General features: G+C 38.3%; 2 protein-coding genes across 5 annotated transcripts; one reads left to right on the top strand and one right to left on the bottom strand.

The window, feature by feature from the left end:
- The first annotated feature begins 11864 nt into the window (after positions 1-11864).
- On the top strand, positions 11865-30574 carry LBR (lamin B receptor). Its single transcript, XM_066993714.1, has 14 exons — positions 11865-12025; positions 16161-16341; positions 17441-17629; positions 18692-18775; positions 19138-19315; positions 19924-20120; positions 20921-20975; positions 22827-23021; positions 24754-24857; positions 25275-25400; positions 25504-25672; positions 26636-26716; positions 26817-26939; positions 28067-30574. Exons 2-14 carry the CDS (start codon positions 16177-16179, stop codon positions 28225-28227), a joined length of 1827 nt encoding a protein of 608 aa, XP_066849815.1. The 5' UTR covers positions 11865-12025; positions 16161-16176; the 3' UTR covers positions 28228-30574.
- Positions 30575-38352: 7778 nt separating this feature from the next.
- On the bottom strand, positions 38353-65184 carry DNAH14 (dynein axonemal heavy chain 14). Of its 4 annotated transcripts, none has more exons than XM_013173941.3 (10): positions 62153-62433; positions 59711-59878; positions 58319-58431; positions 54931-55142; positions 53370-53504; positions 52101-52231; positions 50865-51029; positions 48785-48897; positions 47493-47567; positions 38353-38490 (listed from the first exon to the last, which is right to left on the bottom strand). In XM_013173941.3, exons 1-9 carry the CDS (start codon positions 62201-62203, stop codon positions 47495-47497), a joined length of 1161 nt encoding a protein of 386 aa, XP_013029395.2. In that variant the 5' UTR covers positions 62204-62433; the 3' UTR covers positions 38353-38490; positions 47493-47494. The 4 variants fall into 4 exon arrangements, with proteins under 4 accessions (XP_013029395.2, XP_047913660.1, XP_047913659.1 ...); XM_048057703.2 differs by lacking the exons at positions 38353-38490; positions 62153-62433 and adding exons at positions 63905-64199; positions 64761-65184 and having other exon boundaries at positions 46654-47567; XM_048057702.2 differs by lacking the exons at positions 38353-38490; positions 62153-62433 and adding an exon at positions 63905-65184 and having other exon boundaries at positions 46654-47567.
- Positions 65185-66069: the final 885 nt, after the last annotated feature.

The following is a 66069-nucleotide window of genomic DNA, read 5'->3' as shown; positions in this document are numbered from 1 at the left end:
ATAATTTGCCTTGAACTCCCACACTACTCTGTGGCGGTCCATCAGAGAGGGCTGCTATTGGAGTGAAAACATTCTCACAGCCCTGACACATGTGAAATGCTGTTTTAGCTGTGCTTGTGGTTTTGTTTTTTTGAGGGAAGTGAGCCCAAGAATGAAGGGAGCTAACTTGCATGCCCCTCTGTCAAGTTGTTTTGTGTGACCTGAAGGTTATTATTTATTTTGAAGCATTTGGATTAAATAGCACAACCCTCGGAGCACGTGCCTCTAATTGCCCTCAGATACGCATTTTATAGAAGCAAACTGTGTGGCTGCTTTGACATGGAGAAATACCCTTTAGGGTATAATATAATAGTAACAGTGGCACAGGGCAGCCCTTTTAACTCAAGCCAGTGCTGTAGGCATCATCTCGGATGTGTGTGACAAATCCTACTTTCCACGTAGAACATGGAAGAATCAGTTTACCAAATATCATCCCCTGTTTGTCTGTCCCTATGTGAAAAGTAAGTTCTGCCTGAGGTCACTTTTGAACAGCTTCCTCAAAGATCAGAAAAAAAAAGAAATATATGTATTTGAGAGGGTGGTGGATGCGGGGTTCAAGAAGCAATTGTATCATGCAGTCATCTAATTCTTGTTCAGCTAACAGGTAAATTCTGCAGCCACTGAGCTGTTTATTTTTAACCAGTCCTAGATGCTTCCCTGGAACACTAGTAACGAAAACTCTTCAGACAGGGAGGCCACAGGAGCTGTAACAGACTGAATTTGTTGCAAAAACTTCAATAGACAATGAAAATTTAAATGAAACTTTGTGTAAGCACTGGACAAAAATAACTTACCAAGCTAGTGATTCAAAGCCTTTTTTTTTTTTTTTTTTTGCTAGTCAAGACAATTGCTGATGCCATCAAAGCACTGGGACAAGCAAACTGTCATGTAAGAACTGTTATTTTCTGCCACCCTAGAAGGCTGCTAAGGGGCATCAGCAAACACACAGCAAGAGCTGACTGCAGCAGTGGGAACATGCCTACCCAGCTAGGTTCAGACAGCCTCAGTTCCCCATCAGTTCAGCCATCTGCTTGGGCTCGCGAACTGCTGTGCTTGGTCTGCCCTCTAATTACCTGGTTGTACAGACCAGAGTCCTTGAGTTTAGCTTTCTGCTCCGAGTATGTCCAGCTGAAAACCGTCAAGGTGATTGGGTGGTCATTGCTTGCTGCAGGTGGTGAGACGTGCTTGCACTGATGGCACAGCCAAGGGCCTAAGTGCTCTTTGTCACCTATCGCCTTCCAGAGGGCTTCGGTACGGAAGGATGTGAAGGGACAACTGAGAGGAGGGGCTTAGAACGAAGGAAAAGGAAGAAACAAGGATTTATATTTTTTTTTCTTGAACACTGTATTGACTGTTTATTCCTAAAATAAACATTCAGCCTGTAGTAGTTAATATCCGCAGGGAGCTAGCTGGTCAGCAAGGCAGGACTTAAACTTATGCACATAAAATAGACAGGCGAGGGGGCTATTGGTTCCTAGCTTGGTAATAATTGTGCATAAACTACATCAGTTGAAACATGTACTCTAAAGGAACATGAAATTATGGTAATACTTTCCAGTGAGTCATAGAGTAGTCCACAGCTTTGGTGTCCTATCAGATACAGCTAATATTGCTGTTGTTTTTATTTTGTCATAATAGACATGTCTCCAGCTTCCATCAGTTTAGGTGAATCTCTTGCTCTAGTCTCCACAAAAATATTCTTCCTTAACATACTGTGTATTTGTTAATTTTGCCCCTAATACTGTTATTAATTTGTTCTGTGTCATATATATCAGAGAGCAAAGGCATCCTAGATTAGGCTGTATGGAGTGGACTGTAAAGGTACTACATCTGTGACTAAACTAGCTGAATTTTATGAAAAAAATATATAATTCTCTGTAAGATTTCTCCCCTCTGCCATTTCCCATTTTTTTCCATGTTGTATATTTATTCAGCAAGCCAATACTTGAGATAACAAAGCAAAAAAAACAGAAGCAGCTCACCACAATATTGGCGTTAGCGGCAGCTTTGAGACCATCTCTGAAGATCGCATTTTTATTGCAAGGTAACAGATTGCGCTAAAAAATAAAATTTCTGCTTCTAACTTGTGTGTCTTCCAACCTTTCTTCCTTCTTGCTTTTCCAGGTATGACCCCATATACTTTGTAGCAGGACTCTGATTCGGGATTGTTCTCACAAAGTCACTTAATAATTTAGTGTAACTGGAAACACGTTTTGGTTTGTTAGTTTGTGGTGGTGCTGTTCTAACTGGCATAGCTACTGGCATGGCACAGTGCTGCTTTTTTCCCTCCTGGTTTCCCTTACTCCATGGTGCAGCCAATTACTTACACCCTGAGGATGAAATTCAGTTCTAGTTGCAGTAGCTTAAGAGAAATTGTTGTAACAAGCAGGATTCCTGAAGAAAGCGTGCCACTGGCTAGGGCAGCTGCTGAGGATGCAAACGTTACAACAGTTTTCCTGTTTGAGGAGCAAAACAATAAGGCACCGACATGCTGCTTGTTTGAATGCTTGTAGGCAAATTTTTTGTGTGTTGAATGTGCTGAAGCTTATAAACTAGGTTTTAATTGCACTGTGTAGATTTCAAGTGAAACCGACTTTGCAAAATTCCTGAGAAAGCTCAGCCAGTTCTACCAAGTAAAACTTTTCTATATAAAATTTCTGAAGTGTTTCTTTGCATTACATATCTAACAAATGTATTATGTATTGTAAATACAATAATTATAAATACAATAATTATAAATTAAATTTATAGTTGTAATTGTGCACAATTGTGTGCAATTATTAATTCTGCACAAACTATATATTCAAATTGTGTGATATGTAGCATATATAGCTATATAAACATATTTATAAATTTCTTATGTGTTTATATACACCATAGCCTCATGTTCATAAGCACAAGAATCTATGTTTATAAAAAAAAAAACACTTTAAAAAATCTCTAATTTGCTTAGCATCTTTTGCCAACTATTGAGTCAAATAAGACTGTTCTATAGTTTATGAGTCATTTCCTCTCTGGACCCTTGGGAGCTGTGGTATTTTGCCTATTTTCATGCACATGAAAAGCAGTATTGCACCTTGCTACTGTTTTTCGTTTTCAAATTTGCATGTGCTAGCTCTAATATGCTAATAACAAAAAACAGTTAAAAGAAATAGGATAAGCATGCATAGTCTAAAGACTAGGAGGGCTCTAATTTTGCAAAGGAAAGTCAGTGGATACCACTGGTGCTTATTGCTATTTCAGAACCGTGGCCTAATGAGGAAAGCAAACTAGAAGCAGGACTCCCCTTTATAGCTAAATGCTAGCAGAAGTCTAGGCTCTTTGTGTCTCCTCGATACAGAAAACCAAAATGGGGAAGGAAAGGAAGGTTTGGAAACTTAAGCTTAATGAACAGATCTCAACACATACGATGATGCCAAAAAATTTAGGGTTTTGCATTTATTTCTTTTAGTCTTATTTTGGGAAAGTTTGTGTAGAGAAACTGGGGGATAAGACTGGAGCACTGGGAGATTCTCAGTAGTTTGAAAAGAGGAAACTCTCGTCTTCCAGAGCAAAGGAAACTTGAGAAGGGTCAAGAAGCTGCTGGTAGCTGTAGGCAGGAAGAGAAAATCATCTCATCTTGAACTTGAAAGCAAAACTCGATTTCAAATAAGAACTGTGTCAGCAATGGGAGTGGCTAAGTTTGCAGTTTGGGCAACCGATGCAGTTTATTTAAATGTCAATACATAGGTAAGAAAGCATTTGGAGGAAGATCTTTCCCAGAGATTTTCTTTTGAAGTAATACAAGAAGCCTCCCCGCATTTTGCGTATTCATGAGGTAGATGTTTTTAGGATGAGGGCTGCAGCTGCCAGCCAACGTGCAGGACTGCAGAGGGAAGGTGGGACTGCAAGTGAGAGTGTTTCAAAAACTGCCCTTTGTGTCCTGAACATTGTAAGGTGTTTCCAGATACGTTGAACAGGAAAACTTCTGCAACCCCACTCTATCCCCCTACCCCAAGCCTTTGTGAAGCTCTCATGACTATACAAAGAAATTTTTTCATGTCAGGGTTCTGGGTGACGCTGCTTTATCCTCCTCCCTTTTTGTCTGCACAGAGAAAGTATGAGCGCTTCAAACTAGAAGATGCTTTAAAATCCCAGCTTTGAACCAAGGCTGGAGGGTGCCGTAATAATCTCTTCACTTCTATTTAGCTTTGCCTAAAAGCTATCTGCAGAAGCAGCCCTGACATTTTTTTGGCCATTGGCAGTTGTTTTGCTATTCTACCTGGGAACTTGGATAGTCCAAGAAATCATTTTGCAGCTGTCTGACGCAGGACACTACAGCTTCACCAAAAAGCTGGTGCAATGCTGGCAAAGGTCATAACTCAGGGAGATGCACTCCAGATAATATTTTTATATAAAGCTAATGAAAGAGGAACAGAAAAGAAAGCGAATTGGTTATTTTTTAGATTGCTGTGTGGTTTTCATACTTGGTTCCCCAACAGCCTTTGCATGGGGAGGGTTTCCTGCCTTTCTTTTCATCATCAAAAGTGTGCGTGTGGAAGATGAGTAACTCCAGATCTTTGTCGTAATAACCCCTGGGCCACACAACAGCAGCTTCACCTTAAAGAAATAGAGTGAGAAAAAGGGAAAAACCCAGTTTGATGCAATGCTAAGGTTTGCGGGTTCCCCAGCACACGGGCTTAGCGCTGCTGCAGCTCAGCGCAGCAAGGGTGTTGCAGTAGGAAGGATCTATCCGGGTTAAGTTAGCCAGAGTAATTTTGAAGGGAAAGCACACTTCAAAAATAAATAGAGTGAGCCGTATTGCCTGTTGGCACAAATGCAAAGCATGTATGGCCAGGAAACACCTTTGTGTTTGTGTATGGGAGGGTGCTTTCAGGTCAGGTTTTCACTGAGGTTCATTTGTAGCCAACAAAACGCTGGCTCCCTCCCACCTGTACTCAAATCATTGAGGTTATCCTTCCCAGCAGCCTGCTGGGAGAGGGCTGTAATTTCATGCAACTCGATGCCATGCACTTGCATCTTGTGTATTTTTATTTATTTTTTATTTGATATTGTATTTTAAAAATATGTATCTTAAAGCAGTGTCCTGTAACCCATGAGATTTCCAGATACACTGTATGCGCAGCAGTCTATTTCTGGCCCTTAAATACTTGTAAAGCTCTCTGGGACTGTGCAGCTCTGTGCAGAGCTGGGAAAAATGTTTGTTAGCTGGCTGAACCACCCTACCAGGACACCGAACCAATGCACTGATGTCTGCAGCAATGCTTTTTTTTTGAGAACAAATTGTAGTTTCCATTTGTGTGTATGTGGTTAAGTAGTGCAGAACAAATAAACACTGTGTGGGAAGTGGGAGTAACAGAATTTATTTATTTATTTAATATCTGAATCGCGTGTTTCAAGATGTTGACTGTTGGATGGCTTGGGAATGCCTGAGATTGCTACCGGAAACATGGAAATTACATTTACATCCATGGTGGGTACAGACGGCTGTTGCATTAACAGCCAGGGATAAAATGGTGGGGAGAAATTAAGAGAAAGAGGAGAAAAGAGAAGACTAAAGTCTGCAAGTGTCTTTGCCTTTTATCTGTTTCAAAGTATTGGCTCACTGAAACTTCTCATACTACTACTGTCTTTCATCACTCCTGTTCCGGGTGCTAGCTGCTCAGTGCTCAGCCGAAACTTGGAGATCAATTTGTTTGTGTGTTCTAAACGGTCCCCAAATAAAGTGTTGGTGGTAGGATAGATATATAGTCTTTACAGGTAGGGAAGGAAGGTAAGAAAGATTTATGAAAATGAGGGTGGTGTAAGGCAAGCCCTGAGGGGTTCTGATTCATTTACTGGAGTTGTTCCTAGTGAAGCTAACTTTCTGCGGATATTTTTATAATTTTAAAAGTTTATAACAATTTTAAAGTGCCAAACACTAAAAAGAAAAAAAGTGAACCAAGTCCAAATGTCAAGTGCAGGGTTTACAGTTTTGGCGGCCACATTTGAATGAATCTTCTTTTTGTTTCTTGCCAGTATTTCTGTTTAAACACTCCATCTTGAAAAAATAGAGTGGAAAACCTAAGTATGAAGATATATTTCAACATGCTAGTAGAAACTGCGGTTGAAGTTCAAAGTTTAAAAGATTTAAATTACTGTCTTTAAAAAATAATAATAAACAGGACCAGTTGAACAGGTTTTATGAAATAAGTTGATTTAATTGAGGGCAGATATGCAGCAATAGCAGCTCGTAAAGCCAAGGTATGTGAGTTCATCTTTTGTGAGGTGCATTGAGCTTACATCTCTGTTTACTGTCAAATTATTTTGCAGCAGCTGCTGGCTTGGCCCAGTCTGCAGCCCCACTGTCCATCCCTGTGCGGATCAACACGAGCAGCTCTTGCAGGCTGTAATGCCATTCGCGAACTTAGTACCAGCAGTGTGTTGAACTCTTCATCCTTTGTTACAAAGCCTGTTAAATATTACTTTCAGCTATTGAACGGAATTGTGCCTACTGTCAGCCACAGGCAGAAAAATCATGAAGTGGTTAAAAACTAAAGCTGGACAGCCAACATTTTTGTGGGGAGAGCCGTGTATGTATGTATATAAAGATTTTGAAGTGACAATTTTTGACTTTTTTTTTCCAGGCACCAGAGGACTGTAATGATTTAGGGATGTAATGTTGTTAATGTGCTATAACTGGGGGTTGAGGCCAAATTTTTCCCTACATCCAGGGCAGTTTGTCGTACAAGAACCAGGAGAAGGTATCTTCTGTCCCTCCTGTCCTGCAGAGATTCCAGATGGCTTGCAGCACATCAGCTGAGGTTGCTCTCTGCTCTGTAATGCCTTATTGAAGACTAAAGGTAATGGACTCAAGAACTAGAAGCCTACTGTGAGTCTGTTTGTGAGTTAAGAGATGCTTGGAACCCAGCAGTGCCTTTTCAAAATATTTTGAAGTAATTAAGTTTTCTTTGTTATTCTAGAATTAAAGCCACTTTCTGTTTAAACATTTACAATGCATATAGCTCTGACATGTCTTAAAAATACTAAGAAATACTGTAGAATGCATTTACTGTAATCTTTTGAAAATTGACTGTTTCAGGAGCTTACTGCTGGAGTAATTTAACAATCATGCTGCAAAAATAGGAAGGTAAGCAGCCCAGCAGAAGATACAGTAGCTTAAACTCTTATTTCAATACTCGTTGCTTAGAGAATCTAAGAATCAACTTCCCTTAGTCAATAATGAGCCTTATTTATAAATTCATATACAATACAAAAAGGAAGTTTGGACTACTGTGGAGATCAAAGTTTCAATGTTTTTTTTTCTACTCCTGTTTAGAGAACTGACGTTGGTTTGCATGTGTGTGTATCCCTCTCCTTATTGCTGAGCACAGCACTTGTTGATAGCCTTGGACATTTTTTTAAAAGCTGTTTCTGAAGATAAACGTTTTGCAAAAATCCCCAGAATGCAAGCGCTCATCTTAATTTACCTAGAGCCATGCTGTCTGTTAGCGTGCAGTTCCTTCATATGGTTTTAAGTTCAAATTTGCTGTAATATAAATTAATATATAATGGGAAGCTTCTTCCATGATTAAGGGTGAAACCCCAGCCTTACTGAGGCCTGTGCAAAAAAAGCCTCTATAGATTCTGTTCAACAAAATTCAGAGGTTAATCACAAAACTCCTGCTCCTTTTTAAAGAACCATTCTATCATTAAAAAGAAATAAATAAAATAAAATTACATGCACTTATCTAAACTATCCCTAAAGTGCCTGATCACATTCACATTCTTCAGTCTTCACAATAGTTTTTTTAAAAAATGGATTGTCCTTAGTTTTTCCCACAGCAGTTTCAGAAACAGAGATGATTATTTTTTGTCAATGAGCAAAATTGAGGCTGTCTTTTCTTTTACGTTATATTTTATGATCCAAAATGCACAGTGAACATGTTCATCACTGTATACTCATCAGCAGCAGCTGTGCGTGTTGGGAAGGCAGCTGCCACCTGGGAGATTTCTTCCTCTAATGCAAATAGTAGAGATCTTTTCACTAGACAGGCTAGGACAGTTTCATCATATATAATACTACAGAAGGAGAGAAAGCACGGTGTATATATATATATATACACACACACACATTCTATAGTCTATATAGAATAGGCACATATATATAGGACATATACATATATAAATGCTTGTGTTTATTGTAAGGTGGGGTTTTTAAGTCTGTGAGCCATATGGGTGTTTTCTTCCACAAAGGCAAAGAGCTAATCAAGAGAGGAAATAGAAGCTAATTACCCCACCCACCTCTGAAGCCTCCGTTAAAGCCATTTATCATCATGCTTCTCAACTTGCTTGGGTTGGCAACTTTATAGAAGGACTGTATTTTGAAACCTTTCTATACTACCTATAAAAATAGTGGTTAAAAACAAAACAAACAAACAAACAAAATACCCCATAAAGTATCAGCAATACTTGTCTTAAGCATAGAGATGACTAGGTATGGTTCGGATGCATGTTCACTGGGCAGCTAGGCTATTTAGATGTGTGACTGAAAAATATCAATTCAGGGGACTCAAACTGTCACCAATTCTGAGTTGTAAGTCTTGGAATATTAACGTCAGTTAAAATTCCCAAGCTTTTAGAAATATCTTTTGATAGATTAAATCATTAAATTAAAGATAATACAATAGCTTAAGACACTAAATTCAGTGCCTCTAGTCTTAGAGTGTGAAGTACCAAAATCTTAAGGGAACAAGGGTGTCTTGCTTTTTCAGGTAGGTGTGATATTGTAGTGCTTAATATTTATTGCTAAAATTAAAAGCTGAAGAATTCTTTTCTCAGTTTTATGTTGTGGGATCAAGATGCTTTGTGTGTTGATTGGCAAATTTCTCTGAGTTCTTTATAGAGACACAGACAACGTAACCGGCAGCAGTGCACGGGTAATATCTCGATGATGATGGTCTGACTGGTTTCACATTTGTCCCATTTAATAGCTGATCTGAGATGGTCCAATCAATATATCTAAAACAATCTTTCAAATGTATACCGTTACAATCCTGCCAGTAAACCTTTTGATAATAAACTGTTCTAAATGGCACCACAGCTCTCTAATCCACGTTCAATAAACAAATCCAAAAGAAAAACATTACTCTGAAAGTATGTTTATTCTCTATATGAGATTACAGCTGAAAACCTTCATATTTAAGTATATTAATTGTAGGCCTCTGTTGCCAACAGAATGAAGCAGACTCATTCCAAGCATTAGTTGCTGTAACTAGATGTCTACTGTAAACAGCTCTTAATGTTATAATTGTAAATTGTGCAGTAGTAAAAAAAGAAAACAAACAAAAAAAAACAACAACAAAAAAAAAACAGAAAGTTATCTGGAACTAAAACCATTTATTATTTGAAGCCAGAAATGAAGCTTTGGTTGCATTCTTTCACATAGTAAATTGTTAAATGTCTTTCAGATAAAAGCTGATTGCTTTCATACAGCTAAAGAACAAATTTATTCTGACAGCACTTATTTAAATCGATGCTTAAACATTGCTCTGTTTTTATCAAACCATTAATCTCACTTTGTCTTTTATTTCATTATATAATGAAAAATGACATGAATGCCTATGAAAATACAACCTTTGTTTGTTTGTTTTAAAAAAGGAGGGATACAAAATAAATATATAGTTCCTGGGAAAATAAGATCACAAATAGGGAGGTAGACAAAGCAGAGATGTTTAATGCCTTCTTCACCTCTGTCTTCAACATTGATGATGGACTCTGGGACCCCTGGAGCCCTGAGCTGCAGGACTGTGACTGTGGTAATGAGAAGTTCCCTACCAACCCTGGACTTGTGTGGGATTGGCTGTTCCAGCTGGATGCATGAGTTGATGGGACCTGGTGGGCTTCATCCCAGGGTACACAGAGAGCTGGCTGATGTCATCGTGAGACCTCTCTCAATTATTTTTCAGTGGTCTTGGAAATCTAGAGAGGTGCCAGTTGACTGGAAGCTGGCAAACGTTCCAATTTCCATGAAGAGCAAGACAGAAGACCCTGGTAATTACAGGCCTGACAGTCTCACTTCAGTGCCTGGTAAAATTATGGAGAAGATTATTCTGGAAGCTACTGAAAAACACCTGAAAGTCAATGGGGTCATCGGTCACAGCCAGCATGGGGTCACTAAGGGGAAGTCCTATTTCATGAACTTAATCTCCTTTTATGACAAGGTCACCCACCTGGTTGACTAAGGGAAGCCAGTTGTGATCTTTTTGGATTTCAGTAAAGCTTTTGATACTGTTTCTTCACAGTAGCCTTCTGGACAAAATGTCCACCATACAGCTAGATAAACACATAATACAATGGGTGAACAACTAGCTGATGGTTTTGGCTCGATAGGTTACATCAGGCTGGTGACCAGTCACTACTGGAGTACTGCAGGGTTCCATTTTAGGGCCAGTTCCCTTTCATGTTTTCACAAATGACTTGGATGTAGGGCTTGAAGTAAGCAAGTTGACTTACTTGAACTTGAACTTGAACTAAACTTACTTGAACTAAGTAAGTTTGTGGACAACACTAAATTGGGAGAAGCTGTTGACACCCTTGAGGGTAGAGAAGCCTTGCAGAGAGATCTTGACAAATTAGAGAGCTAGGCAATCACCAACAATATGAAGTTTAACAAGGGCACATGCTAGATTCTGCACCTGGGACTAGACAACCCTGGCTGTACATACAGACTGGAGGACAGGAGGCTGGGGAGCAGCTCTGTGGAAAGGGATCTGGGGTTCTGGTTGACAGCAAGTTGACTGAGTCAGCAGTGTGCCCTGGCAGCTAAAAGGGCCAACCGTATCCTGGGATGCATCAATCATGGCATGATTTAAAAAAAAAAAAAAAAAAAGTGGACCTTTTTTAAAAAAAGTGCAATTAACTCACAAATAAAAGCGAGCAAATAAGAAATCTCAGTTTAAAACTAGTTTATGGTTACTAAAGGTCCTATTTATGGTTATGGGTGTGTGGCTTTTTAGGTTTTGGTTTGGTTGTTGTTGTTTAATCTGAGAATTTTGTTGTTTTTGTGTAGCGTTGCCAGTCTCCTATATTGCAAAGCAGTGGTCTTGTCCTTTCGGGATCTGCCTGTACCTGGGATTTTTCAGGCTATACTATGGCTTGTCAATCTGCACTAGAATTTAAACAACTTAGAAGATCCATAAACTTGGTACAAACGTGTCTGTATTGTGTTATTAAAGGACTTGATGTTTTCCCGTGAACCAAACACTTCAGAGCAATCATTTTAAAACTCATTGCATGTGACAACTCGTTAACTTTTTCACAGCCTATTTGTGCCCAAAAACACCGCTTTAAATTTCCTGATTTCAAAACACGCCAGCGACTTAAAGTGACCTTTCTAGAAAGACTGCGTCAAAAGGACGGTGTAATCGCACGCTGCTTTTTTGTCGCCGTCCCCTCCCCCCTCCGCACTTTTTTTTTTTTTTTCCTTTTTTATTTTTAAATTTTCTCTCTTCGTTTAAAGGGCGACCCTGCGTTTCACTGCGGCTCGGCCCCGGGCACGCCGGATAGCGAGGGCTCCCGCTCTGGCCGCCTTCTCCCCTTTGTGTTTACGGGGAGGCGGCGGAGCCGCGCGGCGCAGGCGGCCTGAGGCGGGCCCGCTCTGCCCCTCACCCCCCCCCGTCAGCAGCCCGCCGCGAGGGGGCGGCGCTCCCCGCGCGGCAGCGGCGCCGCGCTCACCTCCCTCCCTCCCTCCCCGCCGGGCGCACCGCGCCATCGCGCGGCAGCCAATGGCGAGGGGCCCCCCACGATTCAAACCGCGCGTCCCGGCCAATCGGCGCGCTTGGCGCCGGGGAGGGGGCGTGGCCGGAGGCCGGACCGTTGCGCGGCCCTAACCGTCGTTACCGCGGCTGAGGAGCGCCGCGCTCGGGGCCCGGTCGCGCTGCTCCGCGGAGGCACGTCCCGTCCCGGCACGTCCCGTCCCGCCCGGCCCGCTGCGGGCGGCCGCCAGGTAAGGGCTCGGCGGCGCGGCGCGGCGCGGGGCGGGGCACAGCCCCTCGGCGGCCTTCCCGAGGGCAGCGCTCCGGCCAATCGCCGCCGCCGCCTCTCTGCGCCGGCGTGGGGCCGCGGCCGCGGGGAGGCCTCGCGGGCCCGGCTCCGCCGCCCTGCTCCGCCGCGGGCCCGGGCAGCGCTCCCCGCTACGTCCGTGCCGCCGGAGCGCCTCTCGGCTCCGGGGGCGGCGCGGCGGAAGGTCGCGGCCTCCCCTCCCTCATGGGGGGGGCGCCGAGGGGCGGCCTGGCGCGGCGCGGCCCCTCCCTTCCCCCGCGGCGGAGGCCCAGCGCCAGGCCCGGGCTCGCGGTGCGGGCGGGGCCGCCCAGCGGGGCCTGGGGGCCGGGCCTCCGCTGCCTCCGGCATGTGGGCGCCTTCCTGTCAACAGCGCGCCGCCGGGGCATGCACCCCGCCGCGGTGGTTCGCGGCCGCCCCTGGGCGCTTGGGGTTCAGGCGCTTTCCCTCTCCGCTGTCAGGGTCGGCGGGGAAAAGCACGGCCCTGAGACCGGGTTTCCCTGCCCAGGGCCAGGGCTGGCTTTGTGGGAATTGACTGGTTTTTAGCCGTTCAATCTTTGTCGAGTTCAGCAGCGACTTTCCCTCTTCTGACATACACGATGTTATCCACCAGTGTTGGGGTGTCACAATTAATACATAGAATCACTGGCTACATACGAACTTTCCACAGCTCTTCCAAGAGGGAACCCCTCTATTATTTTCTTTTTTAATTTCTCAAAACACAGCACCTGGTGTGGTGTGATCTTCTAGGGACTACAAGCTCTTACTACATGTCTTTTTCTTCTGGACTGAAATACCTTTCTACATATCTAGTGGGAGGGCCATTAAGAAAGACCAGAAATAGATTCATGGGGCAGTATGTTTCTCTAACTGTTTAGTTCATGGTTCAGTCAGTAGTTATTTTCTTCTTGACCAAATTTAGGTTCCAGACATTTCTGAATTAATTGGCTTGGCAGAGGGATACAAAATCCTTTTGAGCCATTTCCTTAGATCCCGAGTTCCTTAAGGAAGTTCATAATTATTCAAAAGAAAAAACACAAAAAACACTAATTTCATCCTAGGAGTAATTGAGGCTACCCGTGGTCAGGTATCTATACAGTGCAGCATTTGCTGTATTAAATAATTTGTCTTTGGAGGTAACTTCGATATATGTATATATTGAAGCCATTTGAGTTAAATAAAAGGTTTGCATAGGACCACAGTGAACAGTAGGCTGATGCCTTCTGATACAGTGAAAATTATCAGGAATACGTGTTGAGCTTGAAAGAGTGCTAAATTCAAAATTAATTTCTAAAATGTGAGATTTTTTTTGTTGTTTTGTTTTTAAGGCATCCTATCTTTTTTTTTATGCCAGTACTGATTTTTATTATCTGAACAGTTGAAGGCTTGCCAGTAATGATTTTTATTATCTGAAGAGATGAAAGCTGCCTTTAAATGATGTAGGTTTTTGAAGTGGGATATGTGAAATGAGGATTGCAAAACTCCCTCGCAGAGGGTGCACTGGTGCAGGAGGTGGTAATTTTTGGCAGGGTAACAGGTAATACTTTTTTTTTTTTTTAGTGTTTAAGGTTTGGCATCATTATGAAGCTTTAATATTTAAAGAAAAAAATGGAAGAAACAAACTTTCCATTATTAATACTCTTTGTTACTTTCAAATCAGAAAAAAGTCTTTACTTAGATTTACTTATTAATCTGGAATCTTGTATCACTGCTCTCTACCTCAGGCTGAATAACAACATTTTTTTCAGATTCTTCTGCTTCAGCCACATTTCCTAACTTCTCAAAGCCAACTTCAGCTCCATTTGAGTGCAAGGTTGGAGGAGGAAAAGGTCTTACTGCCTTGTAAAAAGAATTAAGTAAGATTTCCTTTTCTTCAGTCTGTCTACTAAAACACTGAGCTTTGAAGTTTGGCAGAGAGTTGTATTTTGTTATCCCTATAAAAATGTATCTAATTTTTTAAGTGATCGATAAAAATTTTTAAGAACCAATTTTAAGTATAAATTTTAAGGCATAGATCAGGTTAGGACGTCTGGTGAAATCCATGCCTGGACTTGGTATACAGGACTAGAACTTCGATTATGTTTGGAAGGGGAGGAGGAAGCTGTAACTGTGAAAAAGACTGGGGGGAGAGCAGTAGTAGACACAAATCTCTTAAAGAGAGATTTGGCTTTGGACACAGAAGCAGATGTGACGTTGAGATCAAATCTTGAGCCCAAAGGTGGTGATGAGGAACTGCAACCACTTCAATGAACAAGGGCAGAAAAGGCAGTAAAACCCCAGGGAATTAAACGGGAGCAGGGAGAGAATGAAAAGAATTTGAAATGCAAGTAGAGAAATTGTTTCATGAAGTGGTAAGAAACAAGGGTATGCAGTTTGAGGGGGTTAAACTCTCTGGAAAGAGACAGGGTTGAATGAATTGAAATTCAGGAAGAGAAAGAAAGTAACAAGAGACTGTGGCAAGAAACTGTTGGTAGAAATCAGATGAGCTGGGAGAGCATGTGCCTACAAACATGGAGTAGACCTCTTAAGTTTGCGGAGGTGCCAATTTTACTAATTGGCAAGTAGCAGTGAAATTAACTGATAAAACTTACTGTCTTAACTTCTTGAAATATCATACAGCAAAGGGATTGTCAGCTATTTCTGTTCTGAAGCAATTCACGGTATTAGCAAGAAATGAGGCAATTTTGCTGAGTCTTTGTTTTCTTCTTTCTGACTTGGAGACCTACACAGGTATAAAATGTACCTACAGCAGCAGTGTCAGGCAGTGCCAAAATTAAAGCTGATTGAACAGCCTTCTTTAGCTCTGTCCCCCAGAGTGTTATGATGGTTTGCCAAAGAACCTGATTTTTTGCTGCAGGTTAGTTAATGTGTAATGAATGAGTATCTAGTTCAATATTTGTTTTCCAGATGTTTTGTGGGGCTTCACATAGCAAACAAGATTTAAAAAATGCTTTGAAACAGAAACTTTTGCTGATTTTTTTTTCCTATTTCAAGTTGCAAAGTTCATTATACACATGGTGATACCATGTAAGCTTGTGTGTATTTTACCCTAGATTTGTAAGATACCTTCACTCTGTATGTTGAGACCTGAGTCAGAATTTCAAGTAATAAGAATATCTGTTAGTATAGTTACTTATTTTTAGATGGCAACAGCTTAATATCAGGAACTTTTCAAAGTATTTCACAGGGCTTTATATTTAAAAGCATGATTTCAAGTTACAGTTTTCTCAGTACCCCAGCATAGGGGACCAAGGGTGGTAGTCAGTTAAGCCATATTCTGCTAAAATCAAGTAAAAACCTTATGGTGCAGACAGGGATGAAATAGGTGGAAAAGAGAAAATATTCAATCCAGGTAGGAGCCAGAATTCTGGTGTTCCCTAGCTTTTGAATGTTTGGCTTAACAAATTGAAGGGCATAAGTAATGTGGCTAATCACAGAATCATAAAATGGTTTGGGTTGGAAGGTCCCTGTAAAGATCCTCTAATTCCAACCCCGCTGCTGTGGGTAGGGGTACTTTCCACTGGACCAGATTGTCCAAAGCCCCAGCGAACCAGCCTTGAAAACTTCCAGGGATAGGGCATCCACAACTTCTCTGGACAACCTGGGCAAGTAATGTGTATGGAATAGACTGGGAACATGTTATTTTCGCATTTAGGGATGAATGCGTATGTAATTCTTTAGAACCACAGAAAAAGAGGGTTAGAGGACATTTAGATGTCATCTCATTTACTTTTTTTTCCCCCCTCTAGATAGAACCAGCTACATATATGTACTGGGTCAAATATATAGCCTGCTTTTGATGGAGATGATACAGAAGAATTATCTAGATGTACTATTAATGCATTTGGAACATTTTTTGTAGCATCTAACTACAGTCTTTGTTCTATTTTAAACCTATTTCTTCTGTCTAGTATTTGGGAAATGCATCACTTTTTTTAATCAGGAAGATTTTGCATATTTAAGGTGAAGAGTTGTTTACTTTAAAGCTTCTCTGTTCCAGCCTAAATGATGAGGAGAGACAGTAGGGGAAAAAATAAGCCTAATGTTTAGACGTTATAACTATTAACTTACTTATTTTCTAGGAATTGCATTTGGAAAATGCCGAACCGGAGGTTTGCCGATGGCGAGGTGGTGATGGGTCGTTGGCCAGGAAGTGTCCTGTATTATGAAGTACAAGTGACTAATTACGATGATGTTACTCATCTTTATACTGTTAAGTACAAAGATGGGACTGAACTTGCTTTGAAAGAAAGTGATATAAAGGTGAGTATGCCTTCATAGAAATAACGGTATTTCTAATGGAAGATTATACTGATTTTTGTGATGTAGGTAAGAATACAACTTACGATTGGATAGTCGTTTTGCAAACTTTTGTTAACTGTCTCCAAGGAATTGGTGCTAAACAATAGTTCTTTATTATGGGACATCTCAAGTTCAGCATACTGTCCATGTTTTTAAAGAAGCATGATTATTTTCTTTACGTTGTAAAAGCAGTGACACTTTTGGGGTGAAAAGATGTCTGGTCCTTCAGGAACTCTATAATAGAGTGATTGTTTATAAAAATTGTTTGGAGGTATCTTAGAAAGCCAATAATTAGAGGCTTGATATTAATTTATGTGAACTATACTTTAACCTTATAGTGGCAGTGTATGTGAGTGACTGGCTTCTTGTTGGACAAAATGTTTCAGGCTTGAGCTAGAAGTTGTTCATTGCTTTGAGACTTTCTAACTTGTTTACTTTGTTTGCAGGTTAGCAAACTCTAACTGAGAAAGTACCTTCCTTTGTCGTAAAGCATTTGTGCCATATGAAAATTGTATTGTGTAAATGTTATATGGGAAAATCAGAATTGCAGACTCCACTGAGAAATTCAAATGTATACTTGTGGGGAAAACTTTATGGAATCAGTTTTCATATCTGATTTAATGATTTTTAGCTGACTTAATTTTTTTTACATTTGATTTGTGTTGCATTATGCAGATCATTGCATCTTGACATGGCAAATGTATTAATAAAGCCAAGTAAATGAAATGGTAGCCTTAATAGAAGTCATATACAAAAGCTTAGGTGGATAGTAGGCTTATGAGTTTGGTGCTCACATTTATAGATTATGTCCTGATTTCTGTAGCTTTGACAGGAATTGTCAGCAGTTGGACTTGGGACAGGATTATTTAGGTATTACCAGCAAAACGAGTGTGCTGTAATTACTCTTTCTTAACACCCTTGTACAGTATCAACTAAAAAACTAAAAAGGCAGTTCTGTAAAACTATATGCCAGAGTCGTCATCACAAAAAATAATGCTTCTAAAGCTATTCTTTGGAATGTCTAAGACAAGATTTTGCTTTCTTCCACTCTTTCTGTTAGTCCCAATCATCGTTCAAGCACAGGAAAAGCCAGTCTTCTTCAAGTTCTCCTTCCAGAAGAAGTACTAGCAGATCTCGATCTAGATCTCCCGGTCGGCCAGCAAAAGGCAGACGTCGTTCTTCTTCTCAAAGCAGAGAACATAAAGATGACAAAAAGAAAATTATTCAGGAAACCAATTTAGCCCTACTGGTATTGTTTTGCTTGCTTGTTTGTTCTTGGTTGCAGTGTCACTTTTTTTCCCCAAAACGTATTTTTATGTTTACTGGGTTTATTACTGTAAGAGTCAGGTGTACTTCATGTTTCCTGAGCAACATAATTAGCTGCAAAAATGTATCATAGAAATGCCTTACTACTTAAAAAATAGGCTTTCTAGCTTGCCAAGTTGTGAAGAAATCATTGAAATGTTCTGTGTGAGTTTGGTGGAACTGTAAACAGTGTTTCTTCTGCCCCGTGTACTCTTAAGATGTCTTCACGTGAATACTTGTCTGAGATGCAGTCCCTAGAACAGGAAATTACCTTTGCTATTTGCTATTGAAAATAGATCTTAATTTTAGTTGGGCTTAAACTAAACCAAACCACTTTAAATTAAACAGACCATGTGTTCATTTTAAGTGGCTTGTAGCCAGCGGTTACACTTCACTTTGGACAAAAAGGTTAAAATATCGTCGTTCTTCTGGCTTTTAATTGAGAAGTAGGATTAATCTGTTGGTTTTTTTTTAATGACTGGAATGACCTGGTCCTTTTCTACAAAGCTTACGTTAAAATAAAACAAAGCAATGAGTTGTCTTCCCACAGTTGTATAGACTAGAGTGTTTTTGGAAGAGAATTTCTCAGAAGGTTGTATAATAGAAAACCAAATTTTCACACTCCTGCATAGCACTGCCATTTACAGGACTCTGAAATTTCCTCTGTTTTAATAATATTACTAAATATGCATGTATTTTGTACTTGGCACTTCCTACTGATGAGTTAAAAATAGAATAGAGTTTCCAAGTTATCTCTTAATTCCACTCTTAATTAAAAGAAAAAAAAAAGCATAGCAACCTTTTCCTTTTTTCTAAATGGCTTTTCTTCCCTTCTTTGTGAGCTGAAACTGTCTGCTTAGGATGTTGAACCTGCTTGTTTTCATGTGGAGAAAACCAGAGCAGTTTCAGTTGAAACAAACTAGATCCTTAGTGTCCTTAATTGTTCATTTTATACTTAATGGAGATAAAATTTTCAGAAAGCTAAAACTATATTTCTTTTAACCAGAAACCAAGTGAGAACAACACCAGAAGGTACAATGGTGAACCTGACAGCACAGAGAGAAATGACACATCCAGCAAAATCTTGGAGGTACAACCGCAGAGAACGTTGTTTTATGTTTTAATGTTTGTCCGTAGAAAGTGAATTTTTCAGTCAAATCAGTTCTTTATTCCTGATGGTTAGCTAATGCACAGAGCAGAATAACTAATGGTTAGACTAGAAGCAAAGAGGGTGGGAATGGATGACCCATACTGGAACTGCTGCTGAATATTTAATTGTGACTTACGTGATCGCAGTGATAGTGGGATTAGCGGATTCTTCATTTAAAATGTATAAGTACTGTGTCGAAGTAGAATACATCGTATATTGTCGTGTTACAATGAATAATGTCCTGAGTAAAATAAGGTAAAATAACTAGATTTTTTTAGTAAATTCTTTTCATTCATTATCAGCAAAAATTGAAACCAGACCTGGAAATAGAGCGTGTGCTTGATCAGTACAGCTTGCGTCCAAGAAAAGAAGAAAAGAAAAAAGAAGAGATATATTCAGAGAAAAAGGTTTTTGAGACCATAAAAACTACTGAGAAAGTATCATCAAAAACAAAAGAGCTGGAGTTTGGTGGAAGATTTGGTATGTGTGCAAATTTTAGTAATAGTTGAACTTTCAATTTTTTAGTTATTGACCATACTGTCCTATGAAGGACTGTTTTTCCTGTTTCTGGGCCCTAGTTGCAGACTCCAGAATCATATGACAGTGCTTCAGTGACAGTCTAGGGTGATGTTGGTAAAAGTCAAAGAAATGCTGTAACATATGGTTCTCTTGTGAAATGTCGTGGAGATCTTAATCCTGCCCCTGCACAGTGAGATTTGAATATTTTATAAATCTTATCTGGAAGTAACTAGCAAAGTTTTTTACATTTTTAAAGCTAAGTGTTTCAAACCTGATAGTTTGATTCTTGATTCTTTATACTTTTTTTGTTGTTGTTTTGACAGTTTTAAAGGGATGTAATGAATGCAATCCTTTGGTTTGGTTATATGACCCCCTGTGGGAGTGAGAGGAATGTCTCTGTATCCTATTATGTGATTGAGGGATTGCTGCTGTCTTGTTGCAGGGATAGATAATGATTTCTTCTTTGCTACTGATGTTAGTATCAAGCTTTATTAGTGGGATTGAAAGTAGGTTTTTTTTTTTAATTTTCCCATGCTTATCTTCTAATATTGCGTGATGTCTGTTTACAGGGACCTTCATGCTGATATTTTTCCTACCTGCTACTGTATTCTACTTGCTGTTGATGTGTGAACAAGATGACCCCAGCCTTATGAACTTCCCTCCTCCTATGCCAGCACTTGAAAGTCTCTGGGAAGCTAGGGTGTTTGGTGTCTTTCTTCTGTGGTTTTTCCTTCAAGCTCTGTTCTACTTACTGCCAATTGGAAAGGTAAGCTATTCAGTAGCAACTGCGCCTTTATGGATAGTTGGTTTGTGAGTTAGGCTGAAAGATGAGGCATGTTCATAATGCAGTGATTTCTGAAAGCAAATTAATTTCTTTTTCGTATTAAGCTGACAGATAGCTACTGCTGATTTCTGTAAGCTTAAAAGATCACAGTTTGTTAAGAATTTAATGGCTGTGCATTTCATAGTTCTGTAGTGGAAGAGGCAGAAAGCATTACATAGCAATTCAAAGCATGGATAAAATTTTCGTAGCAGAATTCTAGAAGAATTCCAGGTATCTGACTTTTAAACCTGAAGACTGTTTGATACCCAGTTTCAGTTACTGATATCCAGTAGAAAAGAACTTCCCAGAAATTAAGATTACTTTCTAAAGCATGGAAGATCATATTAATTATTCTAGCCATATTAATCAGGCAAATGGTCTATTACAGTCTTCTTGTGACTTGAGGAATATTGCCAGGTTCTGAAAGAATACTAGAATAAACAGATCAGTCTGTCAAATTGTTCTGTTGGTACACTTGTTTAAAATGAGTGGAGCTGCTGTTCTGTTTTCTTGATGCTAGGAATAAGATTTTATTTTTTTTTTTTTTAAATTTGAAACCGTTACCCTTTTTCTTTTGATATCCAAAGTGTGCTTTTAAAAACAGTGCATGGTCTTCAGATTTGAATACGTCCAGCTAGTTAATTTGATTTGTGGTGGTGATGATGGAGATGTCCATGATTGTCCTTCCCTTTCCAGTGTTCTCAAAGTATTTTGTTGAAACATTAGTATTTTGTGCTTCCTAGGTTGTGGAAGGCCTACCTCTTTCAAATGGAACAAAACTGCAGTACAGGATAAATGGTAAGATGTGGTAATTGCTCATTCTGAAATTTGAACCCCCTACCTGATTTGTAGTGCTCAGTACTGCAAATTAAAGATAACAAATGAAGAAAGATGCACTCCATAGTTAAACTAGATATCTGTTGTAAATGTATCATGAAACGTGATGAGGCTTTTCTTGGAGCAGGAGGGTTAATAATGAAGGAATTAACTGCCACAAGAGCAAGGCATTAGATGATACAGGGCATCTGGTTTACCATCCAGTTGTGGTTGGTGACACTTGTCGTATTCATCACGTAAATGCTAAACAGGCAGTTGCCTATCGGATTTTTAGTAATGCTCGTGTAACAAGGACTGTTACTCCAAAGGAGATGTTCAGGAGTGACCTGAAGAGATGTTATCCCATGTGTCTTAGATCATCTTTTTGGATGTCTCTGATTTACAGACTAGTAAAAAGTATGTTGTAGTTGATTTAGGATGTTCTTCTTGCCTGTCAAAGAACAGTTCTGAGTCTTTATTCAGCTATGATTTCACTTCCTATTTTTCAGGCAAGTTTCTCGCCTAAGTTTAGAGTATGGTTTAACACCCTTGAGCAGTCCTGCTTTTCCTGGCTTAAAGAGAAAAGTGTAGTTTGATGCCTCACCAGGTGTTCCAGACCACCTATTTGATCGACAGTCAGTTCAAAGACACTGCCTGTTGGTAAAGGAATTAAAACATTACATTAATAAGTTCGGTGGTGTTTTGTCATAATCTTGTAAGATGCACCATTTTTAAGTCTCGTTTTAAGATGGAACAGGGCTACAAACCACAGAAGCAGGAATAAATTACAACCTGAAGAAGTGGGTTATTTAGGCTGCCTCAAAACTTTAGTGTGTTTTTTTTGACTTCTGTTTATAGTAGGGATATAGTCCTGCCTTTTTTTTTTTTTTCTCCACTTCATAGTATAGAAGCTACTTGATTTGGATGGTTCCAAAAATCTTCTTGCTACTTCAAACACTAATTCTCAAAGCAACTTTGAAAGCCTCCTTGAGGAAAGGAAGATGACTAGGGACAGGACAAGACACAGTGGTCACAAACTGAAACATGGGGTGTTTCATTTGAACATCAGGAAGTACTTCTTTACTGCGAGGGTGACTGAGCACTGACACAGGTTTTCCAGAGAGGTGGTAGAATCTATGCTTGGGCATAATCAGAAGTTATCTGAATATCATCCTGGGCAACCTGCTCTGTATGGCCCTGCTCGAGCAGCAGGTGGGTTGGACAAGTTGTCCTTGGAGGGCCCTTCCAACCGCAGCCATTCTATTATTCTGTAAGAGTGTCCTTAGGCAGTACTTATGGGATTGCTTTGTACAGCCGTTTCCTTACATTTGGACATTATTCTACTACTGCCCATGATTTTGTATTCTCAAAGTACAAATTGTGTTCAGTTTTTGACTTGACAGTTACTTTAATACTTTAATTACTGTATCAAGGCATGTATGAAGATAAATACTTGAAGAAAAAGTGGTTTTTTTGAGCTGTCCCAAAGATAAGATTTTTGTGACCTGCTGTCATTACCCAGTAGTAGAGGCACTGTCCATTGTTACACTAGAATTTGAAGTTGTATCCTATGTTGTAAAAATTAAGGAGTGCTCAAAGTGTTCCTGCCTTTTTGATAAAGAGCCCAGGGAATTTCAGGACACAGAATATCTACACTGCTGTGCCCCAGAAGGAGCATGGGCTATGTAACACATTATTGGAATATAGGTAAACACTTAAATCTTGGAAGTAAATATGCAGACAGGCTGGACTGGGTAGATTCTACTAAGAATGACTTAACTTTTTTGTTTTTTTTTAATCTTCACTAAAATGGTTTTCTTCTACATCCTTTAGGGTTTTATGCTTTTGTTTTGACTGCTGCAATTATTGGAATATTATTATATTTTCAATTCGAACTTCATTATTTGTACGAACACTTCCTGCAGTTTGCAGTGTCAGCTGCAGTTTTTTCTATGGGATTGAGCATTTATCTGTATATCCGGTCCCTGAAAGCACCTGAGGAAGACCTAGCACCAGGTGGAAATTCTGGTGAGTTAATATTTTGGATAATTGCCTTACAGTTATTTGCTACAGTTTCATATTTATGAATTAAAGGTTAGATTTAAGGCAGGTAGTACTGACTCTTGCTTTCTCCAAATGCAGTGTTAATGTTGCAAGTTGGCATTTTTGTTCACACACAGATACTGTAAAACACTTAAAATTTTTTGTTGGATTATCTTGCGCAGGTTATTGGTGTGGGTAAACCCCAGCAAGCAGCTAACTACCACGCATTCACTTGCTCACTCTCCCCATTTGGGTGGGGGAGAGAATCAGAAGGGCAACCTCTGGCAAGTCCCCCATACTTCCCCCCCACACACCTTTTTCCTTTTTTTTTTTCTTTTTTCTGAGCATAATGATCCATTATATGGAATATTGCTTTGGTCAATTTGGGTCACCTGTCCCCAGCTTTGTTCCCTCCCAGCCTCTTCTCTGCACCCAACCTGTGTGCTGGGAGGGGCAGAGTGGAAAAAATAAAGAAAACCTAGATGCTATATTAGCATAATTCAACAATAGCTAAAATGTGTTATCAACATTGTTTTGGTCACAAATCCAAAACTTGGCACCGTGGAAGTTACTTTAAAGACAGTTAATTATATCCCAGCCAAAACTGGTACACTGTATCGGCCCAGACTGGTACACTTACTCAAATGTCTTGGCTGGTCTAGTCCTGTACTTATGAGAGAAGAGTTTTGGTTTTGTTTTTTAATTTTTCTGTATTTGTCAAGAGGCTTATCTAGTTATCTTCATAGTACCCCAGTTGGTGGGACTTTTCCAGAAACAACTGGGATGGAAGGAAAAACTGAAAAGACATTTCAGTTAAGACGTTAAGACATTCTGGCAGTGGGAAGTCAGGTACAGAACTAGAAATAACAGTGCATTTCAAAGATAACTGTTGTTTTGCTGCACACTTGTAACTACTTAGTTAAACTGAGTTTTTAAATGACAGTTTTGAGTCAGTCATCAAGCTGCCTATCTGGAATTGCCAATTATATGTATATGTCTTTGTAGGACAATGGATAGTCTGAAGAAGTCAATTAGCGTTAAACAAACTGCTTATAAAAATAGTGGTAGTGTGACATAGGGAGTTTACAGACAGAACATTTAATGTGTTAAAATGAAATATTCATACATCTTCGGTTGTTTTGTCACTGCAACATAGATGCATATGAAAGGAAATACTGCAATGATGATATTTTTTTTTCTTTTTAAAAATGCAGTTCTAATCTGTAAGTGGCACAGTAGAAACCTGTAGCTGTTCTGCACGGTGGTTGTTACTAGTTAACTCAGTGCAGGGTGTCTAGAAGTTAAGGTAATATTTTCCTTGTCCATCTCTTGATACACATGTTGTTGTCATGGCTAAAGAAATTCTTGTTCGCAGAGAAGAGTAAAGAAGTAGGAGGAAAAGTAGAATAACTTAGCATTAAGATCATCATGGATGATTTTCAGGATAAGGCTGAAAAAAAGGAATAAAGTCAAAGAGAGATAAGACTACAGTAACTTCTGAAGTGTTTAGCCCTTCTAATAAATAAGATACCTGGGCCTCTTAAAATACAAACCATTGCTTCATACTTTGCATATACTCTCAAATATTTTTTGCCAAAATATTGCTTTTTTATTTATAATGACAGTCCTTTAGTATAGAGTAGCAAGTGCCTTATAGGAAACATAGTGATGGATAAAAGGACTGATATTTCTAACAAGGAGTGTGTCTCATCTGCAGGGTATTTTGTTTATGACTTCTTTACTGGACATGAATTGAACCCTCGTATTGGCAGTTTTGACCTCAAATACTTCTGTGAGTTGCGTCCAGGATTAATTGGCTGGGTGAGTCAGTAATCAGAGCTACTTTATGACTTTTTTTCATGATAGGTGCTAAGAATACAATATTTACTTAAAAATACTTAAATACTTAAACTTAAAAATACTTAAAAATACAGGAAAAATACTTGTATGGTTTTATGTTGGTAAATCTGTAATGACCATTTTTATTTACTTTAGGACAACTCCTATGCTTCTTTGCTTTGTGAAAAATGAAAACTTCTTTTTAAAGTACTCATATGCTGAGGCTACCGCTTCACAAAAGTGGTTAGTTACAAATTGTTGTCTCTGAACAGATTTTTTTATTTTTTTATGCTTAAGTATCAGTCAAAACCATCTATATTAAAATGTACTATGGTATAATAGAAAAAAAACACTTGATTTTACAAGGAAAACTTGTAATAAAATATATTTTTTAACTAGGTTGTTATAAACTTGGTGATGCTCTTGGCTGAGATGAAGATACATAATCAGAGTATGCCATCTTTGTCAATGATACTTGTGAACAGCTTTCAGCTTCTTTATGTGGTAGATGCTCTTTGGAATGAGGTAAATAAATCTTCAACCCTGTATTAAACTGATACTGTTTCTATTTACAGTGTTTATATAACGAGGCTTTGTGAATTCTAAATTCCATCCTCCATGTTTCTAGGAAGCTGTTTTGACTACAATGGATATTACCCATGATGGATTTGGATTCATGCTAGCATTTGGAGATTTGGTATGGGTTCCATTTGTCTACAGTCTGCAGGCCTTCTATTTAGTTGGACATCCTACTGCAATTTCTTGGCCTGTTGCTGCTGCAATTATTATTCTGAATGGTAAGTTATAGTAGATGTTATTGTTACTGATAGTGACGATGTAGTACTGACTCTGTTAATTTGAGTTGTAAGGTGGGGGAGCTTCAGCTAGGATGCAGTAATCATATTTTCTCCATTAAGCACAGTTGGAGGACACATGTTTGGCTACTATTTAAAACAAAGAATGTGATGTGATACTAAACGAAGGATAAAGGAGAATCTGGACACCTCTTTTGTTCTGTCAAGAAACATTTTCAGATGGATGCAACCTAGACAGAGTTACAACTTAAAATGCATAGAATATAGTGTTGTAGTTGCCTTTTAAAATCAAATCTGGAAAAGTACTGCTTCCTATTGTGAGTGATTCTTCTAAAACAAAACAAAAAAAAAAACCACAACCCTGTTGGCCACAGTTTATTGAAGCTAGGGGAAAAGAGGTTCTGTTGTTTGTTTTGATAATTTGTATCTCCTTCCCTGATGCCCATAGGAACAGGTGTTACTTCCACTCGTCTCAGTGGAAATAATCTTCCAGCTGAGAACTTGAGAACTTTGAGAAAGGATCTCATGTCTTTAGGGGACCTTAGATTTGCACCAATGTGGCCATCTAGTTTGTTGTTTACCTTTTATTGAAGTAGTGAACTTGAAAGAAAAAGTTAATTGTGAGCTTGACAAAATTGAAACAGAAAGACAATGAAGGTATACATTTAATGTGTGTGATCCTCTTCAGATACAAATGTAAGCTAGATGCGAAAGTACAGTTCCTACAAAATCTTAAAAGTTGATCATTAACTTGTGAAAGCATACGGAACACAGTTTACCAGTAGCATTTCTGGCTTGTTAGAGCTCTGAGAACTGGAGAATGTCTTTTCCTCAGAGACGTAACTGATTTCAATGTAATAAGAGTGACAGAAGGCATGTGAATGTTTTTAAAGGTCAGGAAACAGAAAACACAGAACATGCAAAATAAATAATATTTATTTTCAGGTATTGGGTATTACATATTCCGTAGTGCAAATTCTCAGAAAAATAGTTTCCGAAGGAATCCAGCAGATCCCAAATTGGCCTGTAAGTGCATTTTTTTTTTTATTTCTTCAATTGCTTTACTCTTTGGAATATTGATGTGCACATTTCAGTTGTTGTATTGACTACAATACTTTCTTCACAGATCTGAAATTTATACCCACTGCAACTGGAAAAGGGCTTCTTGTTACAGGTTGGTGGGGTTTTGTCCGTCACCCTAATTATCTTGGTGACATCATCATGGCATTAGCATGGTCCCTACCCTGTGGTAAGTTCCTAAAATGAAAGTGGATTTTAACTAAAATGCTTCTGTGTTTTGGCATCTGACTGGTTTTGAAATGCAAAGTGATAATTATTAGAGACGATGAAAGCTGGAATTAAATGAATGGCAAATTTCTGTGTTGCAAGGTTGATGTGACACCTGTTTTCTCTTGAATCTTCTCTTCTATATCTTAATATAGATTTGACTCTTAGTTCTGACACTTTGTCATTCAATAATGATGGGGCTTGTTTGCTAACAAATTCTTACTCCTTCATTTTAAGGCTACTAGCTGTGCTATCGTGTTTCCATAGAGGGTTTCTAAAAAGTTGCAAAGTTCATTCAAGTTAGAAAAATGGCTTTAGCCTCCTCGCTTGCCTGAAGGAGCTTCCCTTCAATAAAAACACAAAAAAGAGCGTGGCAGATATTCTGAGGCAGGACCTACTCTACCTCATGGCAGAGTCGAACTTTTGCAGGCTGTGGGACATAAGGAGTTACAAAAGAGTGGGTCTTTGACCAAGTGGTTAAGGCCTTGACCAGGAGCATCAGCAAGGACAGGCTGCTGGAGTTGAAGTGTACCTCCAGGGATTTTGGACTTTATTTGAAATTAGGCAATACTGATTAGCATATACACTTGCAGACTGTATCTTGGAAGAGGATTTCTACATGAAAATGATGGACTTGAGTCCTCTGTCAGTAACTGCATGGGGGGAGTGGGAGGGAAATTGAGTAGTGTGCTCTGAGCAAAGGTAGAGTTTACTATTTACCCCCAAAACAGAGAAATCCCTGGGGGCTCGTATGTGGCAGCCCAGCGCTGCAGAAGCTTAACTATTTGTGTGTTTGATAGCTAAAGAACTTAAATATTGGACAGCTTTACAGACATTGAGAGTGAAGTTGGTTGATTTTGAGACTCTGAATTTTAAGGATTATTATTTTGGGGGGTGGGGGGAGGGGAAGGGGAGTGTTCCCATTTACGTGTAAATTTCACAATATTTGTACTATCCTGCTGAATATTTGATAATCTATGAGTAAAAGATGCTTCAGTTCGTAATGGGTTTGTGTCACCATGTTAACAACTAAAATTTTTGGTATTTTTAATGTGTTAAAAATGATGTTTCTCACATTTTTGTCTGCAGGCTTTAATCACATTTTGCCATATTTCTATGTGATTTATTTCATCTGCTTGCTTGTTCATCGGGAAGCTCGTGATGAACATCATTGTAAGAAAAAGTATGGCTTGGCATGGGAAAGGTATTGTCAGCGTGTACCATACCGCATATTTCCTTACATTTACTAGAGCACTCCAGATACCTGTTTTGCAAATTACTTCTAAAGTTTCTTTGCAAATAAAAATATACCTCTTACCTTTGCACTTGGTCAATTTATTTAGGCTTTAAAAAAACAAAAGTGACCAAACAATGGAGTGCATCAACAAGTATTTGCAAGTAATCTTAAATACATGAGTTATGTGAACTGACTGTCTATGACCTCAATTTAAAAGAAAAAAATTGTGAATTTTAAAAAGTCTTGGAGCCCTAATTTTTCAAGTTAAATTTTATTTAGAATCCTGAGTTTACACTTTTTTTATTACATTAATTAAGCACTGTGATGTAAAGTATATTATTTTCTTAATACAATAAATACGGAAGTTCCACCCAGTTAATTTTTTGGTGTTACTTGTACCATCTAACTTCAGATGTCTGACTTACTTGCCTGAACTGGAGGAGCAGGCAGTGCTATTTTTGGTCAGTGGAGCTACAGGTGGAAGATTCAGCCCCTGCAAGGGCCCACACCACTTGTGGTATTGCCTGTGGCCCCTGGCCTGGGGTTGGCACACTGCAGCTGGGTGGTTCCTCCCCCTTCTAGCTTTTCTTTTAGTGGGATTTTTGGTCAGGAAGGTTCAGATGCCCCCTTCTGACCAGTAGAAGGGATGAGTGGACAGAATGAGGAGGAGAGCACAAATACTCCTCACCATTCTTAAGGCAACTTCAGCAGGGGCCGAGAGGGACTCTGAGCTGCCCCTGGCCCCCTCTAGAGGGACGCCACACTGCTGGCTCAGATTCCTGAAGGTAGATGATACAAGCGCTCACTTCAGCTGCAGATGGAGCTGAAGAAGTGAGTAGTGAATCCTAATCCTGCATCTAGAAACAAACACAGGGGTAGCAAAAGTTGCAATGATGCATATTTGACTGAAAAGAGTAAAATGACCACAGTTGGCTTATTCCGATCTTTGTAAAATATGTCTTAATGTACCATAGCATTTACTGAGTGTGTATAATAAAGCTTCCACGTTTTTGCTGTACAGTGTTTGGATTTGAAAATGTGATAACCTTTTTAGGAGCAGGAGACATTTTTTTTAACTAAATCCGTTTCTAGCAATTAAAAAAAGTTGATTTAATAAAGATTTTTGTAAATTAATGTATTAATTCTCAAAACAATTGAAGTGTTCATTTAAATATTTGTGTTGACAGATATGCTATGAAAATGTAGGAAGTGCTCCTCATTCCAAAGTTGTTTTTTTTTGAATTTGGCATTGCTACCTCATATGTAGGTTTTGCCTTTTGTACTGTTGCAGATAGAGAAAATAGCTATTTTTTGCTACTGCTATTTAAAACATTTTTTACATGAGCCTGTGGTTTAACTTGACCACTTTCTAATATATTTTTGTATATATTTGACTTTTTAACTGATGTATGTGTTCTAGTCATTAGCTGTGTTCTTTGTCTAACTGGCTGTAAATCAGATGCCATTTCAGTATTTACTTAAGTAGAATAATTTTATATTTTACTGAAATAATCTTGTATTAATTAACTAGAACTACTATTCTGTCTTCACAACTGCTAACTTTTCACATACTTCATAAGCAAGGTTTATAGCACAAATTCTCTCTAAAAGCTTATTAGAATCTTAAATGTGTAGCAGAGAAGGAATTGCAGGTACATCTGCAGTTGCTTGTGGGAAGGTTACTAACAAATCAGAATGTTGCTATTTTTAATTATGGTCAGTTCTTTTGAAATGTTGATGTAATTGAAATTTAGCATGTGGAGTTTCTTTGTTTTTTAATTGAAAACCCTCTTTTTGTACACAGACATTTTTAATGGTAATTGTACATTTAAAGTGTATATAATGTAGCTTGCTGAGCTTGATTTTTTTTGAGTGTCTTCAGAAAATCTGTATTTTGATGTTGTAAGGAAAATGTTTTAGGATAAGTACTTTGCTTGCTGGAAAAAGAGCAGTGCCTGTAACAACACTGAAGAGCATTCATTCCTGTGAAGTAGCAGATGAAACTGGGATTTTTTTTATGATTGCTCAGTGGGTTAATGGGAAATGTAGCAATCATTTAACTGCACGAGCTTGCAGCTGGTGTTTTAAAAATACACTGAAGCTGGGGACAGTTTAACTCAGCCTGTGAACTCTGAGATGCTACTGCCATCCCAATTTTATCTGTTGCCATACAAGATTATTAAAATGTAATTCAGACTCCTTTTCTTTCAGAAACAGATCTTGATTGATGATAACTTCAGTTTTTTCATTTACATGCTGAGTTTTATGTGAACTTGATTTTGAAGTAATTGTTTTTAATACAAACAAGCCTATAAGCTAAAATAAAGCTCTTGCTTAAAATTTTGTAGTACATTTTTTTTGCTAGTTTATGGTGGTGTCTGATTTAAAAACTCACAATGGCAAACCCCTCTAGGCCCTTCACCGTCGTCACCCTCCTCTGGACACTCTCCAACAGTTTCATGTCCTTTTTGTACTGTGGTGCCCAGAACTGCACACAGTACTCGAGGTGAGGCCGCACCAGCGCAGAGTAGAGTGGGACAATCACTTCCCTCGACCGACTAGCGATGCCGTGCTTGATGCACCCCAGGATACGGTTGGCCCTCCTGGCTGCCAGGGCACACTGCTGGCTCATGTTCAACTTGCTGTCAACCACAACCCCCAGATCCCTCTCTGCGGGGCTGCTCTCCAGCGTCTCATTGCCCAGTCTGTACGTATAGCCAGGGTTGCTCCGTCCCAGGTGCAGGACCTGGACTTGCTCTTGTTAAATTTCATGTGGTTGGTGATTGCCCAGCTCTCCAGTCTGTCCAGAGAGATCTGGTCCTGCAGTAACTTCAGTTATTCCTAAGTTAGGTAAAAGTGATTACTGGAAGAGATGATGGCTTCAGAGAGTGTATCGGGCTTAAGGGGTAAGGTTTTGGTGGGGACTGTGTGTATGCTCCAGAAACTACCTTGTGTTAGATAAGAGGCAGTTTCAGCTGGGTCCAAAAGGGACTTGCCTGGCCAGAGCTGAGCCAATGAGTGGTGCTGGTTGTGCGTCTGGGAGAACGTATTTAAGAAAGGGGGGAAAAAAACTGCAACAGCGGTTTGGATAGAGGGGTGAGAAAATTTAGAGCCACATTAGCCACCAAGGTCAGGGAAGAAGGAAGAGGGTTTTCCAAGTGCTGGTGAAGAAGTCCTCTCCGGGCTGTGGAGAGGCCCCTGGTGGAGCAGGCTGTCCCCCTGCAGCCCATGGGTCCTGTACCTGAACAGCTCCATGTTGCAGCTCGTAGAGAAGCCTGTGGTGGAGCAGGTGGATGTGGCCTGGAGGAGGCTGCAGCCTATGGAGAACCCCCACAGGAGCAGACTTCTGGCTGGAGCTGCGGCTTGTAGGGGAGGTGTGCTGGAGCTGCCCATTCCTGAAGGATGCAAGCTGTGGTATGGACCCCTATTCGAGCAATTCTTGAACTGTTGTATGTGGGAAGCCCACGCAGGAAGGATGGCATCCCATGGGAGGAATGCTATGCGAGTGGTTGAAAAGAGCTCCCCTCCCCTTCCTCCCTCCCTCCCTCCACCCCCGCAGCTTTTGAAGATCGCCAAGGAGGGAGACTCCACAACCTCCCTGGGCAATCTCAGGTGTCAGTGCTCAGTCACCTGCACAGTGAAGAAGTGTTTCCTGATGTTTGGACAGAACCTCCTGTGTTCCACTGTGTGCCCTTTTCCTCTTGTCCTGGCACTGGGTGCCACTGAAAAGAACCTGGCTCCATCCACTTTACACCCTCCCTTAAGGTATTTATATGCGTGTGGGTTTGAACCCACGTAAAGTCCCGTTCATCGTATGTTAGTAAACTTGTCATTTGAAGGCATTGGAGAAAGAGCAATCAAAGAGAGGACAATGCTCTTGAAGCCAGCATCAGATCAAAACTTTTAAATCAGGAAAGAAATGTTGCACAGATGCATGAATTGTGTTAGTATAGATACTCTGTCAGAGCGTCAGAAAAATTCATACATTTTCTTTATTCATCTTATGCAGCAAGAATTCTTGTGCTCACCTATGTGATTACATTTTGCTAGTATTTCCCATTTGCTAAAAATGAGCAGCAGAGGGCTCTAATATGTCAGGCTTTTGAGGCAGCTTGGAAAAGTCAATACTGCGCTAGCACATAGCACAAAAGCATGCCATAAACACTCAGATAATGTCCACAGTCCGAGCTTTAGCCTAAGGCAGCTGGAAGCCCTGACACCTTTGTGGCAGGACTGACACAGGGGTGGAGATTTCTTTCTATGGAAGCTTTTACTTCGGTCTTTTTTTTGGCTGATTTCTTTAGCTGATGCTTTCTTTTGCAATGTGATGAGTGGTAACAGGTTTCACCCAGAGGACATGTGGCTTCTTTAATGTCTGTGAAGATCTGGGGTTCTGTTCCTTTAATACAGTTTATATTTTATAAAATACTAGCAAAATGAAAGAAAATGCTTAATTAAAAAAATAAATGCTTAATCTTTATCAGCAGTCTAAACTGTAGTTTGCTACAAACTTCATGAACTTTTGAAGTAAGTGCCTATCATTTGAGCTGCACCAGCTGTACCTTATAAAGTCCTACAAGTTTTGGCTGTAGTGCTCCCCCAGCTGATAATATGCCCCATACAATTTACATCAACTTGTCCATACAATGAGCCTTTATCTCATTTATTATTATAATTACAATATACATTATATATTATATATTGTATTATATATTATAATTATATAATAATAAACGAGAATAAATTATTAATAAATAATATGTAATATTATATAACATATATTATATACAATATATTATATTTATAATAATAAATATAATCATTATAATATATATTATATAATTTATATATAATCATTATGTAATGATATAATTATCCCAAAGGCTACCTGCCTCCAAGGTGTGACCACCCTTCACTGAGCATGCGCTCTGAATTTCTCTGAACCTATATCTTTAAACAAAAATGAGACACTTTTGAACCAATCGTAACCAAGATATGCACAACTAGAGTCACTCAAGCTCCACCTAAAAGATAGAAAATAATATAAATTGGCTTAAGAGAGAGGATGAGAGGTGAGATACCATTGCGAAAGATACCTTCTGACTTCTGGGATCAGTCAATGGGCTGAGCCTCTCCGCCTCCCCCCCCCCCCCCTTGGGATACATTTGGGTAAGATTTGAACGTCATAAATATACATATATAGAGAGATATATATACCAAGTGCCTCTGCAGGAAACTTAGAAATCTCTGTAGAGTCACTTTATAGCTTTTAATGCATTTATAGCCAGGCTGCATTATTCATGATTTTGGTATTTGTATGTGCTTTGCAGACAGTGGATTTATCACCGGCAATCCAAAGAACCTGTGTACCTGTTGCTTTAATAAATTGCACTTCTCATTAAATCTAGCCATGGTAGTTCTCACCGAACGCGACCAAACTGTTTAAGTGTGGCCACGGTAGTTCACGGAATGCGACTAGACTGAGGGTTGTGGTGGCTTTACTCAGGTGGGCAGCTGAGCTCCACCACAACTGCTCTCTTACTCCTCCTCCTCAAAGAGAAAGGGGAAGAAAATACGACACAAAGGGCTCAAGGGTTGAGATAAGGACAGGGAAATTGCTCAACAATTATCGTAACGGGCAAAACAGACTCAGAGTAGGGAGATGGTAAGATTTATTGCCTATTACTAACAAGCTAGAGAAGTGAGAAACAAAGGAAAGAAACCAAAAACACGCTCCCCACATCCGCCCTCTTCCCCGAGGGGCTCAGGGGAACGGGGGAATGGGGGTTATGGTCAGTCTATGGCACTTTGTCTCTGCCGCTTCGTCTCTGTCACTCTTGTCCCCTGCTCCCCGTGGGGTCCCTCCCACGGGATGCCGTCCTTCCCGAACTGATCCTCTGTGGGCTGCCCACAGGCAGCAGCTCTTCAAGCACTGCTCCCACATGGCTCCGTACCACGGGGTCCATCCATCCCCCAGGAGCAAACTGCTCCAGCACGGGTCCCCCACGGGCGGCAGCTCCCCCCAGACCCCCTGCTCCTGCGTGGGCTCCTCTCCACGGGCTGCAGCTCCGGCCCGGGGCCTGCTCCTGCGGGGGCTCTCCATGGGCCGCAGCCTCCTCCAGGCCACATCCACCTGCTCCACCGGGGGCTCCTCCACGGGCTGCAGCGTGGAGATCTGCTCCGTGTGGGACCCGTGGGCTGCAGGGGGACAGCCTGCTCCACCAGGGGCCTCTCCACAGGCCGCAGGGGAACTGCTGCTCTGTGCCTGGAGCACCTCTCCCCCCTCCTTCTTCACCGACCCTGGCGCCTGCAAGGCTGCTTCTCACTCCTCTCACTCTTCCAGCTGCTGTGTGTGGCAGTGTTTTGTTTGCTTGTTTTGTTTTGTTTTCCCTGTCTTAAATATGCTCTCACAGAGGTGCAAACAACATCACTTACTGGCTCGGCTCTGGTCAGCAGTGGTGCCCTTACCTACCATGGGGCAGCTTCCGGATTCTTCTCACAGAAGCCACCCTTATGGCCCCCTACTACCAAAACCTTGCCCCATAAACCCACTACAAGGGTGTATTACATTATTTGTGACTCTGTATTTGTGATTGTTCAGTACCCTGAATGCAGCCAGACTTACAATGGCTAGTTGGGCGTCACTCCCAGTTACTTCACCCTTTACCGCAACACTTATCTGTAAGCAGAGATGTAATTGTAAAAATTAAAAAAAAAAAAAAGGCAATATAAAAATGCAGTCTGTTCCATTATAATCATTGTTTTTATCAAGTCTACCTGGTATTATTTAATGCCATTTATAAAATGGAACTAAAAGAAACAAAAGTATTTATTCATGATCAGTCACCATTGGAATAGTAATGGTAGTATAGCTAATATGACTTACTGAATTACAGTAGTGCAACATTTTCAATTTATGTTCAAGACTTCATCAGGTCTCTCCATCATACACATCTATTTTGAGATGTTAAAGAATATAAGATTAGTGATACACAAGTTGCTCCATAAATGTTTCCTAAAAGTCCTTTTATCAAATTAGTCCTGTTATGCCTGTGTGTGCTATTACCAAAATACATAATTTTCACAGCTTCTTCTAAGTAAACTGTTCAGTGAGAAAATAAAAAATTAGAATAAAAATTTCATCAACAAAACAGCTTTTAAGTAATAATTGTTTAAAATAGCAACTGTCAGAAAACACGTGAAATAGATGCTGAAGTATTATATCTGCTGGGTTCTCCCAGTCTGTCTCTCTCCATAAATGTTTTTCTACTTCATACCTAATTTGTTCAACTGGCTTATTCTGAACTACTCTGTCAGGAAGTGCTCTTCAGGGTTTCTCCCACTACAGGCAAATATCATAGGTCAGGAATGTGATTTATGCTCATGAAAAATAGGTTGAAGTTGGTATCTTCAGTCCAGCTACGTGTATTTATCACAAAGTTTGTATTGCCGTGATAATCAGAGGTGTCAACATGCTGGGAGAATATGCATATAATGAATGTATCAAAGCCAAGAAGATTTTGTAATCTAAAAGAAACAATGGATGACAAAAAAATATTTTGGAGACAAAAAGGCACAATGGGTGACAGAAATGACTTTTTTGTTTGTCTGTTTTTAACAGGAAATGGACATAAAGACTAGAACAATTACTGTCAGTATCTGGAAGCCCACGGAGATATATTGTTCACATATACATGTGTGTCCAAACATCTCTTTTGTGGCAACAAGGTGTCCTGCTGAAAGGCTTCTTACTCCATAAGCAGAATAATTGGGCATGTCTGGCATCCAAGAAACTAAACGATGCTGCACCTGTCATGGTACAAGTTCCAGGAAAGACTGACAGCAAAATAATTCCTGACTAGGGCAAAATTCAAGGTCCACTGCAGGAAGAAATGTAGGATGTGTCCTAGGAATAATCTTATCCCAAAAGTGAAGATCAGCTACAGCAGCCTGGACTTCTTACTGCTTTGGAAGAGGCAATGTTAAGGAAGGACACTAACAAGTGAAAAAAAAAAAAAAAAAAGTGAAAAATTTCCCCTTGTGGGCTGAAAGACGTGAATGCAAATTTCCTTTGTATCAGGTCCTTAGCTAGTGTGTGTAGCAAGCCCCAAGGAAATCTCACTGTGGTCAGATAGGAAAGTATCACATTTTGTCTTTAGGCAGGTGATGAGCAGAAATGTCTGTGAAATGTACCTTAGGAGGACTGAAGAACAGCATCGCCAAATGTGATACTGTTGCTAAGAGAGCTCTTAAAAAGGGACAGAACCTTCCTGAGCAGCACATAAAAACTCAAGGTTATTTTAACCATATTTCTGGGATTTTTTTCCTCATGTTAAATAGTATTTTAAATTACAGAAGAGCCAGAGTAGTTTAAACTTGAGAATAATCCAACATCCAGAGGTGATGAGGCAGGTTCCAAAGCAGTGGATAAAACTGCAGTCCTGTTTCCTGTGAGCTCAGGTTCAGATTGTCAAAATGTGCACATTAAGAATTTAAGTGGAGTTTCAAATGTCTGATTCACAGTTTTCAACTGCAAGCATGCTGCGTGTAAAACCCCATTTTTTTTTTTGGCCTGAGCTCTTACTGAATGAGCCCTAACTGGTGCAGAGGATTTAATTTCAACAATCTCATAACATATTTGCACAAGTCAGTTATGCAAAATTCTCTTTAAGGAGAAATTCTCTTTAAGGAAATATGTAAATCTTAGGACTTCTCAGCATCTGACACTAAAAGATAAGGAAAGCCTTTAAAGGATTTTGTTCTGTTGGTATAAAAAGATAAAACACAACTAATACTCAGCATATGAGAGAAAGCTCCTGCACCAGATTAATACGGGTTTGGAAGAAATCACAGGCAGATAAGTTTTTTGACTTACTTAGAATAAAGACGTGTAAGATGCTCGAAAGTGTCCTGAGAGTTACTTCATCCTTAAAACTAAACAACAGTGTAAAGAAAATTAGCTATCAGAGCTTTGATTTTTTTCCTTCTCTGGCAAGTATAATTGATATCAGAAAAACAAATGAAGATGGGAAAATTTTGCCAGGGGTTTAAGCAGCTTTCCTACTAAGAAGTAAATAGGATTTGCCATAAGATTGAAGTGCCATTGGTGGACTGAATTAGAAAAGACTCCTCAGATGCTCCTCAGAAATCTACCGTGAGAGAAATGGAAAAGTCTCCAGTCTGGAAATATAAGAATAAAAAATCAGCAAAATGAACTTTGAATAACCTAATAGAGACTTGGTAGGAGATGCTTCCAGTTCCAAGCGAGTTTGGGGTTGATGCCATGAAACAGTAATACAACCTGGTTGTAAAAAAAACTTAGCCACTTACATACAATAAGATTTTCTTGTCAGTTTCCTTATTACAGTAGCATGTTTCTAGCAGGATTGTGGCAGCTCTGTACTAAGCCCTGGAGCTGTCTAACATCCACGTCAGAAGGAGGAGAAAACAGATCCTGATGTTAGATCTGATCTGTATGTAGACAGAGAGGTCTGTATCTCATTAAACCCCGACCGTCTTGCGTGTGTGTGCTAACCAACAAATCACTGCTTTCTACCCATAATTTGTTATATCTTGATTGCAGTCTCATTATGCATGGTTAAAAATGCCCCAGCGAACTGATCCAAAGGAGGGGAGGTAAGAATGGCTACATGTTAAAGTCATTAAATGCTCTAGAATTTAATATTCTGCTTTATGAAGGACGTTCATCAAATCACTATAAATATCATCCAAAGTAGAAACCATGGCTGATCTATCCTAATGCTCTACCCTTTCTCAGTCTTACTATTAATGTGAATATGACTGCATCTAATCCTCATAATGACAGTCGTGGCTTCTAGAAGATGATCTGGCACTGAATTTGAAAATAGAGAATTACTCATTGGATTTTCTTCTTAAATATACAATGTCATATTCTAATAGAAGGCTTTCAAAACCAGTTGTGCATATTAATTACATATTTCAGTCTTGAAAAATGAAACGATATAACAGAAACACGATAATATTAATGAATGACATGACATATATTTCATATATAAGGATTACAAAGGGGTGGTGCTCCTTCAAATAAATCTTGCACAAGACTATTGAAACTAAATGTTATTCATGTTGTTTTTACCGCTCTCACACAGCCTCTTTATGCTGATCAGTGAATCTTCTTCATAATCATCCTCTCCTCTCAAAACACCTCCAGGTGCCCAAGTAAATGCAAATACACAAAGTTTTCCTAATAGTGACTGCAACTTGTCAGAATGTTTTTCCAGAATATTTTTTTTCCCTGAAATGAATGAAACAGAGAAAAATCAATAATTTAAACAGTTTATTATCATTTTCAAATATTTGCCTGCCATGAACTGATACGCATTACAGCTTTTTACATGGTCTTTACCAGTTTAAGGTTGTTTTTTGTTGTTTTTGTTGTTTTCTTGGTGGTTGCCTTTTGGTGTTGGTCCCAGTGATATCTGTTTTTGTTTTGTTTTGTTTTTTCCTAACCTCAGAATCCCAGGTTTTATAAACTCTCATTGAAAATCAGATTGAAAATAGGCTGTGGGACAGAAGGTAGAATGTGCAAAGATCTCACCATCTTGAATAAATTTCTGGTCAATTACTTTGCCTTCATTTTGAAAGTATTTGTTCTGTATGTATGATACATATATCCCATGGGCTACGATATTAAAGTAGTGTTCAGCTTAAAAAGGATTACTTTCCCAGATGAAACATCCAATCTTGAAACTTCTATGAGCTTGTAATTAATGGGAAAATACAACCAGAGCTCCAGGAGTTCTAGTGCACCTGGTATATGACTAGAATTAAGATATGTGGTGATATAGGGTCTACAGAATGTCATTCAACCACATCTGGTCTTCACCTTTGCAATCTTCCAGCACACTTTACAGTCCTTAAAAATCGAGAGTATCAAGAGAGTCTTGAATGAAAACTGAACTGACACAACTGAAATTACCAGATATCATAGATAAAACTACTAAAAAAATATAGTTTTTACTCAACCATTAATCAAATAATGGAGGTCAGATAGTTGATCAAAAACAATCATGTAACATTTTTGTCTTTTGGGAAATTTGGAACAAGATGGTAGAAAACCTGAAGATACTCTCAAATGATAGGAAAGGGACTTCATAAGCCAGTATAAAAAATGACAAGCTAAAGTTACTCTGAAGAGTGCTGAGACCATACATACCATGGAACATATCATTAAGAAATTCAATGAAGTAACTAAGCTTCACTTATTTTAATGGCACTAATTTAATGTTAATTAACACATGGCTTATCTTCATCCTTCAGTGATAAGAGTTCACTGCAACAGCAGGAACTTCCCTAAAAACTAATGCCGTGGTAGCCCAGTCTTAAAAATGCAAGGCAACTCCTGATCACCTTGGTTGGAAGGAATTTGTTATTTACCCTATACTTTACTCTGTCCTGCAACTCCAGCTTTCTGCAGATTCTTTAGAACATCCTTCTGACACACAGAAAAGGCTGCATTTTTTGAAGTAAATGCTTCATGTTAAAGATTCCAAAAGGACAATGAATAAACACAAGTAACCACTTAGACATCAGTTACTTAAAGCCACTGCATTAATATTTACTCCTCATTTTCAATGAATAATTGGAAGAAGAGATTGGCAGAGACCTAGCTTTAATCATGCTACTTCTTTTCTACAACTTTTAATTGTTCCTTAGGGCACAGTAGATTGCTTTTTGTATAGAGAAAAAAGTCAAATTACAGCATCATAACACAGTAAAGAGAAAGCTGGACAGGACCTGCAACATAGAAAGAGGTCCTTGAATGACTGCATTGCTTAGTGCAGAATCTGTGTGGCAGCATTCTTTTGGGTATTGCAAGTAAGATACACATCATTCCCTGTTACTAAAAATTTCTATTATACCAATCACCTATTTGATAGCTCAAAATAGGTACAGAAAAACATGATTTTATAATGCTGCTTGTAAAGAAAAACATGCCTTTGTATTGCTTCTTGCACAGAAAAACATGTTTTTCTAAAGCTATTTTTAATTGAATGTCATGTCCTGAGAGATATATCATAAAATACAGATGCTGTATTTGTCTCCAAGAAAAGCAAAAGCCTGCATTTTAACAGTTCAAGGATTTTTAATTTAAAAAAATATAACTGTCAGAAAAAGCTTAAAAAACAAATTAAACCCTTCTGCTGGATTTCCTGTTTGGCAAGAGAACCCAAGTCTTAAATTCAGTTGCTTTTCCAGCAACTTGCTTCCTCTATTGTCTATAAAAGCTTCTTACTGGATTCAGACAAAGTCTATAAAATAGATGTTTTCTTCTGAACTTCTTATTTTTACTAGTAGTAAAAGTGTAAGTTTTATAACATATTTTCTTAACTTTGGGCACAGCATCTCAGTGAAGCTGAAAAAAGGACAAAAGTGGAGCTGTCCACTGTAATCAAGATTCTAAATCAAGTATATCTGAGATTTCAAAATGAGCAATTTTAACATTATCTTCACTGATGGAAAGGAAGCAACCATTCTCAAAACCTGTAAAAGGTAGAACAGGCAAGAGAAGATCTTGGAGTCCATTCTACAGGTAGAAGCATATCTACCTATAATTTTGAAAAGATCTCAGTGTCTCAAATGTATTCTCTGTGTGTAAGGTTTCTAATATGCCTGAAAAAGAGGATTGTAGGTTATAGTAGTAGCTCAAAAAGGTGTCTCTAGTGCCCAAAAATACAGCTGCCCGCTCCTTTAATTGGTTATTAATTTCATGTAACTTTGGCAGAAATTTAAGGAGAACATAATGACGCCAGAAGCAAGCAGTTTTTATGTAAATGAATAAAGCAAAGTTAAACCCAATTTTGTTGTTTGTTGTTTTGTTGTTTGTTGTTTGTTGAATTCTACTGAAAAGCTACTAAAATTTGAAATTGTCAATAGCTGTTCATTAACCCAGGTATGTACATTCAAGGAATCGCTGCTAAGAATATAATGAGGTATTGATCTGATATGGACACAAAATTTGATTGTGAAACTATCTAAATTTCTCTACATGAGTTGGCCAATTACTGGAAGCAATAATCACTCTTCTCACTGTCCTGTATGTAAACAAAATGTATGTGGCTAATACCATAAGAATATTTCAAAAATACCTAAAACTGTCAAGTTGCACATTATGTTTTACTCACATTTCATAAAAAGTCTTCATAAAAAAAAACAGCCATTTCAAACAGAAGATTATATCTGAAAAGGAGCATTCATATTTTTGAAAAAACAGCTCTTTTTAAAATGCAGTAAGGCTATTATATTATTCCCCTGAAGCAATTTAATGTAAATTTGAGGTTTGCAATGAGAAGAGTAACAGCTAATTTACCACTCAGTTGTCTGGTTGTTTTCTTTATATTGTATAAGATTTTGAGCCTACAAAGATTTGTATCTCAGTGTAGCCGAAGTCATTGGATACCACACATGCTTCAAGCCTGCATCAATATAAGTGCTGCTCAAGTCCTAAAGGGCGGAAAATAATTTCATAAGAGCACTCAGTAAAATCTCTTAATGATTTATGCTAAGGCACATGCAGGACAAGGGGGTGATCCAGGACAGCCAGCATGGCTTCACCAAGGGTAAATCCTGCCTGACCAATCTGATGGCCTTCTGTGACGGAGTCACTGCATCAGTCGACAAGGGAAGACTGACTGATGTCATCTACCTGGATTTCTGTAAGGCTTTTAACACGGTCCCACATGACATCCTGATCTCCAAATTGGAGAGAGATGGATATGATGAGTGGACCATCCGCTGGATAAGGAATTGGCCCGATGTCCACACCCAGAGAGTAGTGGTTTGTGGTTCTTGTCCAGGTAGAGTTTGGTGACGAATGGTGTCCCTCTGGGGTCTGTCCTGGGACCAGTGCTTTTCAATATCTTCATCAAAGACAAAGACAATGGGGTTGAGTGCACCCTCAGCAAGTTTGCAGATGACACCAAGCTGAGTGGTACAGTTGACACCAAAGAAGGAAGGGATGCCGTTCAAAGAGACCTTTGAAGAAGAGTAGGAAATGTAGACTATGGACTTCAAACACTAAAGTTACTGGGCATATCATCTTTAAGCAAAAGTGGATGACGGATGATTCCAAAAATAAGCCCCTAAACAGTTCTACAAGGCAGCTGGTTCTGAAATCTGTATCTATGCTAGACAGCTCAGAAATGAGGTAATATTTAAAGAAGACATGGGTGGAACCATGGGTGGCTGAATCATTAGAAGAACGTAGACATGAAATGGTCTATCACTACTTGAAAACTAAAAAAGTTTGTATTCAGGAAAAAGGGTAGTGAAACATCAGTCTGCCCACCACAGAGTATCCTGATAAAAAGTCTTGACAGAAAAGACACATGCATAACCACTTTATGAACGTGCATACAGGCTATGGCACATATCCCTTCAAGACATAACTGATTTATATAAAATGCAGTTCAGAATGCCAAACAGGCATTTGATTTTAAACATCTAGTGACATCATTGTCAAGAAGAAGATCTTGATTTCAAAGTACCACTGAATTTTAAATATGGAATACAACCAGTTTCAGCAGAGAGCGATCTTGACAAATTAGAGGGCCGGGCAGTCACTAACCACATGAAGTTTTACAAGAGCAACAGGGAGGGAACATCCCTGGATATATTTACAGACTGAGGAACAAGGGGCTGGGGAGCAGACCCGCAGAAAGGACTCTGTGTGTTTTGGCTGACAGCAAGTTGAATACAAGTCAACAGTGTGCCCTGGCAGACAGAAGGTCCTACAGTATCTGGGGGTGCATCAGGCACAGCACTGATAGCCAGTAAAGGGACAAATTGTCCTGCTGTGTGTGGCCTCACATTGAATACTGTGTACAGTTTTGGGCGTCACAAACTATATATGAAGGACACAAAACTATTAGAGAGCATCCAAAGGTGGGCTACAAAGATGGAGAAGGGTCTAGAAGGCAAGACATATGAGGAATGGCTAAATTCACTTGGCTTGTTTAGCCTAGAGAAGAAGAGAATAAGGGGAGACTGAGGGAAGCACTAAGCCTGCTGGAGTTCAAGCAGCACTTGGACAACACTCTCAAAAATACGGTTTGTTTTTCAGATGGTCCTGTGTGGAGCCAGGAGTTGGACTCAATGATCCTTGTGGGTCCCTTCCAACTCAGGATATTCTATGATTCTATGATCATGTAAGATATTCTCATTTATCTCCATCAGTGTTTAGGTCTTACCAGCTATAAGTCTACTCAATTCAAAGATACGTGCATTAACTTCTGCAATTTTATTATTCATAAAAAAAAGTGTCAAATTAAACAACTCTTCAAAATATGGAAAGCAGTCTTCCTAATAGTTGAAGTTTCTGACTTTTTTTTCATATGGTGTATTTTTCAGTAACTGTTCCTACAACTTATTCCTTTTCATTTCCATACCTATCTAGAACAGTCTTGAAATCTTCTGAAGATGTTTCCTTTCGTATTGTTGATTTTGATATTTGCAATTTTACCATTAGCAACCATGTTAAAATAAGGATATAAACCGTGTGCTGTAGGATATTTGTGACATTGAGCTACTAAGAAACAGAGGCTCAACTCAACACATGCAGATTTAACATTGGAAGAAAAAAAAACACGTGAGTTTTATTCTGTACAATAAAAGTGCCTAACTCTTAACTGAAATCACTTTTTTACTGAGAATCGTTAGGATTTTGGTGAGGAAAGGATTACTTTAACATACTTGGAATTGCAATGTTCTCAAAGCAGGCGCACTCGTGTAAGATGAGAAGGAATAAGCAGCCCAATTTCAAGCAATTACTTAAACACTCTAAATTACTGCAGCTGTGAAAAATAGCGTTATCAAAAAGACATACCATTGCAAAGAGCAGAAAATTGTATTTTCTTACATACATTCAACTTGTTATGCTGAACAATCATTTTAAACTATCTCAAATCCTGCCTAAAAAATATTCAGTATTACTTTACCCTCAGTGTTGCCCCCCAGTGTTTTGTTATTATAATGATAACTTTTCCAGACAGACATTGCTTTGTTTTATATAACAGTGCACACACTTCTGGGGCTTAAATATAGACTTTCTGAAATTATTCTTCTACAGTTGCCACTTAAGTCACATTTCTTAGTCTTGTGATACATACATTGTTTTGGTATCATAGGTCTAGTACAAGAAGTATTACCCAAACAGATCACGATTTTAAATAATGTTTTCACCCTTCTACATCGTCTCTTCCAGAAAACTGCACTATGAGATAACTGCAGGATGAGTAAAGATTGATCGATGACAATATTGTGAAAATGGTATAATCTGACCTGAAAAAGAATTACTAAAAATTCTAAAGAAAATGTATGCATTTAAACATATATTGATACATAAACAAAATAAATGAATAATGTCTGCTTTTCCAGAAGTCCCTAATAGTTTATTTTAAACATACTATAAACCTACTGTCACATTCTTTTCTTAAAACCAACTATAAGAAAAATACTAAATCAAAATGATTATTCACGTACTGAAACCTAATGGTTTCTACATCAAAACATAGCCACTCTTTGGTGTTTTTTGTTTTGTTTTCGGTTTGTTTTGTTGTTTGAACTGCATGAAGCAATGTGAGCACCTTTGTGCAGAAAACAGAAAGGATAGCCAGTATGCAACTCGTGTCCAGAGAAGGGCTACGAAGCTGGTGAGGGGCCTGGAACACAAGTCCTGTGAGGAGTGGCTGAGGGAACTGGGGTTGTTTGGTCTGGAGAAGAGGAGGCTCAGGGGAGACCTCATTGCTCTCTACAACTACCTGAAAGGAAGGTTTAGTGGGTGATATTGGTAGTAGGGTGATGGTTGGACCAGCTGATCCTGAAGGTCTCTTCCAACTTTAATGATTCTAAGTGTGTTTTTGTTTCACTATCTACATTTGGAGCTTTACCTTACTGAACAGCATAACCAAAGTTATTAACTGCATGAATAATCTTCAAAGAGCTTTGCTTCGACATTGCATTGAAGAAATATAAAGGATTAGAACAAACCCAGAAAAATAACTTCTAAATTGCTTTTCTTAACATGTAAGGAGCTAAATCAACAGAAACCTTAAACAGGAACAACCCATTACATAAACAGGCTGAATAGCCAACATAGCTTTAGAAGTCCTTCTGTGATTTCCTTTTGCAAAAATCGCCTGCTCTAGGCTACCTATATGAAGGACCAATACCTTTATGTGAGCAGCAATGTACAGAGGAATAAAACAAAACCCAAAATTCAACACATCAAATATATGGACTCTGTAGGGACTACACTCTTTCACCATCTTTGTTTATGGGACTAGCTCACCCACAAATTTACTCAAATGCTGAAGTTTTGAGAGCATTGACCACTTTCTAAGTAATAAACAGGTTACTGCTTAAGGTTGTATGATTTCAGAATATAAAAACGTTTCAAAAGACATCTCATTTGAATTGTACAAATCTGATTTTGAAAAAAAAAACATACTAAGAATATTCCATTGTTAGATCATTTAAAGTGCACCAACTGAATGTTGATGAACTTGCTACCTACAAAAATTATTCTTTTAGGGAAAGTGTTACAAGTCAGCATTAATGTATGAATTAACAAACTTATCTCTGACTAATGCAAAGCATAGAGAAAATGATTTTTTTTTCAGAAGTTGACTCATCATATATTATTTTAATGATTAGTTTCATAAACGACAGCTTTCAGATTTTATGCTTTTAACCCCCCTATTTACTCTTAATACCTTTCTTGTTTCAGTAACTTTAAAATTTGACACAGAACTACTTGACAATCTATGCCTTTTCTGTTTGGCTGTTCAAATGGAAGAGAATGGACATAAGCTTTTCACAGGTCCTTGCCCCTAGGTACAAGAGAAAGACCTAATCCATATGCTCTTAGCACAATGCTAATCACTTAGAAGGCTCTTTCTAACACAAGGGCTAATTAAAGATCTGTAAGAATAATCCTGACTATAGGATACATTTTCATAAAAAGGGGAAAACAAATTTCTTGTGAAAAGTTAATAATGTCTTTTTCATCATCAAACCTATACAATACAAATATTATTTACACATCAGTATCACAGTATCGCAGAATTAGAAAAGCACAGAATGGTTTATTTTGGAAGGGACCTCTGGAGATCATTTATGCAGGGTCACCTAGAGCACGTTGCACAGGATCGCATCCAGGCAGGTTTTTAATATCTCCAAAGAAGGAGACTCCACAGACTTTCTGGGCAACCTGTTCCAGTGCTTTGTCACCCCCGCAGTAAAGAAGTGTTTTCAGTAAGGAACGCTTTAATGAGAAAAGGTGAAATGTGACAGGATTTTGTTCACTCACTTTAATATACAGACTGAATCCATTATTCACTCCATATTCAGCCTGGATTCAGTGTAACCACTCTCATTTCACAATAGAAAAACATAAACAAAACAAAAAAAATTGTTATTTTCATCCCATCTGTAGTTGAAAATCGCTATCATGGATGAGAACCCTACTGTGCTTGTACAAATATCACATTAAAGCTCAGGTTTTTCCATATTAAAATTCTAGGCTCCTTCACAGCAAGATAAAAGTTTCATTAAAAATTTATTAGAGTAAGTCTGTGATGCTGCTACCAATAGGTAATCTAGCATTTTATAATATTCTTTGTTGCTTCATAAAATATTTAAGGAAAATAGGATAAATCGATGAAGAGTTGTCATGTTAAAGGGTGGTCAAACATTTGCCTGTTTCAGAGCCCTGCTAAGGCCTTTCACTGAGACAGTTTCACAAAGTTGGAAGTATATGATAAGGCAACAGATATAACAGATTTGGAGTTGCCATTGATAAATACACTTACTGCAGTAGTGCTAACAAATGATAATAGTGCTAGCAAAAGGCTATCCTAGGTATTCCTCACCCAAAAGTGAAGGTGCAGAGCTTATCACGAAGGCATCCCTGAATTGGTGGAGAAGAAAGACCACAGCCCATTGACTGCCTCTTCTACCTTTCCAATTTCTTCTTTCTTCCCTCACTCTTCTTTTTCCTAACTTTTCTCTCACTTCATCTAACTAATGCTAACACTAAATGACTCCCTTCTTTGGCAACCTCTCACATCAGGCTTGTGGACCTCCATCCACAAAGTTTGTACAAGAGAAGTGAAATCAAGCTGCTCAGCTCCCCCCTTTGTCCAAGGCTGGTGTTTATCAGTGACACTAAGAAGTCTGACTATTCTCCACAAGTGTACATCAGAAGATACTTTAATTCTTTTCACATGTAAAACCTACATTCAAACTGACTTGCTCTTGTTTGTCTTACTTCTTCTCGCATTGATTTTCCAGAGCAGAAAGAATTTCTTCATTCTAGAAGCAAGAGAAATAATTATTTATGTATGTGAAGTTTACAGACTGTCACACCTGCTGTCACTACAGCTCGTTAACAGTACTTATGTCGTTATGAGACAAGCTACAGGACAATGAGCCTGCTGCAGCCTGTGGGATTTTAGTGGGGAAAGAACACATTAAAATCTTGCAGCACCTAGCCCAGAAGGAGAGGGCAAGTGCCCAGACATGCAGGACATTTTGTAAATGGGCAGGATCCCCATTTGGCTTGTGGTAGGAGAAGAGGCAGGACATATTCACTATAGTTTCAGCTTCCCTTGGTGGACAGGTTTTAAATCTTCTTATCAGTCTTCTAAATATTCCCATCGTAACAATCCTTGATTTGCCAGTTGATATATATGTAATGAAATGATTACTGCCATGACTACTTTGGTTAATTTTTAAATGTCAAATGTGACACAAACATAAAAGGCAGTTTCAAAACAGGTGTGAAATTTGTGATGCTGTCATTGCAGTGACTGTTGCATACACAAAAAACTTCACACAAATCCTATATAAGATGCAGAGTCAAACAAAACAAAACAAACTGAATCACTTAATTGTCTAGATGAAAGCCAAAATTAAATCACAAAAAATATATCCCGCATAAATAAAATAAAGGCAAAATATTGAGACGAACATGTAAGAAGTGGATATTTAATATTAGTTTTTCAAGAAGTTAAACTTAAGTTGCAATGTTTTTATCAGTTTCCATAACAGCCAACCAGAAGAATTTGAATATTTTACCACTAAATATTTTCTTCTACTTCACACTATATAATTTGCTTTGATGTATTCTATGTAAGGTGAACAGTACTTGCTATTTCATACATTCTATATAACGTGAAAGAGAAGAATGAGAGAGTTAGTTCACCTCTTAAAATACAGTGCATATGAAGATGTTACTAGCAATATTCATACTTTTTTCTAAGGTTAAATAATCAAGAAGAAACAAAAACAAAAACAAAAACAAAAACAAAAACAAAAACAAAAACAAAAACAGAAAAGACAACTTCTGGTTGCCTTAGTGATTTAGATAGGAAAACAAAAAGATTTTGAGTAATCTTTAAATGTTGTAATTGTTGAAAATACTAATGCAGGAATTAATACAATATTAAGTTGGCATTTTATCATACAAAGACAGGGAAAATTATTACTGTAATTGGTAAACTTCAGTTATTTTTTTCTTATTCTCTTACCTGAAATTGGAAAACAAATTCAAGTTAAGTAACCTGTAATACAGATGTCTTTCATGCAGCCATTGTGGTACTGGTGTTGCTTCCATTTCTCCTAAGTTCCGGTTTGCAGGAAACTAGGGGAAAAAAAATGAACAGATACATTTTACAGCTATCCGTTAAAAGAATTCAAGTGTTTTCTGAATCCTTACTATCAAAGACCAAAAATGTAAGTACTGATTACCTCAGTGGTGGCAAAATACACATTACTGAATAAGAGTAAAATAGAATTAGCTTTGTGGAAAGATTTTCAATACAGTGTGGAAAGCCGTATCCACCTAGTGGTGCTCACCATACCACTTTTCAGCAACAAATTCTAAAATACCTTTACTTTAACCTCTGCCATATCTTTCAGGTAGGAAAGACACACCTTATATCCAAATTAATAACATGTTAAGCAAATAGCCACACCTTATACCCAAAATAATAACATTTTAAGCAAATAGATTTAATTGTTCAAAGAGAATGTTCTTTCCTGTGTGGAAGGATATAAAAAGTACAAATTGAAAATTAGCATAATTTATTTTCAAAATGTGAAGTAGAACCTGACTGTCAAGAATACAGTAAACTGGCGATGGACAGATGCCAGTTATATAGGAATCCTTATTATCTTCATTACAGAGTACATAACTTCATTACAGGAGTATAAGAGATAGACATTAGCTGCTAAGCACTAACAAATTGTTTTGAATGAACCATTCTGTGGTTTATACAAAGCAAGTAATAGATCTTTTATTATAGACTTTTTGTAACAAGTCAATCTGGATTTAAATCAAGAACATATTTCAAATTTATGTACTTGTGCAGGCATCCTGAAGGCAAAGGAACAAGGTTGCAGCCATTTTTCCAAGTCAGGTTCCAACATTTATACTCTTCTTCCAAACTGGTTTTATAAAAGCTTAGTACCTCCACTGGTAGCAAACACATCTCCTTCATTTTAGCCTAAGTGATTACACCAGTTTCTAAGCTATACCTATAATTGTCTGACATTCAAATCATGTATCAAAAAAAGTTTAGCATCCAGCAACAATTCCATTATGTACATTATGCAAATTTCACAATTATCACTTCTTCCATGCAAGAATCATACTACTGCTAAACTTTACTGATACCAAAGAGAACAAGGAATTCAAAATTGAGGAAGAAATCCATTCTTTGCAAAAACATTTAAGAACTGATGAAACATAATGCAATGTGGTGCTCATATTCCTAAAAGGTATTGTTTTTAGTGTTTCTATTAGGTATATCAGTAGTATGTGCTCCTGGTGATATAATTAGCTCTCCAATATGACTGAAAATTAATCTGGCAAGAAAATAAATACACATATAAAGTATTTTACTTCATTTTCAGCTGAGTGAGATGATCAACATACTGACTATGTGCCAGTGCCAACACAATGTAGAGGGTGGCTTAGAGACAGGCTCTCAGCAGCCTTACATAGGTTTAAACCAACCACGAAAGCTCATTCTGAGGTAGAAAACAAAGTTCCGGGTTCGTTTTTTGTGTTTGCTGTTTTTAGGATTTGTTTGTTTGTTTTTAAAGGAAATATTGATAAGATGGAAGAAATGATAACCAGTAAGTCACTGAGATCTTAACTATTTGCAACACAACGAACAAAAGAACACAAAAATCAAAGATAAGGCATGAACATTTGAGATTTCCATATACAACCAATAGCAGAGGGTATGCCCTTCTGTGAAATACAGGCTGTGTTTGTTCCCTGACATGCATTCTTAAGCCTGGAAATGCAGATATTTAGTGGATTAGAAAGATGCTAAGCTTTAAGTTAAAGATAAGCTTTAAGTCTTCTGATACACATAGTACACTATGGTTCAAGATCCAAACAAATGCCTGAGCAAAAGACTGAGTCATTATGCTCAAAGCCAGCAGAGGACTCATCTTTAGGAGGGACCAGTAAACTCTTTAGTGAAGAAGGTAACACAATTGCAATGGGAATGGGACATGACAGTAAGTGAAGAGCAAATTGTTCTTTCTATGGAAATCTCCAAGTTCATGTTGTCTGTGTTTTGTACAGTATACTACCTTAGACACAAATGAAGCTGTAATAGTCCAATATTCTTTGTTGTGCATAGCTGCATTTGTAGACACAGCCTGTAAATCATATGGGTTGTAGGGAACTTTAAGATTGTTCTTGTTTCTTTGAAGACAATATATATATTCCCCACTATCTTCTAGCAATAAAGGTCTCTGTCAAAAGAAGAAATTATATGTAGATGTATAATTTATTTTTCATGATTACAAGTTATATGTCTATAGATTTTACCACAAGCAGAAATATTAAAAGTACCCAAATCTTCTAATAATAAGCTTAAAAAGTAACAACTCTGAATTGACCAGAAAGCTACTATTTTATTATCAAGTTTCTCAGTTCTATTATCTCTACATGATTAATTTTCAATTCTACCAACCGCAAGTTAAATATTACTTTCTTGTAGAGAAAAGTTTCATGTAACCCTATTAGCCTATTACAACTTTTTAATACAAACAACAAACTTTTCAGTAATTACATTTCTCCATATTATCTTTCTCCATCTACAAATACTATGGTAAGCATTGTTAAGCTTAAAATACACCATGAAGCTCTTAAGTAACAAATACCTAACAGTTTCCAGATTTTTACATCTAAGACCATAGATACTGGTGGTATCTAGTTATTTTGGAAATATTTCATTACAACTGGAAGACATTTTAGTTTTGTGAACAACTGGAATGTTTCTTAAAAATTTTGTAACCATATATGTAATCAAGTCCCAAATGACAAATGACAGAGATGTTATTTTTATTGTGCATCCAAAATATTTCACAACATTTTGCATACTCAAAGAAACATGATATATTTGTTGTATCGTTTTTTTTTTTTGTCATTAAAATTTATATGCAAAATCACAACTAAATCAGATATCTGTCTGTCTTTGAATGCACCAAAAGAGCAAGAGAATGCAGGAGGTGTCCTGTTTGGCTTCGTCAAGATCAGACTGCCCAGCATTAATCACAGCGAATACTGGCTTTGTACTTGGCATGTCTGATCAGGACAGACAGAAATGGTTACAATTCTGCTTAATGCTAGAAAACCTCAGCTATGGGAAGGACTGGATAAGTGCTAATTTACAGTGATTGCTATGCATCCAGAGGTTCTAAAGGAAAATCCATCATTTTTAGAGGCAAAAACTTCCAGGAAATAAGTATTTTAGATTTGTAACCAATGTCATTTCTAGAATGTTCAACTACACGATGTGGAGAAGGGAAAGTGAAAATCACCATAAGTGCAGATTTCTGAAGTCTGGCTATATCAGCCTCTCTAGCTAAACATTCACACGACGGTAACACCGTTTGCCAGCCAAGTTTGCCTCGAAGCCTCAAAATATGCATTATAACATCATCAATTGGTTCTGGTACATCAAGAAAAGAAAAAAAAAAGGCATTTTTTATTGGAAATTTTTTTTATCCTTAAACATAAAGTCTTTTGATTTATTGCATAAGCTGTTGTAAGTACGGAGGACTGGTGTAATGGCATTTATACCATGTTGGAAGATGCTGAAAACATGCCTCAGAAAGTCCTTCTCAAAAAATAATGAGCCATTACATATATCACATGTATTTTGCTGTAATTGAAGAACAGTGGTTCAATTGACTTAAAAGTGATCTCATTTTCCAGTGATTTTACTCTAACGGTTGGTGTCATTTACACAGCAAAATTCAAAGTACTCACTAGAAAAAACATGAATTACTGCACAATGGCTTTCTCAAGTGCTAGAGACAAAAAAAAAAAAAAAGAAAGAAAACTGGGAAAATCTCAAGTAAACAAAAAGAAAGTTGAAAAATAAAAGAATAGCAATAATAATTTATATTGTAATATTTAAAATATATTTTTTTAATCCATTAAAACACACTGTCCCTTTAGAAACCAGACCAATTTAGTCTTGCATAGGAGGAGAACACTCCAGTTGAACAAAAGACTCAGCAATGTTATGGAAAACAATTTGAGAAATCCTGGAAAACACTAAAAACATGTTCCCATGCTTTTAAATCCCTATTAAGAAATTCATTAATAAAAAAGTTTGAAAAAAAAAAAAGAAGAAATCAGAATCCAGTTGTGATATCAGTCCCTCCCAGTTTTCAGACTCAGCAACAGATATTTTTAATGAAGAAATAATGATCAAAATCTATTTTTCCCCACACTAATCCTGGAAGATAAGAAGGAAAACATACCTACTATTTAAATAACTATTTAAAATAAAAAAGTATTGTAGCTAACTATAAAATATAACCAACTTTAAAACAATTATTTAAATTATGTATGAAAGTAAATTTTGGTATGAGACAGGTATTGAAAAACAAACCATCATAAGGTGAAAATGGAAGACAAAGTTGTTGGCCTTTCCCCTAACATGTACTGTTACTCTAAAGCAGGAGAGGGATGAAGAAAAAGAGTAGCAGTTGAGTAGTATATCATTATAAATCTGACACAAATTGCTGTAGATGTATAACTAAGAGCACAGTCTTCCCTATGGTGCTATGACTACCTACCTGTTTTATCATATGAATAAAGTTTTGCTTTCATGGGCTGTTTAGGAGATCTTTCAGCTTTTGGTTGCTCACAAATATTTTTATGACAACTCGGTTCAAACACAGACATTTGCATTTCAGTCCTTCTACTACTATCTACAACCAACACATTAAAAAGGAAAATATTACTCACTTAAAGCAGATCACTATGCACAATCATTTTCTAATTCAAGTTGAACTTCTACAGGTTTACATTTTTGTAACTTCTCAAAATGCATTCTGATGGTTTTAGAGGCATGCACACACAAACACACGCAAGATACTATCACTTGTTGTTGACAATACATTAAAAATTGTATAAATTGGCATCAGGTACTTCAGAATGGTTGCATAATAAATGTAACACTTATTTCCTGTGTATTCCATGAGATTGAGAGACTAACATTCATTTTTGTCATTTGTTTTACAGAAAGGGCTTATTATCCTTGTTTATTACTAGAAAACCTTTTTATCCATTCTGAAATTTTATCCATTTAATCCATTTGGTGGTCCTGCATGAGCAGGGAGGTTGGACCAGATGACCTACGGAGGTTCTTTACAACCTCAGTCATTCTTTTATTCTGTGATTCTCTGGGGGAAAAAAAATAAAAAATATTTAGCATTCCTTTTGCATTCCTCTTAGATCACATTTACTTGTCAGTTGACCATTTAATTTTAATAAAGCAGGTTCAGACCTCCAAGTATTATGTCCCTTCTTCCCCAGCTTCATACACAAGTAAGCAATTAAGATTTCCTTTAGAACTCCTGCTCAGCAAATCACATAAGAAACAATTAGCGATATGTATCAAGCTAAACCCTCGGGGTGCATTGTCCTTCCCCTGCAGGCTGAGGAGAAAATGGGAGAAATGTGAGAAGACTCAGGGATGGTAGTAATAGGGAAAGTTAGTTAATTAGTAGGAAAAACAAAAACTGCAGGTGCAAGCAAAGCAAAAAGAGGAATTCTTTCACCACTTCCCACCAGCAGGGAGGTGTCCAGCCACTTTTTGGAAAGAAGGTCCTCAGAGCCTTTAAAAATCCTTTCTGCAATTTTTACACAAATCATAGTGCAAAAAATAATGAGGAAAGAGAACTCCAGCTTGCAGAGTTGCTTGAAACCCACTAAAATCAGTTTGAAGCTTGCAATGACTTTCAAACAGCAAGAGTGTGTGCAGTTTTATTTCCCCATACATAAGACTTTGATTTTGTATTTTAGAGAGAATCTCACATCACAATTTTTTAAAAAAGACCCATTAGATAGTCTTCTCACTTAAAAAAACTTCAAACAGATAAATCTACCCAGAAAAGAAGCATAGAATAGATAACTAACTTTTAAAAAGTACAATATACATATATTCTTACGTACTTTGTAGTTGGCATACTGACTTAAAGTCAGTGTTGCATCTCCACTAAATCATTTAAAAAAAAAAAAAAAGAAAAAAGAAAAAAGTGAAGTTATGCAAGTTTCTTCCTGTGGATTCACAGCGATGAGGAAAGAAGATCATATTTTTTATTATTCCACTTTCTGTCATTTTAAGTACTTTACCATATACAGCTGAAGAAGGTGATGTGCCAAAGACTTGCTGAACTGCTTTGCAAACGGAACTTGTGGGAAGTATCGTTTTCCAATTCTCATTCTTTGACATTAAGGATGCCACTTTCGTTATATTCCTCTTTAGCTTCATTGTCTCGTGCTCAGATACTATCGTAGGCTGACAAGCAGGTAATTCTCGTTCTTCTTTATGTTTTCTTGGGTGTCTAAATTGTAGGAAATTGTAGGAAATCTCAATTGTAGGAAAAAATCTGAAGATTCAGTCATACAGGCAGTATAGAAAAATCAGCTAAAATATAATTTGTATCAAAGATAAGCTAGTAAGCTCTGAAAAATACATGCAACTATATTGACTTTATGAAAATAAAAGGAAAATAAATGTGTGAAGTTAAAATATAAAATAAGGACATAGGAGAGTCAGCAACACCAGCTTCTTACACATCTTGCAGGTGACTTAGACTCTGCATGCACTAAAGCATACACAGTTTAGATATACTTTTAGTCTGTTAGGTTCCAACTAATTTCATTTGTCAAGACAAAATAAAAAATAAATAGAAAACATGAAGAGAATAACGTTTTCATGCACAACTTGTTCTCATTTAACCAATCACATCTTCAGTAACAACCACAGATAAACTCCAGAACAATGGTAGAAAAATGAATTAAGATAACAATGCTTCAGTTAACGGTTGGTGCAACTCAGTTTGGATATACCATAAATAGTTTAAGCTTTATAATTCAGCCTGAAAGGGTTATTTTGTTCAAGTGTGCTCTTGACTATATTATAGTGACAATGGTATCAAGGAAGAATCACTTAGAGCAGCTGAAACTGTCTAAAATTCACGGCCAAGAACTTTTTGTTTTAGCAGCAGCTACACACCATATATGCACTCCCCACAAGAGCAGAAAAGATCAATGCACGGGTCTTGAAGTCAGTAGTCCAGTACAGACTTTCTTAATGCAAAATACTAAAAAGAAGGACAGTGTTAGCACTGTGCATAGCAAAAGTACATCTCAATGAGTCTACTTTATTCTGTAACTTCTCCTGGTACTTGTTCACAGGCCCATAGGGGTGAGTAGCTCATGAATAGCAGCCTGTTCTTCTGAAGACTGATCTCAGGTCTTTAACAAAAAGATCAGCTTTGCCTGATATACCAGCAATTTTAGCCAGATGTAGCAGATACTTTAGCTCAATATTGGCTCTGCTGGAGATGTTGAACCTTGAAGCAATCCATGAATCATCAGCACGTCAGTTCAGGGACTAATGAGAAAGAACAATAGCAGCAGCCTCTTTCTGGAAAGATGGGAGAAAATAAGAGAGGACCTGATAACAGTCTAATATCTAGTTAACCATATACAGTATTTAACCAAATTTACCAATGATCTAGCAGCCATACAGCACAGTCACTCTGTTGCACATACCTGAGACATATCTGTCATGCAAGAGTATATGGATGAGGAGACAAGATGGCTCAGAAGAGACGGGTAAGTCCTCATCTCCCACATCGGACTGTCATATTGAGAGACACTGATGTCTGCTCGGACCTGGAATTCTTGGAATTCCAGCTGAGAAAAATTCCTTATAGAACCTTTCCAGGAATATCTAGAAAAGGAGTGGAGAGGTGGACTGCACTGAGCTGGATGGTGCAGTCAGTTTCTATGTTTCTCTATTAAGGCCTCTGGTGTTTTGAAGAGTGGAAGTGGGCCACATAAATGCCAAGAGATTTCTTCCTTAAAACTCTCAGTCAGCATCTTGCAAATGAGAACCAAAACATCAGTAAGAACGTCCAAGATATATCCTAGTCCGAAGGAAGCAGCCTAGCAGGACACCTGCTTACTTGCACAACCAACAGTGGTTTGGTACAAGTCTTCGTCCACACCAAGAGACATGCAAGCAGCAGGTGTACAGACAGAAAGTTGTACATACAGGTTTCAAACTAACTTTCACATTTAAAATTGTTTCTGAAAACCACATGTACATAGATATTTATAAACAGCAGCACTATACAGAAAACATCCTCCAAACCCAGTCATATGTACAAAGCTCTTCCTGAGGGCTGTGCCTTCTGGAAGGATGACTGGATCTCTTAGAAGCGTAAGAGAAAAAAGTGAAACCTCAGGTAGCAAGTGGCAACCTTGGAAAAGATTCCTTCTGTTTACTCAAGAATGATAAACAGCAAAGTAAAAGTAATTCTCAGATCCAGTATGTGAACATGAGGCAGAAGTCTGTGTTAACAGACCTTGATTATGGTAGCAGCATGTATGTGCTTTTCTCAAGATTGATGTACAAAGCTTAGAATTTGATGTGGGCAAATTAGACAAATATAAAGTTGTACTGTGAGCACTGAAACTAATGAAGACTGGACATTTCCTAATCTGTGCTTTAATACTCCCTAATCCCTCCCCAGAAATACTTCCAGCTTCAGTTTCCATGTTTGGACTCCTCTCAGCTTTCTCCCACATCACCTATTAACTGAATGAGACAATAAGCAGCATGCATCGCAGCCGGCGATATTAGCCAGAATGTAGTTCCTTACTGGTCAGTTACTTCCCAACAGCTGGGACAGACACCATTCTGCCTGCATCGGGACTGCTGAAAACTGAGGTTCCATTACACAAAACCTCGTCAATAGCTGAAGTTCTTTTTTTTTTTTAAAGGAAGGATAGAATTCCCATAAGGTTGAAAGTATTACCAGTGTGGTTTTAATCCAATCCACAAAGTTCAGGAATGGAGGTTTGCCTGTAAGAAAACATTTGTCTCTTCAGCCTTGGAAAACTATTTTCCTTCCTCACCACCAGTACAAAAGGAAAATGAAACCAAAAGATGATCTGTGCTAGAGGATGAGGGATTACAAACTTCTAGAGCTTCCTGCCACAGACAGCTGTGGAGGACAGTATTGGGAGGTTCAGAAAGGGAGATGACAATTTTGTGGACAACGGATTCATTAACAGGTACATGGCAAAGATGCAGCCCCAAACATCCAGAATCTAAAAATTATGGATGCCACCATTAAATCTGAAATACACTCATATTTGTGTACTTTTATGCAGGTGACAGTAACACTGTACATAGGAATACATTTGCACAGGTTCCTGTAGCATATAATTACCCCATTTTACTGGAACCAAAAATAGTATGTTACTAGACTGTATTCCTTTTACAACGATTTCGCTAACACTTCTCCATGTTTTCACTGATGTAAAAAAGATCAGACTCTATTGCAATCAGCCAAAATTACAAAGTTTGTGCTGAAGTGTTAATTCAGGTTTCACAGAATTTACAGGGAAAGAGTCAAATAATTTGGTAGAAGTCCAATGCAGTATCAAGTTTTAACTAGCAAAGAACAAAAAATTATCATGAAGAAAAAATAATTTTACCTACATTTTACCAAAACATATGCCTTCCTCTTCTATTTCTGCTGCATTTCTCTTTTCTGTGCTTGGTCTGTAAACTGCTGTGCGAAGAATGGAGTATTTCTTCTTTACTGAAGATGACTGGGAACAAAGGGCATTAATTTTAATAATTATAGAGGGGGTGATCACATGTTTTACTAAAAAAAAAAAGCCAAAGAATAGATTTATCTAAAAACTATGAAAAACATTTCCAAATGCACCACCTGATAGCTTAACTTGGCTTTCATTACAAAATATTTCCGACTTTAATTATACAGCATTTTATGTGCATGAAAATTTACTTATAAAAAAGAATCTTGATAAATGACTTAAAAATAATTGTGCTCAGAGCACTAAAACAAATGTATAGTATTTTCATATGGACTGTAACATTGTTTTTATAATCCTGTTTCCATCAACCTAAGCCTGAATTAGTTAAAACCTTCAGAAAAAGAAATTTTTAAATTTAGAATGATGAATCATTGTTTTGCAGGACACTTGAGGCAAACACTAACTAAATGAACAGACTTCCATTAATCATGGAAATTAGATTAATTTACTTGGATTTATAGATGAAGTAGTGGGTTCACATATAAAAACCATAGAGGACTGAATTTAGTTATACAGATTATCATCATACAATAGAACTTTTCCACCTCATAGGAATGAATAGAATAAAGAGTTTAAAATGCATAAGAAAGATAAAAGGATAAAATAAGACAGAATATAATGCCTCTGCTTCGGATTTGAGAGCTACAGCTTACTGCAGTGAGAAGATATATTAAATGATGACTACTGTAGCATATTTGGTAAGAGTAATTTGGTAATGTAAAGCCTTCCTCTGAACTCCACTTTGCAAAGGCAGAGGGTAGTGAGTTATGAACAAATTCAGATTACACCAACACTGGTAGAATTGTTTTTAAGGAAAAAAAAAAAAAACAAACACTTTTCTGCCATATTCCCATATTTTAATTGTTACTCAATACCAAATCCTCCCTCCAGGAAAAGGCCTCACAATAAATGACAGTCTCTGAAGTTTTACTTACAAGGCTTCTAGGAGGAAGACATTCACTCCTGTGACTTCACAGACATTAAACATGTAATCAACATGTTTTTATACAACATTTTCCCAGGCAGAAGCCAGGTTAGGGAAAAAAAAAAAAAAAAAAAAAAGCTGTATGTAAAAATACTATAAATCTAGGACTACCTTATATATAACAAGGTTATCCATGCAAAGGTTGCCTGACTACTCATTAGGTTGACACCACTTTTTTTGGTCTTGCAAAAAAACCCACAATATCCCCCAAAGTGCATTAGAAAACAAAATCAGTTGCGTAGAAATTAATTTAATATTAAAATTGCTGCAAACATCCATTCTCACCAGCTCACTGCTGTCTTTCTTACTGCTGCCAGCTGGTTCGCACACGATATACCTGCCTTTTACCATAAGCAGCACCTCTGTCCTCTCTGGTTCAAACCGGAGACGAGACACTAATTTTTCTTTCAGCATTTTGGTTTGCCCTTCCATCTGGGGTTGGCATCCTTCATCCTAACAGCAAAAACACATCAATTAAACTAAATTTGCAGTAATGACTGTTTCCCCACTGTGTCCTCAGAGTGAATTTCACACTTGAGAAGATCTGCAGGCACCATTAGAAATCAGGTGCTTATTTACTTCTGCAGCATTGGAACTGAAAGTTCAGAGTTCACATTAAAAACAATTACCTTAGAACTCAGTTCTAAGAGGCTGCAAGCTCAGCTGATCACTTTAACTCAATTTTCTTCTCCAGTTTCTCTGGGATACACCCTTCACCCCATGCATCACGGCTCAGTCACTTAGTGGATCTCAAAACTAGGAAATTGGTGGAAGGAGGACTTATCTTGTCCCAGTGGCAGAGATCTCTTCTGAAACCACACAATCTTCTCTAGATCTAACTCTATACACAGTAGCAGCAAGTCAATATGCTCACTGAATTAAAGATCACATGCAAGGTAGTAAAGCATGTGCTGAAGATGTTTACTAATGCTGATCTAACACTAATGTGGAAGTTTAACCTATTTCTGAACATTTGGTAACTATTTTTTCAATGACATAAAATCAGCTAGTGATGAGAAGTGGCACTTTGCCGCTTCTTGTAGTATTACTTTATAAGCTAAGTTTCTAACAGTCTAAAGCCTTTTCAGCAGGGAGGTGCTGTGACCTGAGAATTAGTTGCTGAGGCAGCTGCAAACAAATGATGGCCATGACCTATCCAAACTGATCCTTACTAGACCCAGGACAACCATTCACACACCAAGAATACAAATTGCTAAGGTTTTCTTACCACTTAGTATCATTCAGGTAGTAGCTATTATCCCCACAATCAATAAACTTTCAGAAACCCCATTTACGTTCCTCAATACGTTTAGTGCAGAACAGCTGTTTCAAACCAACGCAAGAACTAACTGTGCACCAGAGTTGATCAGTACAGTTCACAGGCAAACTTATCTCAGCTGTGGAAGTGGCAAGCTCCCACTGAGTAGTGGTAAACTCTTCACCCATTACGGCTAAAGCCAAAAAGACTGATACTGAAGCAGCCATACTACCAATAGCTATGCAGAAGTAATCACTACCTCTGACAGCAATAGCTCACATCTCTTCTAGGAGTCTACAGTTAGGGGTCCCTTCCAGAAACACCTCCCAGCTCCTCCTATAGTCTTGAGGTGTAACATTGTTGGGGAAAACAGAGAGAGAACTAAGACCCACTGATTTCACTCTTTTCTTTAATGTTTAAAGTATAATAAGATGGAAGAGCTAATAAAGAAAGAAAACTGAAGAAGATTGAAAACACCATTTGTGTTTCTTCAACAGAAACAAAATCAAAATCTACCTTTTGTTTTGTCACTGCGATCAAAATTCATTAGTCAAAATATAGTGTATAGTTAATAATTTATTAAGGACTCAACTGATCAAGCAATATAAGTACTTGAAATCCAGCTGACGTTCAATCCAAATGTGTGATCTTTTCAACTGTCAGCAACAAATGTTCAGAAACTAATAAAATGCGTATCTGCTTCAAAAAACATAGGAAAACACAGGATTTGTTAGAGTCCCTATTTGTATTGTGGACACCTCAGTATCCAAGCATGTCAAAATTTAGGCACAAGTTAAATGAAAACCTGCATGCTTGGTGCCGTGATATGGAGAGACAAGATATCTCCCTCAGCAGTTGAAAGATGCTTATTTCACTCGTGTAATTGCAGTTGGAAACTATTTAATGGCTTCTTATAGCTGATTTACAATATAGGCTCAAGAAACAAAATGGGAATCTTTCTTAACTGCTTGGCTTTAGATTCAGCCACTTGGTCTGCAAAGTCAGAATTACTGGTCCAGCACGGCTGTGCATGCCCTACAAGCTCCTCTCAAGCCTCTGGGTGTCAGGAAGCTGAAGAAAGAGACTGTACACCCAAACACTCCTTTAAAAGTCACACATGTAAGAGTTACTGGAGCTTAATGAACTACTGCAAGGTAGTACTGCAAGCTGTTCATGAGCATATTTTGCCACACCAAGGACTGTGGGAGAAGCAGGCCACACAGACCGGGTGAGGCCGAGAGGGCTGTCTGTCAGGCTCAAAGAAAGCACACGAGCATTAGACCACCCTCACGGCAATGCTGCCAACAGCTGGCCCATAGACCCTGCTTAAACAAGAAGCTGTAGAGATTTAGTAACCTTCAGCAGCTTTTTGTTCAGCTGGTAATTTAGGTATCACAAAACCCCTCCATGCAGCCCATCCGCCTCAAGGCGACACCTTGGCCCTGCTCGCCTTCTCTGTGACCACCAACCTGGCCGTCAGGTCTGACCACGGGCAGATGGGTGGGATGGGCCAGGTCCATGGGGCTCCTTGGAGCAGCCGCAGCCCCAAGCCCCCTGGTGTCCCTGTCCTGCCCGCTGGGGGGTCGTTGGGGCCTGGAGGGCCGTTAGGCTGCCACTGTGGGCTCTGGCCTGTGGGCTCATGGGTCGGCTGCCTGTTGGCTTGTCCAGCCCCGATATCCACATCCCAGATGTCAACTGCATTAAGCCATCAGTTGTAAACTTGTGTGTTGTGTATTTATGTGTGTGTAAGTTGGTGGTGTTGTTTTGTTTTTTCTTTTTTTGATAATAAGCTTTTCAGTGACTCACTTGAACTTCCCAACAGTGAAAAAGCCACAGCTGTGGTGTCTCCCCTTGCACTCTGCTTGCATGAGGCAGTCACCAGCCAGGTCACAAGCTACGTGCTGTGATTATACCTGTGCTTTAGGGTGCTCACTCTTTAGTAGTCTATAAATGGTTATATTCAGAAGCTTATTTATCGTAACCTTGTAATATATTGTGAGAAAAGAAGGGTTTGACCAGATTGGTTTTGCATTGTTTTGATACTTTTGATAAGCTAGCACTAATTTTTGGATTTCCACATACAGCACACTATTTCTCCTGCTTTCAGGCTCGCTGTAAGTTGTGTTAGGGATGGAAGAGAGAGAGTTGTAAGCAGCAAACATGTCTTTGTCTAGAGAGATTTGTGCAATGATCTTTTATTTTTTTTTTTTTTTAAATTCTGAGAACTCTGACCAGAAGTTGATCAATGCAGCACTCAAAACCAGCCTGTAAGAGGTCAGGCAAGGAAATTTTTTGGCAAAAAAAACATCTCATGGTAATGTCAAGTAAAGCCAACAGTAAATGGCTTAACTAACTTCTATCAACAGTTTCCTTAGTATGGTTCTGTGTCATGGGGAGATGCTTCAAGCTGTGGGACGTTCAAGAAGATGTGAGTAATGCAAGTACTTAGGTGAACTAATGAGATGTTACTACACCCTCACCAAGCTGGATTTTTTTTAAGATAAAACTATTTTGTACTTCAGTATCTTCACTAGTTTAAAACTCCAGTATCTTTCATATTTTAGTACTTCAGTAGACTTCAGTTTGCATTTTTCTTGAGCTCTTAGTGTATACAAATTATATCTTTCCACTTGTGTTTCATTAATCATAAAATTGTTACATAATTAAAAGAACAAAGTATGTTTAAAGAAATTGAAAGATATTTTGTTTGAACTGCCAGACACCATTGGCAATCTGTAAAAGCAAATAAAAGTCTGCTAAGAACTAACTCATCCATATTTGATTTGACCATATATGGCTTTCATAAAGATTTAAATGATGACTAATCCTTTATTTGCTAATCTGAAACACTAATACCCAAATAAAATATTATTTTTAACACATTAATATTAATAAGTCTGACTTAGTGAATCAGTAATGATTGTCACACCAAGGCAATGGAATGGACTTCTGAATTGACTGCTGAAACATTAACCTGCAACAACAGTTCTACTCATTTAAGAAACTACAAGTGATTGTATAACAATTACTGCTGAGCTGTATTTTGACCACATCTGGTCTGAAATTTGTGGAAATTTGTGTGAAATTTGTGTTAAATCTGAAATTTGTGGAGTCAATTCCTCTTTTTACTGCTGGGGTTGGAGTTAAACTAATTGTGGTTGGAGTTAAACTAATTGTGGTGTGTTGAGGGGTGGTTAGCAGCATTGGTCTAATTTTCTTACGTCACATTGACAAGTTTGAAGTCCTTAGTTGGTTGGTTCAACTTGCCATGAAGCTCTCTCTGTTCCTTCTTGTGATGGTATGTCTCGTTTCTCCTCTTCTGCTGGCTCTGCTTTTATGTGGGTGTAATGAATCCATGATTTCATCCCTTCCACTTTGATTGCAGTGGGGGTGTGGAGCAAGACAGTGTAAGGTCCTTCCACTTTTCCTTTAGGGAGTCATATTTCCACATTTGGATCAGCACCTGATGTCCAGGTCAGAACATCCAATGTAACTGGTTGTTGTTCCCATATATATCTATGAAGAGAGGACAAAACAGTAGACAAAGATGCCTGTACTTTCATCTTTTCCTTCCCTCTTTTCTTTTTTTTGTTCCTCAGTTATTGTAAACCTTATAGGCTATTTCAATCAACTGTGAGATTGACATTTATTGAATATGATCTTCCCACAACCTGCACTGTCTGACTTTTTGGGTCCTGATACAATGACATAAAAATGCTAGCATATTCCACCTCATCCCATTTTTCCTCCCTCCAGCAAAATATCAACTGCAATATGGTATTATAATTCATGAATCAATTTTCTATCCATTTATATTGAGATCATCGCTGATCACAATATTGCCTCATTTTACATTTCATCATAGAGTCACCACCAAATTTAGACCAAGTTTTAAGGATGCATCCAAGGGTGAAGCAAGGGGAGATTTTGGACAGACTGTGTCCCATTTTCTTAAATAGAAATATTAAATAATAATTAAAACTGTCGCTCATTTAATACCTAAATACAAACACGCACAGAGTTCTCATTCCCTTTACAAGAATGTTGAAAAAATATTGAACTGAGAAAGACACTTACCTTTGATTGATTATTCATGCCCATCAATGTTCTCATTTCTCTGAGCTGGAAGATTGAAGCTGAAAGTGACACTGTGACTGATTCTCCCTGCCCCTGATACCTGACGGTATGGTTAGCATAACCAACAATAAAGCAAATACACATAAGATGTAAGCAGGCTGTTAATGCATACCCCTTCTACCTTCTCTCTTCCCCTTTCTGGTCCCTTTATCTGGTGATAAAGGGCAGTAGTGTTATCAAGATCGAAGTGCCAAGTCACCAAGATGGTATGGGGAGCACCGACTGACAGGGTGATTAAGCCCATCACCATTATCAATACCCAGGTGCTGGGTTGCCAGGAGATGATATCTGTCCTGGAACAGGGAAGCGTAGCAACATGGGGAGCACTGTCTATAAAATCACACAGCAGCAAGTCCTAAGTGGGACTTGAACTGGAACTGCTGCTGGACAGCAACACCCATGATCTCTGGTGACCAAGGATGCTTCCACTGCCATTTTCTTCCTCTGAGGACTGAGTGAATGACTCATGTTTTTTTATGTAACCTGAGTCTAGGTTATGATTTTATCATGCGCTGATTGATAAGAATTTGACCTGATCCGCAGAGGATCCGTCCAGGTGACTGAAAAGCCTGTTTAACTGAGAATTCCAGAAATTCTACACAACCTTAAGCTATGCGAGTGCTGGAAATTATAGATGACAAACTATGTTGATTGTTAATTTCCTTTTTTTAAAAAATGTAATAATAAATCTCTAATTATAACCACAACTCTGTGGTCAGTCCTCAATCTGCCAGGGATACCTAATAGGATACCTATCTGCCTGTCCTCCATAGTGAAGGGTGACAAATATCATGAGTAAAGTTTATATTTGTAGACTAAACTGTGTGTTCACAATGCAGTGGAAACATTTCTGCTTTTGAGGTAGATCATCCACAGGAAAAGGGAAGGATCTAAGGGAACATGAAATAGTTTGGTATTAACAGTGATGATGATGATGTACTATTAGATTAACTGTAATAACTTGTTTAAAGGAAGATCTTTTCTATTGTACATCCAGTAAAAATAAAATTGATGAAGCTGTACACATAGTTCCAGTAAAGTGATTTTAATTCTATACCAAAAGAAACTGTCTCACTACAGAGATTTCTCTGGAAATGTCACATAAACTCACTTAGCATAAAGGACATTTTGATCTTAACAAAACAAAACAAACTAAACAAACAACCTCCCCCCATCTCCTGAATGCCTAAGCACTGTGATATATTTCCATTAACTGTAATCATATTAGGGCATCATCTGTATTCAGTCA

The sequence above is a fragment of the Anser cygnoides genome, chromosome 3 (assembly GCF_040182565.1).
Source record: "Anser cygnoides isolate HZ-2024a breed goose chromosome 3, Taihu_goose_T2T_genome, whole genome shotgun sequence".
NCBI lineage: Eukaryota > Metazoa > Chordata > Aves > Anseriformes > Anatidae > Anser > Anser cygnoides.
Note: the sequence above shows the minus strand (reverse complement) of the source record. Positions and strands in the feature narration are given on the sequence as shown.

What these genes read in the sequence shown, in the direction of transcription:
- LBR (XM_066993714.1), top strand. Translation starts at nt 16,177, where the DNA reads ATGCCGAACCGGAGGTTTGCCGATGGCGAGGTGGTGATGGGTCGTTGG. An exon ending in TGAAAGAAAGTGATATAAAG is followed by an intron (nt 16,342 to 17,440) that starts GTGAGTATGCCT and finishes TCTTTCTGTTAG; the next exon opens with TCCCAATCATCGTTCAAGCA. An exon ending in GTCCAGGATTAATTGGCTGG is followed by an intron (nt 24,858 to 25,274) that starts GTGAGTCAGTAA and finishes TTTTTTAACTAG; the next exon opens with GTTGTTATAAACTTGGTGAT.
- DNAH14 (XM_013173941.3), bottom strand. Translation starts at nt 62,203, where the DNA reads ATGGACCTGGCCCATCCCACCCATCTGCCCGTGGTCAGACCTGACGGC. An exon ending in TTATTCATATGATAAAACAG is followed by an intron (nt 52,232 to 53,369) that starts GTAGGTAGTCAT and finishes TTGATGTACCAG; the next exon opens with AACCAATTGATGATGTTATA. An exon ending in AATTTGTTTTCCAATTTCAG is followed by an intron (nt 47,568 to 48,784) that starts GTAAGAGAATAA and finishes TCTTGCTTCTAG; the next exon opens with AATGAAGAAATTCTTTCTGC.